This window comes from Mizuhopecten yessoensis, unplaced genomic scaffold (genome assembly GCF_002113885.1).
Source record: "Mizuhopecten yessoensis strain PY_sf001 unplaced genomic scaffold, ASM211388v2 scaffold716239, whole genome shotgun sequence".
In the NCBI taxonomy this organism is placed as follows: Eukaryota; Metazoa; Mollusca; class Bivalvia; order Pectinida; family Pectinidae; genus Mizuhopecten; species Mizuhopecten yessoensis.
Genome location: NW_018480017.1, coordinates 217,590 through 286,841, shown reverse-complemented (window position 1 = coordinate 286,841; position 69,252 = coordinate 217,590). Strand labels below are relative to the sequence as shown.

General features: G+C 37.5%; 2 protein-coding genes across 3 annotated transcripts; both read right to left on the bottom strand.

The window, feature by feature from the left end:
• Positions 1–8,914: 8,914 nt before the first annotated feature.
• LOC110442262 (urea-proton symporter DUR3-like) lies at positions 8,915–53,480 on the bottom strand. Of its 2 annotated transcripts, XM_021485771.1 has the most exons (7): positions 52,836–53,480; positions 35,717–35,960; positions 25,689–25,805; positions 23,037–23,670; positions 22,669–22,834; positions 21,993–22,417; positions 8,915–10,224 (listed from the first exon to the last, which is right to left on the bottom strand). In XM_021485771.1, exons 1-7 carry the CDS (start codon positions 52,955–52,957, stop codon positions 9,563–9,565), a joined length of 2,370 nt encoding a protein of 789 aa, XP_021341446.1. In that variant the 5' UTR covers positions 52,958–53,480; the 3' UTR covers positions 8,915–9,562. The 2 variants fall into 2 exon arrangements, with proteins under 2 accessions (XP_021341446.1, XP_021341447.1); XM_021485772.1 differs by lacking the exons at positions 35,717–35,960; positions 52,836–53,480 and adding an exon at positions 26,128–26,214.
• A 9,493-nt stretch (positions 53,481–62,973) lies between these two features.
• Positions 62,974–63,453, bottom strand: LOC110442254 (uncharacterized protein K02A2.6-like). The gene has a single exon (XM_021485760.1). The coding sequence runs from the start codon at positions 63,451–63,453 to the stop codon at positions 62,974–62,976; it is 480 nt and encodes a 159-aa protein (XP_021341435.1).
• Between the last annotated feature and the right edge of the window lie 5,799 nt (positions 63,454–69,252).

Sequence of the window (69,252 nt, the reverse complement as noted above, 5' to 3'; positions counted from 1 at the left end):
TGGGGGGTATGGGGTATGGGGTATGGTTATGGGGTATGGGGTATGGGGTATGGATATGTACCGAGTGGAAAAGTCATGTACTGATAGAAGAAGAAACACGTTCGAAGAAAAGATGTTCAAGATTGATCAAATGTTCTCCAAAATCTCCTTTCTATTAATTCTTCTTTTTGCAGTATACAGTGTCACAATAAGTCTGTAACCCTGAATCAACGGTACTAAAATGACAGTGAGAAGTGAGGGTAATGGCTAGGTTTATCAACTTGCAGAGACGGCTATAAATCGTTGTTTATAAGGATTCTGGTGAAAATTAGGAATCTACTCCTATTTATTCTATTTATTGATTCATTTCAATTCAACATTACATGTGTGATATAATTTAGTTACAAGTACATGTGTCATCAACAGCAACAGCAATAAAATGACGAATAGTAAGTGGCTGAATTTGTATGCTTTTAAGTTGATCCACGATAAGGTAAAAACTAGACTGGCCTTTTCTTGATTGGCTCTGTTAATGAACTTTAAATCTGCGTAACAAGCTTCGAAAATAAAGTTTTTGAAACATTTCAAAGATTTAGTCACGGTACATGATAAAAACGGAATTAATGAGATAAAACAACAAAAGGGGCTACGTCTGTATTGTAGACTTGGTAATTTAAAATGCTGACAGACATATGTGTATGGTAATTTATTTTCACTTTAAAAACAAAAACAGAAAAATGAAAATAAATGGACCATTTCCAAAAGTTGACTATGGAGGACTGACAGGGAAATGATATTACAAAAGCACAAAATCCGAGCCCAAAAGTTGTTCAACAAGATTCAACGTCGTCGATACACAATATATATTGAACTCAGATATTAGGTTCGTTATGTTGAATATGTTGTTTTATGGAACAGCTATCATAATAAAACAAATAATTCCACTTTCCATAGTTACAATCGCTGTCCTCATTATTTATTCTTATTCAGAAATGTTAACCATTTAAAATCATATTTTTTCGCACATGATGTGCGAGAGTAGTTAATCGAAAACAAAAGAACTGTCATACGATATATTGGGTGGAAATTACATTGTATAAACATATCAAACCGTCCCATCAATCACAGTCGGTGTATATAAAGACAACACACGAAGTTTATTGTCATGCCAAAGCTTTGAGGTAAAAAAGGAAACGGATTAATTGTTCGGTGATGACTTCCGGTGTAGAGCTAGATATAACCTAACTTTTTATTTAATCGGTGAATGCCCTTACTGTATCGGGGAATGACCTTACCGTATCAGTGAATGTCCTTACTGTATCGGTGAATGCCCTTACTGTATCGGTGAATGTCCTAACTGTATCGGTGAATGCCCTTACTGTATCGGTGAATGCCCTTACTGTATCGGTGAATGTCCTTACTGGATCGGTGAATGGCTTTACTATATCGGTGAATTTCCCTGCTGTTCCGGTGAATGGCTTTACGGTATCTATGAATGCCCTTACTGGATCGGTGAATGCCGTTACTGTATCGGTGAAAGCCCTTACTGTATCGTTGAATGTCCTTACTGTATCAGTGAAGGCCTTTAGGGTTTCGGTGAATGCCCTTTCTGTATCGGGGAATGGCCTTACCGTATCAGTGAATGTCCTTACTGTATCGGGGGATGGCCTTACTGTATCGGGGAATTCCCTTGCTGTTTCGGTGAATGCCCTTGCTGTTTCGGTGAATGGCTTTAATGTATCGGTGAATGTCTTTACTGTATCGATGAATGGCTTTACTGTATCGGTGAATGCCCTTACTGTATCGGTGAACGCCTTTACTGTATCGGTGAATGCCTTTACTGTATCGGTGAATTCCCTTGCTGTTTCGGTGAATGGCTTTACTGTATCGGTGAATGCCCTTACTGTATCGGTGAATGGCTTTACTGTATCGGTGAATGCCCTTACTGTATCAGTGAAGGCCTTTACTGTTTCGGTGAATGCCTTTACTGTATCGGTGAATGCCCTTACTGTTTCGGTGAATGGCTTTACTGTATCGGTGAATGTCCTTACTGTATCGATGAATGCCCTTGCTGTTTCGGTGAATGCCCTTACTGTATCGGTAAATGCCCTTACTGTATCGGTAAATGGCTTTATGTATCGGTAAATGTCCTTACTGTATCGATGAATGCCCTTACTGTATCGGTGAATGCCCTTACTGTATCGGTGAATGGCTTTACTGTATCGGTGAATGCCCTTACTGTATCAGTGAAGGCCTTTACTGTTTCGGTGAATGCCTTTACTGTATCGGTGAATGCCCTTACTGTTTCGGTGAATGGCTTTACTGTATCGGTGAATGTCCTTACTGTATCGATGAATGCCCTTGCTGTTTCGGTGAATGCCCTTACTGTATCGGTAAATGCCCTTACTGTATCGGTAAATGGCTTTATGTATCGGTAAATGTCCTTACTGTATCGATGAATGCCCTTACTGTATCGGTGAATGCCCTTACTGTATCGGTGAATGGCTTTACTGTATCGGTGAATGCCCTTACTGTATCAGTGAAGGCCTTTACTGTTTCGGTGAATGCCTTTACTGTATCGGTGAATGCCCTTACTGTTTCGGTGAATGGCTTTACTGTATCGGTGAATGTCCTTACTGTATCGATGAATGCCCTTGCTGTTTCGGTGAATGCCCTTACTGTATCGGTAAATGCCCTTACTGTATCGGTAAATGGCTTTATGTATCGGTAAATGTCCTTACTGTATCGGTGAATGCCCTTACTGTATCGGTGAATGCCCTTACTGTATCGGTGAATGGCTTTACTGTATCGGAGAATGCCCTTACTGTATCGGTAAATGTCCTTACTGTATCGGTGAATGCCCTTACTGTATCAGTGAAGGCCTTTACTGTTTCGGTGAATGCTTTTACTGTATCGGTGGATGCCCTTACTGTTTCGGTGAATGGCTTTACTGTATCGGTGAATGCCCTTACTGTATCGGTGAATGGCTTTACTGTATCGGAGAATGCCCTTACTGTATCGGTTAATGTCCTTACTGTATCGGTGAATGCCCTTACTGTATCAGTGAAGGCCTTTACTGTTTCGGTGAATGCCCTTACTGTATCGGTGAAGGCCTTTACTTTTTCGGTGAATGCCCTTACTGTATCGGTGAATGGCTTTACTGTATCGGTGAATGCCCTTACTGGATCGGTAAATGGCTTTACTGTATCAGTAAATGGCTTTAATGTATCGGTGAATGCCCTTACTGTTTCGGTGAATGCCCTTACTGTATCGGTAAATGGCTTTACTGTATCAGTAAATGGCTTTAATGTATCGATGAATGCCCTTACTGTATCGGTGAATGCCCTTACTGTTTCGTTGAATGCCCTTACTGTATCGGTGAATGCCCTTACTGTATCGGTGAAGGCCTTTACTGTATCGGTGAATGGCTTTACAGTATCGGTGAATGCCCTTACTGTATCGTTGAATGCCCTAACTGTATGGGTGAATGCCCTTACTGTTTCGTTGAATGCCCTTACTGTATCGGTGAATGCCCTTACTGTATCGATGAATGCCCTTACTGTATAGGTGAATGCCCTTACTGTATAGGTGAATGCCCTTACTGTGTCCTATTATAAAATATCAGATGCCCTGAATTTGCTGTCCAGCTGTTGACAGGATGGTGATGTGTTATTTGGTGTAATATAACGGTCATTGAGAACACATTGCACGTCAGTCCAGTGTTTCTCTACTACTACTAATTGAGATTTCTATGAAATCAACAAGAGTATTGACAAGTCTGTATATTGATTAGATAATGTCACGTCACTTGCAGGATTATAGTATTCAATCCCTCCAACAGGCATGCATTACACACGTATATATTAGATAAGACGAGAATAGACCAGCCCGACGTATTTGTCCCTCTGTCCTTGTCCCTAACTCAAGGTCACCCTCCCGTAGACTCGTCCTTGGGATGTAAATTTGTCTCCGGGAATCTTAAATAGATTTCAATTCCTTTCGATCTTTTACAAATCAATTAGTTTAAATATGTATGACAGGAATACGATAACCTCTGACAAGTTGCTGGTAGCCTCTGGCCGCTGTACATGCGATCAGAAATACTGTCACTCGATCTTTGATAGCCACGCGATATACCACTAGTTGAGCGAAATAAGGTCATCATTACATTGTGGGGGAATCTAACATAGAGTTTGCTTACTGTTAAACATTTGTCATATAACATCAGTCAAAACTAATATGATGACGTGATATATTAAAACTAACATGATACGTAATGTCACAATAAATTACATACTACAACTAATTTGATGGAGTAATGAAATTAAAATAAATGATGACGTAATATATAAAAGCTAACATGATACGTAATGCAACTATATATCATTTATTACAACTAACATGATGATGTAAAAAAAAAAAAAAACTGAATGAGTTAATAAAATATTTTGACTATTCTTGAACATCGTTTTCTCAAAAGTGTTTTTTTTATCAAACCGTTTGATTTTACGACTCTTTCGTTCTCTTATTATGAGATCTTTCTCAGTTTTCCAAAAACGAAAGACAAGTGGCTATACACATATATGGTTGTAAATCCTTTTTTAACATACTGTGAAAAACGCAATAAACGTACTTAGGATGAAATGATGAGTTTGATTGAGTTTCAGGTTGACAATATCTTTCTTTGCTGAATTCAGTAGCAAGATTTTCCAGGAGACTGGGCGTTCCTTTGGGGAACCAGGAGACTGTGGGCATTCCTATGGGGAACTAGGAGACTGTGGGCGTTCCTATGGGGAACTAGGAGACTGTGGGCGTTCCTATGGGGAATTGAACTTAAGTTTTATATGGGGCTGAATTAACTGAAAAGCGTTTCACGTCAAGCCGCGTATATGTGACGGACTATCTTTGAAATGTTTTGACCACGTCGATCGTATATACCCTCAGGGACACTACCAACAACATCAGCCGCTTTCCCCGATCTTGACTTTCAATATGACCAACTTGGACTATTTACTTATATGCTGTATGATAAGTGTTGCGATTCCGATTTTCCAATCGTGAACTTTCCGTTTCTTGATAGAAGCATCCTTACATCCACAACTCACGGCGTTAAGATATCGCAGTTTATGATATAACATTTTTCTCGATTGATGTCGACTGCTGACGGACCAATATATAACACTGGTTTACCAGCCATGCAGTTTGTTGTAGACTACCTGACAGATATATTGTCTCCTCCATCATGTACTTATTTGAAATGAAATGTTTTGAATATGTTCATAAGTGTACCTTGTTGTCTCGTTGGTACTATCCTGGTTCGAGATTTGAGGATGTGACATTACAAAGATTTGACCAATATTAATTTAGTGGTTGTCGCCGATGAAGTAGAAGACGATTACTACCGGGACATCTTATCTCATTTTCCTTCTGTATTTTCAGAAGTCTCCATGTAATTCTTTCATATTTTGCCTTTGTTTATCGATTTTGAGTTCGAATTGCCGTTTTGTTGACACCATGGTATTATCCAGTTGATATGCTGCTGTATGGTGCGCTATTCGTTATATTGTTCTATTGGAGCAAAAAAGGGAATAAATAATCCAAATGTGTTCTTGCTTCAGGTGAATGATGTTCGTTCATCGTATCTTCGGAGCCACTTAAACAACACACGGAACCACCGAAAAAACACATAGCACCACCGAAACAGGACACTGAGGCCCCGACATAACAACAAAGTCAACGCAAGCATTGAGCTTCCTTATGATTGTGTACCCTATTCTCTTACCGAGGAATCACATACACCCACGTCGTTGCCTTATTTAGAGTCGATCGAAAGAAATAACAAGTCATCTTAATGTCCGTCAAATTACTTTAGATGACTTAATATAAAGTCTTTAATCCTAATAAGTGATAGCCATTGTGTAAAGGTGTCCCAATCAATATCCGCGAGAAAGTAATGACCGAACTAATTTATAATTCAATTACCTATTCCTTTCAAAGTAGGAACTATACATAAAGCATGCTTGTTGAGTTTAAACAAAACGAGCAGACCATATCACGTTTCTGTTTTTATTTATTAAATCACAATCTATTTCAATTTACAAACATCACAAAACAATTAATAAATACATTTTCTATCAAAGCACTAACGCACACTTGATACATACACAACAGGTATTACCTAATTAGGTATACTCACACGGTCACGGAGATACAATTCCACGGGGATCGCTTATTATGCCCGTGCTGGATAATAACCCTATGGGGGCGACCTCTACTCTACTTACACTAAACAACAGACAAAATGCACCTCCTACGCCGTTTGTATCTCAACACTAAAGTAAGATATATCAGAAATGACAATACTGGTGCACCGCCAAACCATAGGCTGAGTAAAAGAAATGTTGACTAAAAGTGTTTACGTACGAATTTGATAATATTTTGTCCATGTACAAACACAATGATTACGCCATCCACTGTACGTGTATATAAAGGCGACAATCACATGCATTTGGGATAAAATTATAATATACATAAATCTACAACATTATCGAGTATGTGGTATATATATATACAAATGTATCAAGCGATTCCTCCGACACCCACGTAAGTCGACATCTTTTCTTTGGTGTTCCAATTTTAATTACGTCCGTATCAGCAAGACCTACTGACGCTGTGCGTTATCAGAATAACTCATATTACGTGTTGTCCAATAGTCCTAACCAAACTAACGAACAATTGTAAATATAGTAAGTCACGTTTCTGAGACCTTTTTGGAATTTGTCGCTTTTCGAAACGACGTGACACCAACAAAACAAATAATGAATTCCTTCAAGTATTCGTTAAACAGTGACACAAACTCCTTGTTACCTGTACGCAGGAACAGTACAAAACGTAGATAAAATCAACATGACAACGAAATCACTCGCATTTATGAGAAAGTCCTATTTAATTGATTATATAACAATTATTCTTAAAAAGTGATGACACAGACAGCTTTGTGTTCTCTGTATTGTGTTCGTCTTATCATTTAAAAGTAGAATGTCAGCAATATACTAGTAAATGCAATTGAAAGGAATCCTACTTTTAACAAATTATTTACCATGTGTAACTATGGTAACGCATTGTCTTGGTTTGACAAGTGATATAATATTATATAATATGCAGTGCTGTGTGACTTTGAGATGTAACGATGGTTACACTTCACTGTTATGCGTGACCAGCAATCTAGTCAGCAGACAATAATACAATATGAAGTTAATATACGTGTCTAATGATTAAAGTATACTGTTAATTGTCGTTGTTCGTTATTGTAAAATAAAAACAAAAGGTTGCACACGCCAGTCGGACTCATCACACTTATGACAATCGCATGGTGAATGAAGCTTTGTCGGACCAGACTGGTCATCGCGTTGAAGCACAGACAGTAGCTGATACAATTAACTTAAGGTAATGAAGCATTTCTAATTTCAGGGAATCAAACTAATGTATACTTCTATAGAAACAAAACTGTATGATAAAAGTTGGTATGGTTGAATGCAAGGGTTGTTTAGGTTTAATATTTGTCGATGTGTCTATTTTCCATATTTTCCTCTATATATGTTTGGGTGTTTAGACTAAGGACAAGAATGGAGATAGCAGAAAATATGGCTGTATATAAATAATTACACTCACTGTAAAACAACAACTCAAAAAACCCTATTGCCGATCGAATACCACATTGATATATTTATATATAATAATAGTATTGAATTGAAACTTGACATTGTATTCTCATACATTTATGTAACGTGTTGTGAGAAATCACATATAACTTCTATTAACAAATACACTGACATTAAATATATTGCCGTTCAGATACAATATTGACATATACATATAACATTTGTTTTGATATTTGATATATACGTATACATGTGCATTATATGTGGTATGGGAGTGAGTCAATACCGATGTATTTGAGGTAGTTGACTTTATCCAAATAATTTTAATCAGCAAATGTCTCGAATACGTACGATTGTATATATGTGTTGATGGAACTTCCTGAATATCGTTTTTACAATAGAGTTTTGACTTGACTGATATTAAAGAGTAACTATCCCAAACCAAGACAGCCACCACCTTACCAATCATATTCACTGTGACTTTCATATTGTCAACCTTCATCTTACCCATCATATCTAGGACAACCTTCTTACTTGAAACCATACACTGACCAATCGTATCCATGGTAACCTTTATATAGGCAACCGCAAACTAACCACCAACTTACCTATCATATCCATGGTAACCTTCATATCGGAAACCACCAACTTAGCTATCATATCTTTGGTAACCTTCCTATTGGAAACCACCAACTTACCTATCATATCCATGGTAACCTTCATATTGGAAACCGCCAACTTACCTATCATATCCATGGTAACTTTCATATTGGAAACCACCAACTTACCTATCATATCCATGGTAACCTTCATATTGGAAACAAACAGCTAACCTATCATATCCATGGTGACGTTCATATTGGAAACCGCCAACTTACCTATCATATCGATGGTAACCTTCATATTGGAAACCATCAACTTACCTATCATATCCATGGTAACCTTTTTATTGGAAACCACCAACTTACCTATCATATCCATGGTAACCTTCCTATTGGAAACCACCAACTTACCTATCATATCCATGGTAACCTTCATATTGGAAACCGCCAACTCACCTATCATATCTATGGTAACCTTCATATTGGAAACCGCCAACTCACCTATCATATCCAGGGTAACCTTCATATTGGAAACTTCCATTTGCCTATCATATCCATGGGAACATTCATTTTGGCAAACACCAACCCAACTTGCCAACAATCCTGTTGACATCCATACAGTTTTAGAACGACATATTGATAACCCTTCATTTTCAGAGCGTATTATTACTCTTGGTTCCTTTAAAATGAAATTTACATACACCCGTATGTTACTTTTATAGAAAAAGAACAATTAGAAAAAGCGATCGGTATCGGTAACTCAACTGTACGAGTCATGCCGATCAATCTAATACTGATTTGATTGAGATCATTCTCTTTAGTTTTCTAAGACATGTAAATAAGTATCGATAACAGTTGTGTAGGTATTACTGACTCTCCACATAACATTTATAGTTTTGCACGTGTTGCATTCATTGCTAGTCTTCCTAACGTTTTTGTTTTCAATTTCTTCCTTTGAATAACAGCTCATACTTTTGATATGTATCTTTTGACTTTCCTCACACTAGAATTCCATTTGAAATATTGCTGTTCAAAGCTTTCCTCGGAGAAAAACAGCACAGTTCACACAAACTGTTCACCGATAATCACTGATCATCAAAAACGCCGACTTTAAAGGTCGCTTAACTATATTCTGATATAAAGTACTCTTTCTAAACACTGGTTAATATTCGATGTTTTCTACAAATGTTTTTCGTCAATGCTTATATCAAGCAAACTGTTGTCTGTGCTCGTCATTGTCGATGGATAAGAACACGCACATTCTAAGCTCGTTTGATTATAACTTGGCTACGGGAGTACCTCAGTCTAACAGTCGTTTGATTATAACTTTGCTACGGGCGTACTTCCGTCTAATAGTGTTTTATCTGTGATCTCATTCATTGGTTGTTCATCCAGACAACCGTTTGTATAATCCTTCTGTCGCTCCTGGTTCTTCCGGTACTGTTTGACGATGCGAGTTATCTCCTCTGCTGGTGGGGCGATGATGACGACGAGCGCCATGATGACAGCCCAAGCCTGGGTAAACCCAACCCAGACCACGAACTGTGCCTCGTCCATCATCGGGAAACTTGCCATAATGCCAGGGATGATAAAGGCGACGACGACGATGCTGCACGTCCCGCCAACATACGCTGTCATCTTGGCCTTACGGAAAGTAAACGACATTTGTTCGAAGGTTGGTTTGGTATCGTAGTGGAGCCCTTTGAGCTCCTCGCGGTAGTTGAGTTCCCACGGATTGAGCGGGTTATCAATGTCGTACAGCTTCTGCCATTCGACGTCCTCGTCGTAACTCGTTTTAATTTTATTGGTGAATATTGACACGACTATGCAACCGATCAAACTAGCACCAAAGCTGCAACAAGTGCCTGCTAGAATGGTGTAATCCTGTACGGTGTTGATGAGGAAGTTACTAAGTCCTCCCTCGTACATGGTCGCGACCGACAGGGTAGCCGTCACACCCAAGAGCAGACCAGCCAGCCCTCCTGAAATGACAAAAGAATATACCACATCAATCATGAAGTCAAATTTATGCCAATGAAAGAGCTCAGCATCCAAGCTCGCAACTCAGACTGAAACCATTACCAGTTTTCTTCAAAATAATTGCTTTCTGGCAACTTTCCGTTCTGTTGCATTTAAAATAAACATGTTTCACAACCGTTTTGCTAAATAATTTTTTAATATGTGCCGCTTAACTTTTTCTTTTGACTTTTATCAATATTTTTACCCTCCTTTTATTTGGAGAAAGATTTCATATGCACTCATACGGACATTTTAAATAATACTATGTAATAATCACCAACTCGGCACAGCGCTGTTTAGTCAATTGTTTGTAGGTGTATGCAGACCACAACACTGGCCATTTACACTCATGCATGACAAACGATACAGGTATTTTCAAAAACTCTCAAAACACTTCAAAATAGTGTTTGTGTAGTAAATAGATTTATTGTTTCGCCTTACTTGTAGATATAATATAGATCAGAAGCAGTGTTTGCAGATGAATTATAATTATATAGTTTTACTTATTTGCAGGTCAATTATAATAAGGCTTAGCTCTGTTATCTTAAAATAAGATCTATCGTATTAGAACCTTGCGTAATTATTTTAGACTGTTTAATAAAGAAGCATTCACCATTATTTGTAGATCTATTTTATAGCCTTTCCGCATTAATTATCTGTAGGTCTATTTTATAGCCGTTCAGTATTACTTATCTGTAAATCTATTGTATAGCGTTTCAGCATTACTTATCTGTAAATCTATTGTATAGCCTTTCAGTATTACTTATCTGTAGATCTATTGTATAGCCTGTCATTATTACTTATCTGTAGATCCATTGTATAGCCTGTCATTATTACTTATCTGTAGATCTATTTTATAGCCTTTCAGTATTACTTATCTGTAGATCTATTGTACAGCTTTTCAGTATTACTTATCTGTAGATCTATTGTGCAGCTTTTCAATATTACTTATCTGTAGATCTATTGTACAGCTTTTCAGTATTACTTATCTGTAGATCTTTTTTATAGCCTTTCATTATTACTTATCTGTAGATCTTTTGTATAGCCCTTCAGTATTACTTATCTGTAGATCTTTTGTTTAGCCTTTCAGTATTATTTATCTGTAGATCTATTGTATATTGCAGAGTCTAGCATTATTTACTTGTACATTTATCATCATATTGCTTGGTATAAATATTTTTATTATGAAGTAGTGGTATTTCTATGAAAAATAATTTATTTCATTGACAAAAGGTCCAAAGTCATGAGCAGCTCGAAGTTCTGAACCTAACTGTTCAAGGCATGATTACCGTAACACAAAATAAACGCAAAAAAATAAACTTGTATAATTTCAAAATATATTGATATATAAAAACGAAAGATGTTTATATAGTAGAATTAACAACAATCGTTAAATGACAACTAACACAAAAAGTGTATAGTTCTCATTTTCGGTATCGCCTCGTTAATTTTATCAAGACTATAACAACTAGACCCTGCTCTTTACCTAAATAACCTATTATAATTTCTATAGATACACACGTGTCAATTTAATAATGAAGTCTTCGTTAGTCCTTATTCATATGTTAGGCTTCAAATCCTATATTTGTCTTCTATTTAAACTGTCATGTCCCCACCCTATGTCATCTGCGCACCTGACCCCTTCACCAAAATCGCCTTTTATTGCCCTATACAGAATAAGGTTACGATCCATCGTCTGTACTATAAGCTGTTTATTATTTTTGTACCAAACAACAGGAATTTACATACATAAGGTTCTAAACAATTGTCCATTTACCTACAGTATGACAATGATTTAGACACACTACCATACTCTGTAACACTTACCTATGGTATGACAATGATCTAGACAGACTACCATACTCATAAGGTTCTAAACAATTGTCCATTTACCTACAGTATGCCAATGATTTAGACACACTACCATACTCTGTCATACATAAGGTTCTAAACAATTGTCCATTTTCCTACAGTATGACAATGATTTAGACACACTACCATACTCTGTCATACATAAGGTTCTAAACAATTGTCCATTTACCTACAGTATGACAATGATTTAGCCACACTACCATACTCTGTAACACTTACCTACGGTATGACAATGATTTAGACACACTACCATACTCTGTCATACATAAGGTTCTAAACAATTGTCCATTTTCCTACAGTATGACAATGATTTAGACACACTATCATATTCTGTAACACTTACCTACGGTATGACAATGATTTAGACACACTAGCATATTCTGTAACACTTACCTACAGTATGACAATAATTTAGACACACTATCATATTCTGTAACACTTACATACAGTATGACAATGATTTATACACACTACCATACTCTGTAACACTTACCTATGGTATGACAATGATCTAGACAGACTACCATACTCTGTAACACTTACCTACAGTATGACAATGATTTAGACACACTACCATATTCTGTAACACTTACCTACAGTATGACAGTGATTTAGACACACTACCATACTCTGTAACACTTGCCTACGGTATGACAATGATTTAGACACACTATCATATTCTGTAACACTTACATACAGTATGACAATGATTTATACACACTACCCTTCTCTGTAACACTTACCTATGGTATGACAATGATCTAGACAGACTACCATACTTTGTAACACTTACCTACAGTATGACAATAATTTAGACACACTGCCATATTCTGTAACACTTACCTACAGTATGACAATGATTTAGACACCCTATCATACTCTGTAACACTTACCTAAAGTATGACAATGATTTAGACACACTACTATACTCTGTAATATTTACCTACAGTATGACAATGACTTATACACACTACCATACTCTGTAACACTTACCTACAGTACGACAATTATCTAGACACACTACCCTACTCTGTAACACTTACCTACAGTATGAAAATGATTTATACACACTACCATACTCTGTAACACTTACCTACAGTATGACAATGATTTAGACACACTACCATACACTGTAACACTTACCTACAGTATGACAATGACTTATACACACTACCATACTCTGTAACACTTCCCTACAGTATGACAATGATTTAGACACACTACCATATTCTGTAACATTTACCAACAGTATGACAATGATTTATACACACTACCATACTCTGTAACACTTACCTACAGTATGACAATGATTTAGACACACTACCATACTCTGTAACACTTATCTACATCAAGACAATGATCTAAACACACGACCATACTCTGTAACACTTACCTACAGTATGACAATGATTTAGACACACTACCATACTCTGTAACACTTACCTACAGTATGACAATGATTTAGACACACTACCATACTCTGTAACACTTACCTACAGTATGACAATGATTTAGACACACTACCATACTCTGTAACACTTACCTACAGTATGACAATGATTTAGACACACTACCATACTCTGTAACACTTACCTACAGTATGACAATGATTTAGACACACTACCATACTCTGTAACACTTACCTACAGTATGACAATGATTTAGACACACTACCATACTCTGTAACACTTACCTACAGTATGACAATGATTTAGACACACTACCATACTCTGTAACACTTACCTACAGTATGACAATGATTTAGACACACTACCATACTCTGTAACACTTACCTACAGTATGACAATGATTTAGACACACTACCATACTCTGTAACACTTACCTACAGTATGACAATGATTTAGACACACTACCATACTCTGTAACACTTACCTACAGTATGACAATGATTTAGACACACTACCATACTCTGTAACACTTACCTACAGTATGACAATGATTTAGACACACTACCATACTCTGTAACACTTACCTACAGTATGACAATGATTTAGACACACTACCATACTCTGTAACACTTACCTACAGTATGACAATGATTTAGACACACTACCATACTCTGTAACACTTACCTACAGTATGACAATGATTTAGACACACTACCATACTCTGTAACACTTACCTACAGTATGACAATGATTTAGACACACTACCATACTCTGTAACACTTACCTACAGTATGACAATGATTTAGACACACTACCATACTCTGTAACACTTACCTACAGTATGACAATGATTTAGACACACTACCATACTCTGTAACACTTACCTACAGTATGACAATGATTTAGACACACTACCATACTCTGTAACACTTACCTACAGTATGACAATGATTTAGACACACTACCATACTCTGTAACACTTACCTACAGTATGACAATGATTTAGACACACTACCATACTCTGTAACACTTACCTACAGTATGACAATGATTTAGACACACTACCATACTCTGTAACACTTACCTACAGTATGACAATGATTTAGACACACTACCATACTCTGTAACACTTACCTACAGTATGACAATGATTTAGACACACTACCATACTCTGTAACACTTACCTACAGTATGACAATGATTTAGACACACTACCATACTCTGTAACACTTACCTACAGTATGACAATGATTTAGACACACTACCATACTCTGTAACACTTACCTACAGTATGACAATGATTTAGACACACTACCATACTCTGTAACACTTACCTACAGTATGACAATGATTTAGACACACTACCATACTCTGTAACACTTACCTACAGTATGACAATGATTTAGACACACTACCATACTCTGTAACACTTACCTACAGTATGACAATGATTTAGACACACTACCATACTCTGTAACACTTACCTACAGTATGACAATGATTTAGACACACTACCATACTCTGTAACACTTACCTACAGTATGACAATGATTTAGACACACTACCATACTCTGTAACACTTACCTACAGTATGACAATGATTTAGACACACTACCATACTCTGTAACACTTACCTACAGTATGACAATGATTTAGACACACTACCATACTCTGTAACACTTACCTACAGTATGACAATGATTTAGACACACTACCATACTCTGTAACACTTACCTACAGTATGACAATGATTTAGACACACTACCATACTCTGTAACACTTACCTACAGTATGACAATGATTTAGACACACTACCATACTCTGTAACACTTACCTACAGTATGACAATGATTTAGACACACTACCATACTCTGTAACACTTACCTACAGTATGACAATGATTTAGACACACTACCATACTCTGTAACACTTACCTACAGTATGACAATGATTTAGACACACTACCATACTCTGTAACACTTACCTACAGTATGACAATGATTTAGACACACTACCATACTCTGTAACACTTACCTACAGTATGACAATGATTTAGACACACTACCATACTCTGTAACACTTACCTACAGTATGACAATGATTTAGACACACTACCATACTCTGTAACACTTACCTACAGTATGACAATGATTTAGACACACTACCATACTCTGTAACACTTACCTACAGTATGACAATGATTTAGACACACTACCATACTCTGTAACACTTACCTACAGTATGACAATGATTTAGACACACTACCATACTCTGTAACACTTACCTACAGTATGACAATGATTTAGACACACTACCATACTCTGTAACACTTACCTACAGTATGACAATGATTTAGACACACTACCATACTCTGTAACACTTACCTACAGTATGACAATGATTTAGACACACTACCATACTCTGTAACACTTACCTACAGTATGACAATGATTTAGACACACTACCATACTCTGTAACACTTACCTACAGTATGACAATGATTTAGACACACTACCATACTCTGTAACACTTACCTACAGTATGACAATGATTTAGACACACTACCATACTCTGTAACACTTACCTACAGTATGACAATGATTTAGACACACTACCATACTCTGTAACACTTACCTACAGTATGACAATGATTTAGACACACTACCATACTCTGTAACACTTACCTACAGTATGACAATGATTTAGACACACTACCATACTCTGTAACACTTACCTACAGTATGACAATGATTTAGACACACTACCATACTCTGTAACACTTACCTACAGTATGACAATGATTTAGACACACTACCATACTCTGTAACACTTACCTACAGTATGACAATGATTTAGACACACTACCATACTCTGTAACACTTACCTACAGTATGACAATGATTTAGACACACTACCATACTCTGTAACACTTACCTACAGTATGACAATGATTTAGACACACTACCATACTCTGTAACACTTACCTACAGTATGACAATGATTTAGACACACTACCATACTCTGTAACACTTACCTACAGTATGACAATGATTTAGACACACTACCATACTCTGTAACACTTACCTACAGTATGACAATGATTTAGACACACTACCATACTCTGTAACACTTACCTACAGTATGACAATGATTTAGACACACTACCATACTCTGTAACACTTACCTACAGTATGACAATGATTTAGACACACTACCATACTCTGTAACACTTACCTACAGTATGACAATGATTTAGACACACTACCATACTCTGTAACACTTACCTACAGTATGACAATGATTTAGACACACTACCATACTCTGTAACACTTACCTACAGTATGACAATGATTTAGACACACTACCATACTCTGTAACACTTACCTACAGTATGACAATGATTTAGACACACTACCATACTCTGTAACACTTACCTACAGTATGACAATGATTTAGACACACTACCATACTCTGTAACACTTACCTACAGTATGACAATGATTTAGACACACTACCATACTCTGTAACACTTACCTACAGTATGACAATGATTTAGACACACTACCATACTCTGTAACACTTACCTACAGTATGACAATGATTTAGACACACTACCATACTCTGTAACACTTACCTACAGTATGACAATGATTTAGACACACTACCATACTCTGTAACACTTACCTACAGTATGACAATGATTTAGACACACTACCATACTCTGTAACACTTACCTACAGTATGACAATGATTTAGACACACTACCATACTCTGTAACACTTACCTACAGTATGACAATGATTTAGACACACTACCATACTCTGTAACACTTACCTACAGTATGACAATGATTTAGACACACTACCATACTCTGTAACACTTACCTACAGTATGACAATGATTTAGACACACTACCATACTCTGTAACACTTACCTACAGTATGACAATGATTTAGACACACTACCATACTCTGTAACACTTACCTACAGTATGACAATGATTTAGACACACTACCATACTCTGTAACACTTACCTACAGTATGACAATGATTTAGACACACTACCATACTCTGTAACACTTACCTACAGTATGACAATGATTTAGACACACTACCATACTCTGTAACACTTACCTACAGTATGACAATGATTTAGACACACTACCATACTCTGTAACACTTACCTACAGTATGACAATGATTTAGACACACTACCATACTCTGTAACACTTACCTACAGTATGACAATGATTTAGACACACTACCATACTCTGTAACACTTACCTACAGTATGACAATGATTTAGACACACTACCATACTCTGTAACACTTACCTACAGTATGACAATGATTTAGACACACTACCATACTCTGTAACACTTACCTACAGTATGACAATGATTTAGACACACTACCATACTCTGTAACACTTACCTACAGTATGACAATGATTTAGACACACTACCATACTCTGTAACACTTACCTACAGTATGACAATGATTTAGACACACTACCATACTCTGTAACACTTACCTACAGTATGACAATGATTTAGACACACTACCATACTCTGTAACACTTACCTACAGTATGACAATGATTTAGACACACTACCATACTCTGTAACACTTACCTACAGTATGACAATGATTTAGACACACTACCATACTCTGTAACACTTACCTACAGTATGACAATGATTTAGACACACTACCATACTCTGTAACACTTACCTACAGTATGACAATGATTTAGACACACTACCATACTCTGTAACACTTACCTACAGTATGACAATGATTTAGACACACTACCATACTCTGTAACACTTACCTACAGTATGACAATGATTTAGACACACTACCATACTCTGTAACACTTACCTACAGTATGACAATGATTTAGACACACTACCATACTCTGTAACACTTACCTACAGTATGACAATGATTTAGACACACTACCATACTCTGTAACACTTACCTACAGTATGACAATGATTTAGACACACTACCATACTCTGTAACACTTACCTACAGTATGACAATGATTTAGACACACTACCATACTCTGTAACACTTACCTACAGTATGACAATGATTTAGACACACTACCATACTCTGTAACACTTACCTACAGTATGACAATGATTTAGACACACTACCATACTCTGTAACACTTACCTACAGTATGACAATGATTTAGACACACTACCATACTCTGTAACACTTACCTACAGTATGACAATGATTTAGACACACTACCATACTCTGTAACACTTACCTACAGTATGACAATGATTTAGACACACTACCATACTCTGTAACACTTACCTACAGTATGACAATGATTTAGACACCCTACCATACTCTGTAACACTTACCTACAGTATGACAATGATTTAGACACCCTACCATACTCTGTAACACTTACCTACAGTATAACAATGATCTAGACACTACCATACTCTGTAACACTTACCTACAGTATGACAATGATTTAGACACACTACTATACTCTGTAACACTTACCCACAGTATGACAATGATTTATACATACTGCTATACTCTGTAACACTTACCTACAGTATGCCAATGATTTATACATACTACTATACTCTGTTACACTTGCCTACTGTATGACAATGATTTAGACACCCTACCATATTCTGTAACACTTACCTACAGAATGACAATGATTTAGACACACTTCTATACTCTGTAACATTTACCTTATAGTCCGACACGGATGATCAATTAACTACCATAATTAGGGTACAATCAGTATAAGATAGTCACTTCACTACCAAAGTCTATAATATTTATTACGTTCATTCACTACCACAGGGCATAATATAAATAGCAGTAATTTACATTCAAATATTGTGTATCAGGGGTAGGTCATCGTTAATATGAAGCTTTGTCTTATGTATTTATATTGTAGCCCCTACACGATGTATAATGTGCAGTTATTGTAAATATTTACCGCTTGAACATTGACACTGTTTTAGGCAACCCACCACGCACTAAGCACCGAAAATATATGTGTGTAGTTTAAAATCGATGAACATTTTACCAAAATCTTGTATTATGATAACAGATTTAAAGTTCTGATAACGATGATTAGTTTCATCTCCTCCTGGTTAACCTGGTGATGGTAATCGGTACATCAACTCTAAACGTAAAATAAACAAACTTTTAATTGGGACAAAGATATAATCTTAAAAAATCAGGAAACGCATCGATTGTTGGAGCACTTACTTTTAATACCGACACATCTGGATCTGGTGAACAAACAGTTCTGTTTTAATTTGAAAGACTTTTAATCAAACAACATACTATCTATCACCAGTGAAAGAGGATATTCGTCCTGTCTGAGAGAAGATAAATGTCTGCGTTCATTTAGTGCTAGCTTCAATCCTCTTACGACGGACTGTTTCTGTCTGCCTTTTCATATTCGGAAAGATTCATTTTGCTTCATGACAGTTTTTGTGTCATCTGATCACATCGCTTAGCTGTAGACAATCTGACCCTAATCCGATATTTTTTTTCATTTCATTCTTTCTTTAATTCCCAACTGTAAATAAATTGTGTATTTCTTTATTTCAAAAGGAGCAAGCACTTATACCCTAAACAATTGAGACGTCACTGCGAGGCTGTTGAGGCTGATAAGAGTTTTACAGACCAGTGTCTGGTGATTTATCGCCCATTGATTGGCTTACAAAATACATTAATCACTTCCGCAAAGACACCAATTAATTGATACGTAAACGGCCCTCGGGAAAGGGGAAATCCACTTTTAGTTCTACGGGGTGGTTAGGGTCACGACCTATGTACTTTATACTTTCTGTTACCGGGGCAACTACCGGTCGAGAGAGAAGGCGCCAATACGAATGGGGTGAGAACGAGGTGTTAAGTGGAAATAGATGCCACTCGGACAGGTGGAGTGACTGGCGGTATTCCAAAAGGCGTATTTGTTGATATTTAGAAATGACAAGCACATGGGGATAACTAAATGTCAGCAGAAATAGTGCTGGTATTCTACTTAACGTCTATATGGCATATTTTCACTTGGCATAAGTTAAACACTTAATATCAATAAACGTATAGAGTTCTTTACAAACTAACCGAAGCCCAGGCGTGTATCTAGCCGTCACACGTACGATTTAAGGATACCTGCCTCGCTAAAAGGGATGATATACAAGTTACATAATATATTAAAAGAAATGGAACTTCTCAAAATGACATTTCTGGGATAGGTTTGTTTCCAGGCAGCCTTTCAACATACTTTTATATACGATACACATTTCATCGCAAAGAAAAAGTTCATTCTCTATAAAGAGCTACGTCTAAGTTTCTTTAATTTTGCAATAATGAGTCAGAAATGAGCGCTTACAATTCTCTCTTCCAATAACTCCTCTGAGTTGTGCCCTTCTATCGTCGCTAGTTACTAACGTAAGCGACCGACGTCGTGCAAGGGCATGTCAGTCACACTTTGACAACTTAAAAACTTGGTCTCCTTAAGACTCCCTACAAGGACCCAAGATATAGAAGCTCAGCAAAGTCAAGGTGATTTCACACTTCACTAGCCAAAGAAGCGAAATCCAGACTTAACTCATTATAAAGAGTAGACATTTTTCTAAAAAATGCTGCATAGGAAATATGCATTGGAAATGAAGTTTTCTGTAAACAGAGTTATCCCAGATATGCCATTTTAATGTTCCATACATTTCAGAATAGTATCTCTCTTTTTTCGAGATAGATACCTTTGCACAGTGTAAGTAAAGACAATAAAAACGAGAGTTAAACGAGAGTTTAATGATGAATCGTCACAGATATTTCCAGTGAAATAATGTGTTGGGAAACATAGAGTCAAGACACAGGGACACAATGATAACTCAACGTTGACACAAAATCACGACTACCTGAACTGAGGAGTTTCCCACACTGAAAGGAGAGATGTCGGGAACCTGATATGGAATACTCGGAGTAGTTCGTTCACCGCAGGGTAACTAACAATATTCGGAAGGAGATCATCCAATTGAACCATAAATAAGACGCAATGGTTGCAAAACATACAGCGCAGAACAATGAAATAGAAAGCGTGGACCTACACATTTTTGGATATCTGACGTTTGTTATCTCATTCAACCCTTAAGAAACATTTGAACTCTTCCAATTCTAAGGTTGTAATAGTTCATTTAGAAATTTTAGGGGTAAAGGAGTTAATGCGACATGTCTGATGTTAACTTGGGGACAGCTTAAATTCAATTGATATTCATGATTCAATTTTAAGTCTTTATCTTTTAGGGTCTCTCTGTGTAGTGTGTTTGTGTTTGTTTTTGGAAATTTTATTGTAACTTTTAGTGCTTTTTCGTTTGGTTGGTTTATTCATTATTTACGTATTTATTTATTCACAATAAAACACATAACGTTAGATATGTCCTCACCTGATACTAGTCCCTTGGATGTGGCTTTAACCCAAAGGATGGACAGCATGACAGGAGGGAAACACGGGATAGTTAAAATGGCGCCTGAGTAGAATATCCAGTTGAGGTCAATACCGGTTTCGAATATGACAAGTCCAAGAGGTATAATGGAAATAGTCACCCATATAATACACCAGTTCTTGAACTCTATCAAGTAGTCCTGGTATTCACGGTACCGGCCATGGATTTGGCACTGATACGGTGGTTGTATCCCCGACGTTGACTTCCGGTTCACCCTGCGCATGTCCTCGACACAGTGGTGACATCGACTAACGCTGCGGCATTGGCAGAGCGAGTCCCGCTCCGAGTCGTTAGCATACGTAGCCGTTATCGTATGCTTCTTTGTCCGGCCACACAGGACACAGTGCGTTCTCTTCAATCCCTTACTGAAACGCAAGTGACCAATTTAAGGACTTTCCACTGTTTATTTACCATCCATATATTTTAATTTCCTTAATATCAAATGTGTTTTGAAAAATCACCAATAAGGAACTTAAATTATAGTTTAATTGAAAAGCGACTTTTAATAAATGTCATATTGGAAAATAAATATTCGATTAAAAAGTATGACCCTGTGGGAATGTTTCTGGGTTTTTTCCTGCTCAATAACATAAGACATGCGAATTGATGTTGATACCGGAATGGCCGGACGTAGGTCTGGTAGATGTCGTAAACGACGATGGATGAGATGGCCATCACCTCTCCGGACCCCGTGGACATCAGAGCCATGGCGCCCATCGTTAGGATTAAGATACCACCAGCAGACCCAAGGATCTTCTCGGCGATCAGCGGCGTTACCAAACCTGGAATGTTTCAAAACTTAATTCAATTTGTAGATACTGTTAGTAGGACATCAACATTTCTAAAAGATGGTGTTTGTTCATGGACAGTCTTTCCATTATTGCAAAGGTATTTACGACTAACATTGACTATTGTAATCTTTGTTGAGCAAGTGTGACCATTATTGGCAGGCTTGCCGTTGTTAGAAGGGAGCGGGCAACATACCTTGATCAATCTGACCGTTGTTGAGAAGGTGTGTGCCGTTTTCAGCACTGAGGGCTATATATGCCATGCCTGTTGTGGTTGCCATGGTTGAAGGGATGGAGAACCACATAAAGCCGGCCAAAATGAACCCCCACACGCCCTGGACAGGTTTTGCAGCAATTCTGCTTTGCCAAGACGCTTGATCGCAGTATGTTACAGCAGACGATACAAACACTTCAATGACGCCGTACAGTAGCGCTACTCCAGACCGGAAGGTGAGGAAACTATACTCGGCATTCTCTTTCGGTCCTTTTACACAGGAAATAACTTTATACATTTGTGTTACGTCACCAATATTTTCATATTCACTTTCACTGTGAAGAATTTTTACAACAAACACTATTAAAAGGGTGAACACAAGGCATGCGTTAAAATAGGACACATAGAATGTTGTTCCTATTCCTCCGATTAGAGAGTAAGATCCAAATAGGGTTGCCATGACAAGCAGACAAAATTCGTCTGAAGCATTCTTGGTCAGTGATTGGATAGTAGCCCTTCCCGCCAATAAAAGACCTATCATGATGACCAGGTTTGTAAGGAGGGCAAAGCAACAGAAAACGATGTGGGCAGTTTTTCCAAATCTGGCATGGATGATCTGTAAAATGAATAAATATACGATTAGTAACATCGCGGTATCTTCACGGTGATTAGTAACATCGCGGTATCTTCATGGTGATTAGTAACATCGCGGTATCTTCACCATGATTAGTAACATCGCGGTATCTTCACGGTGATAAGTAACATCGCGGTATCTTGACGGCGATTAGTAACATCGCGTTTTTTTCACGGTGATTAGTCACATCGCGATATCTTTACGGTGATTAGTCACATCGCGGTATCTTTTCGGTGATTAGTAACATCGCGGTCTTTTCACGGTGATAAGTCACATCGCGGTATCTTCACGGTGATTAGTCACATCGCCGTATATTCACGGTGATTAGTCACATCGCGGTATCTTTACGGTGATTAGTAACATCGCGGTATCTTCACGATGAGTAGAAACATCGCGGTAGCTTTACGGTGATTCCTTATCGTTTAAACGCTGTAATACCAGTGTTTTAATAACGTCCCAAACGCATTTTGTTCTGCAATAAATGCTTCTGCTTTTTAGTTATAAAAAGGCTATAATAACCAACAATAGTTACAAGTAAATATTTTGACACTGGTTAAAATTTGGCGCTCTTTTCCAAAAAGTGACTGTCACCAATCTATTCATTCGAAAAGAAATTACCGTTTCAGGATTTACGTGTCACAGAAACAGTACAGGGAGTGTAAGTTTTAATAGAATGATACTGAACACTCGGACTAACTATCAGGAATATTAGAAAGATACATAATATAAATAACACTTTGGGTACCATAATGTTTGTTGCTTAACCAACAATAATGTTGTTGTTTTTATATTTACGTCCTATTCATCTAAGTACATTTCAAGTAATCTTTGAATTGCTGGCACTCAATTGCTTCTTAAACGATAAAGGATGTGCATGTATTATCAGAAATATGTCTAAAGAACGTGTTTTCGTTGTATTTTCCGCAGAGCTATGACATGAACTGTAATCAATAAATAACTATTGTATTGTAATGGAAAAGATTTCGGAAATAAAACAGGAAATAAAGTTCTATCGCAATATTGAGCGGAAGTTATCAGCACAAGTAGCTCTGGTACAGGTGGGTTACAGGTGATATACAGGTGAGTAACACGTGCTCGGCATGACACAGATATTGACTTCTTAGATTGGTGTTAAACCTCTGTTTGATGTTATTTATCACAACCGTTTAGTTTTTAATCAATCAGAAGGAACTTCTTTCAAAATGGCTTTTCCAGCCAAACTCGACTGACATGCAATGCACGCGTAAACAATGGTCTGCTAAATAGCGCGATACAAGACAGTCGATTAGGAATCAATGTTCGAGTTTGAGTCAGCAGCACTTTATATTAATAAAATGCATTGATGTTTTTTTTTAAATTGTAAATTGATAAGGCAGAAGACACAACAAAACGTTCAACAACACGGAAGTAAAGCACGTTTGTAACAAAATATCACTGCACCAAACACAGTTCGAGGCCTGTATTGCATATTTCATTTTGGGTTCAAATAACACGTTTAATTTTTCTATGAGAGCAAACATCAAAGGAAACAGATGTAAAAGAAGTTCGAAATCATAAAAAATATCATCGCTAATACGCTGTGCACTTCAACCGACTCAACAAACTCACCTACTGTGGACACTTCATTCGGCGTAAAACCAATTCGACAAAACTGTGTGCTTCAATAATTGTAAACAATGTCAACAGCATCATTGACTCCTTTTGCGGAAAGCAACTCAGCTTCAAGGTTTACTTCAACTGATGTACCAGTTAAACTACACTGTGTAATTCATTTGGCAGAAACTGACTCAATCGTGAAAAACGAAAACTCAATAACTTGGAATAATGATATGATAATAATATTATGTTTACATTTTATACCATACTAGGTAAACAAATCGCCAATTTGTTTTTAACTTCTTCAGAAAACATTAGGAACGAAACCAGTTATATTTTGAAAACAAATAGTAAGAAAATTATTATGAGTTCTTGTTACCTTACCTAGGGTGGGGTTGTCTTACCTGTAGGTAGGTCTTGGCCCCCGGGGCTCGGGTTTTAAACTGTACTGAGAAGATGGGGAAGATGAAGATGTTGATCATGATTCCAACAGCATACCAGAATGGTCCGGCGATTCCGTTCTGTAATAAAGACATTCCGGTTAAAGGTCGAAACAAGTAGAATAACGGTTTGTTAATTTGAAGATGAAAAAACCCCGAGAATTTATTTCTTTATTCTCGTATTTTCGGGAATGAAAAACGGAATGGCACGAATCAACCACTATACAATAATTAACACTGAGTACAATATACACAAGGTACACAGTCACGATAATGAAAAAAAATCTAAAGCGGAAATATAATGTCACTGGGAAGCCAAAGAGTAACCGGTAAGATGAAAAAAAAGATGCAGTTGAAAGTTTGTACTTCGAATGATATACAGAATCAAATAACGATAAAATACTTATGTAAACTTATGCAGCAGACAGATAGCTTCTGAAATGTTGATACATTCATGTCAAACTATGTTCAGTAAACAGTGCGACAGGAAGCCACGAGGGATGCTGTGGTCTACTAATCGGTTAGAATACGTCATCATGAACATACACCTTGCTGCAACAGTACGCCAGTTGTCCTTGACCTTGTTGTTAGATAGGGTGTAACTGAAGTTTGGTTGTACCATAAACTTGTAAGTAAACGTAAACATTCGGCGCACGACATGGGTGGGCTCTTCGCGGGCCCCTGTCTGCTCTGGAGTAGTCGTATCGAACACTTCCCGTTTAAAATAAAAACTTCAAATGCATATTTACGGAACTGATTAGAAAGTTAAACAAATAACATTATGCTGCCTTTGTATGTGTATCCGAGTTATTTATCTGATTCAATTTGCAGTGCAGTCTTCGGGACGATGATGTTTATCGACTGTTTTAGGCTTCATACTGCTTCCAACGATATGAGCCTAGCGTTCCGCTAGGAGATTTGTCTTTTGTAAAAACAAAAACGGTGAATATATTTATCAAATAAAATCGACACAAAACATGAGACTTTCAACATAAAAGGATCGTTCCGGATTTTATATCATCATATCGCTACACTATTACACATTAAACACAGAACGACGTGTTTGAACTGAAGCGACCGCCACTTTTCTGTTCGGGCTCTGATAATGTCTGAGTAGATCATTACATGTGACCTAGCAACACTTTCAGCTCAAAAAAGTCAAACATCATGCTGATACAAAAACACCGCCAACATTAAAAGCTTCTTCCTCGAAAGTTAATTTACCTGATGTGAACTTAGTATCGCGTTGGGTTTTAGTTTGACACTGTTTATGTGTGATAACGAATCTACACTAATATATCAGAAACAAAATGGGGCAGGGGAAGCTATGGGTTTTAAAGCTGTCAAATGATCTTTGTAAAATACTTTTTTTTTTTTGCGAAACTACCATTTCGAACGTTTGAGGATAATTATCATTTGATTTGGTGAGTATCTTATTAACAGCTATGGTCATTTAAGGACGAGCCATGTTCTTGTGGTGGAGGAAAGCCGGAGTTCCTGGAGAAAACTACCGACATGCGGCCGGTACCTGGCGACTGCCCACGAAGGTCTTGACCCAGTGGCGGAGGTGTTAGTGATCATAGACGGTCAGGCCTTGACCACCGCGACCAAGTGCTTCGATATCTAGTAAACAATATCAATATGACATATGTTTAAAATTGATGTCAGGGAAGAGTCATTTGTTAAAAAAAACCTAAAATTATCTAGTATTCTAGTTATATACTGATATGTTATCGGTTCTGCTTATTAGCGAACGTTTTTTGACTTTGTTGAAATGTATTTATTGATCGGAATACCGAACGTAAAGTTTTGTTCAATATCAATCAAATATTGTATGTATAAACTCCATTGTTTGTGAATGAAATCGAAATAAGAATTTAAACACCTCCAGTTGTAAAGTTTGCATTTATTTTACAATTGCGTTCGTTCATATTCTGGAATGTTATACTGAGTTAATGGCCGAAAGTAATGGACAGCAGCAGTAAACATGGCGGAGAAATTTTAACCGAAAACATTCTTTATCCGAATCACAATATTTTTGCAGTCAACGCAATGGTCGCCACAACCTGGCAAGGCCGTATACTTACAATGGGTCACATAAACAAAATTATTCCCCTCACTCTGGCTGTATGAGGTAGGAGTTAAGTTCGTAATTAACCAACTATTGACCAACTATTGACAGAAACGAGAGATAAGGATATATTAGTACCTACAGTGTTATATGACGCTGATTTATTCTTACGTTACCAGCCACACTTATTGAACATATCAACAGTAAGGAGGTATGATTTAATTTTATTGAGATGGCTGCCTGCGAAACGAGAACGTAGAGGAGTCCTGCTACACCCAGGACACGCTACCAGATTAACTGTAAGTACGATTGATGCCAGCCTCTCTAATTGACACGGGTTGTCCTCTTAAGTGAATATTTATTCCGGGCAGAGGTTTTCAATGATAATATTTCCTAATCAAATTGTGAGGCCCAATCCTTTACAACAAGCACCACGTCTCTTGTTGTCGTTTGATAAGCATATTAGTTATAGAATCAATTAGTTCCATACGTCTTGGCATTCTTCAGCATGATAAACTTACAAAATCATCAAATTCGAACAAGCTAAAGGGGAGCGAGGAAATAGGAGTAATGAGGGTATTAAGCTGCCAGGGGGCGCTGATTGCATTGCGATGGAGATGGAGGGTAGGTAACGGTAAAATGATTCAGCAGCTGACGACCAAGTGTAAATTTGATTGTTTATTGGGAGGCGGAGGAGAGGCGGCTGATAGGACACGCGGCATTAGTAAGGCTGATTGTCTGTACAGCGCGTACTGTTGATCAGAGAGCGGAACGACGCTCTCTGGAGAGCGCATACCTATTACTATGTCCCTCATGACCGGAAATAAGGGACAGCGCTCCTGTCACAAGAAATGTAGTTGTTTTTCTCAAGCAATATCATGATGTTAGATTTGGCTACAAAAATGACAGACTGCTGATATGACATCTATAAAGTACTATGGACATTGGTCATTTTTCATCTCTGGGAATATGAAGTTTTAAAGAAGGTTTTTAGTAATCATAAAAAACATAATTGAAATCCATTTCAAAAGATAAGTGCAGGTATAATAAAACACGTGTTTTTGCGCTTAGCGTCACTCCTCTAATTATATGTTCCCAACTAACACTGATTCTATCAACCTTCACTTGTCCGGCTTTTTGTGCAGTTCTACGGTTCTCAAGTTAATGGTGTATTGACTGACCACTTCGAGGCTATCGCTTTAAAGTTATTTCAATTGTAGCACATCCCTGTAGCGTTGCATTTAAATTGCATAATCATGGTACAACTTACAAACAATTTATATTGGATAATGTACAGTATAAAAACTCAACGATATTGCCATTTTTTCATATTCTACGTATGTATAGAATTCCAGAAAATATGTTGAGTTAGATAGTAATGTTTCAAATACTGAAATTCTTCTTTACATTACGGAACGTACCAACTAGAAAAAAAACGCATCAATCATTTTTATTTCAGAATTTGGTTTTATGGTTTTATCAAGGGGAAAAAAGGAAAAGAATGAGCGGGCGCACACGATTGTATATAGAGAATAATACATGCCTTTTTCCATATCACACCCAGTATCAACCCGAGACTACAATATCAGCCCAAGGGCCGAAGGCCCGAGGGCTGATATTGGTCGAGGATTGATACTTGGTGTGATATGGAAAAAGGCGTGTTTTATTCTGTTTATTACATATTTACTAATAAAAACAACTATCTTATGATTTAATTTTCTTTTTGAAATATTGAAAAAACGAAAAAATCCAAAAGTGGTGTGATATGGGTTTTGCGGGCTGATACGGGTTTTGGGGTGTGATACGGCGCGGGCTGATACAGGTTTTGGGGTGTGATACGGTGGGGGCTGATATGGGTTAGAGCAATTGTGTCGTATCGCATATACAAAAACCCCGTATTTATCAGTAAGTATGTAATAAACTTGGTTATTAATCGCTTTGAGTGACATATATAACACAAGACGACGGGAGGTTGTGACCAGAAATTGTTTACTATGACAAAGCTAAAAGTACGGTTTTAAACGTCGAATGATGTGACGTTTCTACTCGGAAACCCCCATACAGACGTCCACTCGGAAGACCTCGAGCATAGGGAGGCGGACCTAGGGAGGCAAATCGGATTACATTTGTAACGTTGGTATGCTAGTGATTAAAGCGACGGCTTGTGTCAGCTTGTACTTACCAAGGTTTGAACACCACGTTTGAGTTTTAAATCAGGATCGTTAAAGAGGCTTTACATCAGCCTTAGAGAACAAGTGTAAGATCTTAGCACCGGAGACACAAGCAAGTACCCGGTGAACCATGAGATTGCCAGCATGCTGGCTAGCATTATCGACTAGTGCCAGTCTATGTAACTACATATAGCGCTGTATTTAGCCTCCCTATCGGAAACATAGTCCTACTTTTCTCATTCGACCTTATCTAAAGTATTCAAGAAGGTGCAAAGAAAAACTTCAGATAAAGTAATAGGCTAATTTTCTGGATTAAAAAAGTAGCATGTATAGTGAATCCGTCATTTTCTCGATAGCGCGATGCCTGTGGTGCATCTCTAACATTCCTACGGTAGGTTGTTATTTCATACGCCGTAATCATAATCAGGAAACCTTAGAAAGACGGCAAGTGGTTTTCCGAAACGTTATGGTGTTGTACAAAAAACGTGTATATAATACCATACGATGGTAGACGCCCAGGTGTGGGAGAGTTCACAATGACCTTGTGATGTCATGTCAGCACATCGGACATATATGTGATGGTGTTTAGTTACCTTGAATGATAGCAATATAACGATATAAATGCAAATTTCCTAAATGCTAATATAAGGTTTTGTTTAGTGACCTCATCCCAAGTTGCCGAATCGCATTTCTTTTTGTAATTGGCTTGATAAAGTTGCTCTATGGACGATGACACAAAATATAATGCCGAAATATGTACCTCTCGGACAATGACCTACAGTACCCGCAGCTAAAACCGGGTAGGTCCGTCTCCGATTGCTGTAATAGCATAGCCTTAATTGTATTCTGGGTCTGTTGTGTGTTTATTTCACTTCTTAAAATACATCACACACAGCACATGAATTTAAATGTTCTTATTAATGTCAAGTATATTACCATGACAACGAGGATGGCGAGAGAAGGTGACATTGGCATAAACTAGTTTAATTCTCGAATTATGAACCCGGTACATCCCCGTTCGAGATCTAAGGACCTTAGTATTAACAAAATAAATGAAAACTCCCAACCTGTGAACGTACACCATTTTAATAGGACGTCAACATTTTCAGTTTTACCTGCATTTATCGTACAAGGGGAAAGTAGAAAGACTGATTATATCATCTAATCATAGCCATAGATGATGTAAGAAAGAAAGATGATGTATCTAATACAATGGGTTATCAGCATTTATTGTCAGTTTTCTTGATTCGCGCTTGCTTTATCCCGTCGAAAGCTGATTGTGACGTCAAATGTTTTATTCTGCCTTTGTGTTGCATTACGGCGGGGTATTAGTTTCTTGTCAATGCAGACACACGCCAAGCAGCGGTTGTCTTCCCCTACGACATGGCAAGTTTATTTAAGGTGCAACAGAAACACACACCCTGCAGAACTAAATCTGTTCGTTTATGTGGAATAACCAGTTTGTCCGTTATGTATGTCTTGCAAGACTTTGACGGATGAAATTTTCAAATAAATGGTTCCTTCCTTTGTATATCAAATGATTATTTACACACGTAGACGAGCTTTGTCTGTTGGTCTTGCCTATCTACGCTGTAACATACATTACTTAAATGAATGTTACATTAATAGATGGCCAAATTTTCTATATTTAACTGTTATATATGATATAGACACAGCTGATACAATGCTAATGGTCTCCGTTAGTCTATTACAAGCTAAATATACATTATCATCGTTAACCTGGGACCAGCCATTGTTTTCGAACTAATTTTTTATTTTGCTTTTATTTTCTAATTGCCGTACTTGTAAAGACAATGTTTCCAATTATATTAAAAGAGTCATGACGTACTTTCTCTATAGCTTAGATTCCATGAATAAGACAAAAGATATATACACTGGTTTAAGAAGGATTAATCGAAATACGAACAGGTGATTAAAATCGTTATATGGTAAGAACGGATTTGTAATGCTTAGAGAATCACACCGCTAGCAGTCGTTTCAATACATGCGTATCGATTACATGTTCAAAATAAGCTAGACCATTAATACGTTTCATTTAGTCTACCTTAAAATATTCATTTATAAGGAAATTGCTAATTACAGAAAGATCAGTTTATCAATATATTAAGAATGTTTAATTTTACTTCACGTGGCAACGTTAACGTTTCGGGATCGTTCAGAGAACCAGTAACACTTCAGTTCCTATTGTTACGACTGTAATCCAGACACTCTCGAGCTTACGATCGGTTCTTCAATTAACAAACTAATCAAACACGTAAACTACAGCCCCCCATCCTAACTGATCGTTTCGACAGTAGCAACATTGACTGAAAACTTAACGCGGGCCGTATCAGAACAAAAGAGCCACTTTCAACTTACTAAACTTGGACGCCAACTTCTCGCATAAAATCCTGAATAGTTATACCATCAACTATATAACCATTCCCCACGAAGGACACAAACAAACACAGAAGTCTGATAGAATCTATCATTGTTTTTTGATGTAGACAGAGAAATTGCAACCCGGGTTGTTGTTTTTACCTTTTGTTTTGAGTTCTAGAATTTACCCTTCGGTTACCGTATAATAATAATAAAAGAACGTATGGTGAATTTCTTGATGATTTGATCAATTTAAGGAATTGGGGAAATCGTTTTCAACCAAAAAAAAAACAGGAGGCCCAGAGGGCATGTATCGCAAATTTGGTAACTAGAACACAAGACATTTTAACATCTCTTAAACGCTTCTTAAGATATTGTTATTTGAAATTTGAAATTGTAATTTTAAAGCTTTTAACCCAAGTTGACATTTGACTCCGGCTAGCACTTAAAGTTGACATTTGACCTCATTACTGTAATTAAGAAAAAGATTCGCACTGCTGGTCTACATAACTTATCCAAGTATCATGACTCTAGACCAACTGCTTCTTAGGATATCATTGTTTGAAGTTTTTATTTACATTTTTGACTCCCGAGACCTTGAAAGTAGGTCAATGTCATTTTAAAGATGAAACTTTATAGCACTCATTCCCTAGTACCTACTAGCCAAATATCATGACTCTGGGTCTTATGGAACTTGAGAAGAAGATTGTTAAAGCTTTTAATACATGTTGTCATTTGACCCCTGACTAGCACTTAAAGTTGACCTTTGACCTCATTACTGTAACTAAGAAAAAAATTGCACTGCTGGTCTTCATAACATTATCAAGTATCATGACTCTAGTCCAAATAGTTCTTAGGATATTGTTGTTTGAATTTTTGAACATATTTTACCCCTGTGACCTTGAAGTAGGTCAAGGTAATTTTAATTAGGAAACTTTATAGCACTCCATCCCATGTACCTACTGGCCAAATATCATGACCCTAGGTCCTCCAGTTATTCAGGAGAAGTCGTTTAAAAGAAACGACGGACGCCGCAGTACGGCATAAGCTCACATGGCCTTCCGGGCCAGGTAAGCTAAAAATGTCGAGTAAAAGAAGAAGAAACCCCCAAAACAGCCGATAATCACAATGACTACGTCACAATGTAGGTCAGATCGAGACTGTGTGGGAAGACAATATGTCAGTTGTCATCCAGTCATTCCACCCATGATTGTAACTTCGAGTTCCGGTATTAAAAGGTCGTGTGCATCACTTAGCTGACACGCGTACTCAGATCAGGAATATCTGTCAGAAGACATTTAGCTTTCGTCTATAACAGGACTGACCTCAAATTACAGGACCTACTTGACATGGCTGGCTTTTGGATAACAGACTTTCATGTAATATAAAGATAATATGTGTAGGTTATAGATTAAATCTGATAATAAAGTTATGATTTATGTCGTCTCTCCAATTGTTGTTTCTAACACTATAAGTACAGACCGTATTATTAGAGAACAAGTCAGACAACTTGTAAGGGGTGCGTTAAGATCTGACCGTTGTGAAAGAGAACGGACCTTGGTCAGTTTTCGTTGTAAGGGAACGATTCCTAACCAGTTTTTGTTGTTTAAGGAACTGGTCCTGACTAGTTTTCTATTTGATGAAATTTTCTTGTCATTGGACGATACTTGGCAGGCTCCGTTGCTAAGGGACGGAACTAGCAAGATTCTTGTTGCCATGGAACTGTTGTAAGTCATACTATGTTGTGATGAGATAGTAATACACTGCTGTCCGGATTAATGGGACACGTGTATAATCATTCTGTTGGACACGTAGATAGAACCCCGCCATAATGTCACGTAATCACCATTGTTTAGTGGGACTGACTGGTCATTTAGTGATATCATTGACGGGATACACGACCGTAGATTGGTGGTGTCTGACCACGTAACATTACTGACAAGGCAAGAGTAGTCAGGATTTTAGGATTTTTTTAGGAAAAACTACACGGCTGGACATGACTGTCGGTAGGCATACCTCTGCTGCTACCAAAAGGACACCGTACAATCAAAAGGTATGCAAATACTCTTGTCACAAAGACAAATCATCACCGATTTGATGGTAGAACAAGCACCTTTATCCCGCACAAAAAAATACAACTTGTGACTAGCGTATCGGTAAAGCATACAGTAAAAGGAATAGCTATCACTAGCGTCAGCCACAGGGGCAACACGTTAACCCTTTGTCAATGTAAAGAGAAAACGAATGGAATTTTTAAAAAGTTAAGCAAAACATAATATACAATGCTGATCAAGAAAGGCAAAGGACAAACTCAATGTCGATTCGAAGAAATAATCTTTTAACACAGGTAAGAGAGACAAGTAAATTAGGTTCGTACCCTTCTTATTTGGCAGACAACATTTTTTCACTCATAAACCGATGTAATTGTGATCAATGAGAGAGAGAGAGAGAGAGAGAGAGAGAGAGAGAGAGAGAGAGAGAGAGAGAGAGAGAGAGAGAGAGAGTTGTGAACCTCGATTCACAAGCATAAAGGTCTGGCTGTAAAAGAATCATCACAACATTTTATACAAGTGGTTCCTGATTTTGTTGATTGTAGTTTAACACCATCATATTGAAAATGCATTGTAGAAGAAATATTGATCCTTAGAGTTATTGCCCGTTTTGACATTATTTAGGAAAGAGAAAAACTAATTGGTAACAACAGTATAGAAGATCGTCTTATTGGCTTCACCCAAATAACAGCAGAGGTCAACATTTCCTTGTCATTATGCGAAAAAACACCGGAACGCTGTAACCAAGGTGAAAAGCAGAGAACTTGTCTGTAATAGGATAACCAAGGTTCTGTTACCAATGTGAAAAGCGGTGTGCTGTCAACAATAGGACAAAGAGGTCACCAGAACGATGTCACCAATACGACAAACATGTCACCAGAGTGATGTCACCAATTTCACAAGGAGAGCGCTAGAGCGCTGTGACCAATATGAACGTCGTTTTATAAATGTACAAAACTAAAACCTTGGAAGACATTAGAGGTTAATTTGAGGTTCAAATACTATAATTATGTCGGAAGGCATTCATTGGGATCAGAGCGTAACATTAACGCGTACGTTCAGTGTCCGATATTTACGGCCATGTTGGGTCGATGACATATAACTGGCTTGTTACAGCGATTGTTTGCCTCTATCACCACCTGTCCTTGTGACAGCCAGCGGGAAACTAGAATGATTGCAGCATCTAGAATTTTAAAGTAATATTCTTATATTGCACAAATGTATGTGTAATATCAGGATGCGGTTTTCATACAATAATATACCAATGCATTAGTATACTTTTGTGTTGATGACGTTGCTTTGGTGACAATCTTTACTGACCTTGGTGGTAAGTGTTGCGCTGTGGAGGATGTCCCCCGGCCAGAACAGCTGTGACGCCACAGTTACAGCAGTCAGACTCATACTAACGTTTCCACCGGCGTCAAACGTCGTATCCAGGTTGTGTTCGTCGTGAAATATGTGTTTGCGGACGGCGTTATGTAACATTGCTAGTATGATGGAAAACCCACCAAAACCAAGCAACATCAGTAAGGCCGACTCGTGTTTCTCCAACACAGGTTTCGGTCTGAAACAAAGAAAGACAGAAATTGAATTTGACGTGACGTTATAGTTATTCCCCAATGGCCCAGGCAGTTTGGCGAAAAGAACCAAACAGTTTTTGGAAAAGTTCACGTTTACAGATTCCTGATATTATTATATTGTAGCAATAATTTTGGTTGGAAGGTTAATCTAAGGGATGTACAAAGCATTTGTCATTATAAACATGTGAACAAACGGTTTTTGACTGATGACTGATTATGACCAGGAATGCAAACTAAGGATGCTTCGATTTACGGTATCCTGATGTTAACCGCAAAATTCTGACAACTAAATTCAACACTTACTTCTTTATCATAATATTTTGCAAATATTCAAATTTAGACATGTTTGATACCAAACGCCAGGGCTATCAGTACTCTTAGAAAACTGAAGCTTATCCATCTGCACTGAATATTTGAAATAAGGCACTGCCATATATTTATTGCGATGTTTCAGCATTGATTGTAACTTTTTTTTAATAGTCGCCAGGTTATGAAATGAATCCACGTGCGATCCCTTTTCAAAACCGGGTTATTATCTAGTCAATTCCATCCAATTATTTGTGCAAAGCTTTAATGGAAAAATACTGACACAACTATGTGTTTAAAGTCTGTGTTTATCTTTGAACTATATCCCACGTAATATGTTAACTTTACAATCAACAGTCGATGTAGCGTTACATATCGTTTTTATGTAACGATATCAATACGACACAGATAAAGTTGATATTCCGTCTTTGCGTATTGCAGAGTTATCTTCTCTTGGGAGCAGGTATTGATTGTTACGTCACTTGTTTGTGAGAGTAACGTCATCAATTTGTGAGAAAACGACGTAATTTTCTCGCACAAACCAAAGACGTAACAATCAATACCTGCTCCAAAGAGAAGATAACTCTTCAATACGCAAAGACGGAATACAGTACGTTGCCGTGCAGATTTTCTGTTATAGTATGAAAAGTAAAACCTAGAAGAGACTAGTTATTAGTATAAAAGCAAACTATAATGACCTGAGAAGCAATTGATAATTTTGATTTTCTTGAGACAGGTTTGTTAATATTTGGATTCGAGGTATCGAGGATTTTACAGGGACACAAATCATAGACGAACATTTATCTTTATATGTTCAGTCACGTGTGCTTGTGCTATGTTGTTTGGACACACACCTGATGTATGCGTAAGCATGCACGAGCTAGACTCTGTGAATACTTTTATTTCAATCAGAGTTATGAATTTTAATTCTTATTTTATAAGAAAATTGTAATATGTTGGTCGGTAAAGATCGCGAAGCCTTTAAGGTCAATAAACTGGTATACTGTCGTAAAGAGTCGCTTGGCAGGGGATATGTTCCCGTTTTCACACTCTCGTCTTATTAATACATATTCATGACGATGCTGCGTGGAGCTAACAGGACATTTATTGTTGAAAATTGATTGATATAAATTTAATGTTTAATTTAAAGTCAGTAGAAAGGATTTAGAAAGGGGTGATAAAGATTTCTGTCTATGCCAATACTTCCCTATTCTTGTTACAGAGGAGAAAACGTATATATATATCAACAAAGATTTAAAGTAATGCTTTGATTTGGAAACTCCAGGTAGACAAAAACTATCGAAGAAGCGCCAAAGAACGAACGAAGTGTTGAAAGATAAATCATGTACGAATAAAAGTGATAACAATTACTCTTTAGAAATTTGAACGTTTAAGAATATTTATGAAAACTTTGAGTTACGACCTCTTTGAATTCCGCATACTACCGTCTTTATGTTACATTTAAATATACTTCTTAAAGGCCTTATTACATGTCCTGGCTGGTTACCACATGAATAAAACATTATAAAATGATCTTTGAAGATGTCGTCGATGTGTTGCCGAATATCAACAGGCTCTCTGAAGTTGACACACTCATAGTAGGCACGGCTAACCGACAATGCAAGTCATGTAGGGTCAATGCCACTGGTGACCTTCCATGGCGTCCGACTTGATCCAAGTCATTGTACCCAAAACGGGACACTTGTGGGAAAATGGCCCAAGAAACTGTCATACAATGCAAAGAAGTACTTTCATGTATGCAGTTTTCACTTGACTTTATGATAATTTGACTGTAAATAAGCTTTATCAATTTCTGTTTTTCATTACATGGACAATTAAGAGACAAGAATAATTACATAAACAGAATTTTCGTAATTAACTTGCCGTACGACGCTATTTATTTGGATATCATTTGAGAAAGTCTATTAAAAAAGAAAATGGTGCTAGTATTTTATGAGATCCCCCCTCGTGTATCCCAAATGTTCAGAGTACAGTAACACATGTTAAAGAGCCTACCAGCCCCTGTTATTATTTCGCGTTCTACGCGCCGGAATACCTACTTAAAATAGAAAATAAAAGTGGACGGTATTTATTTATGAAAAATAAACAAACAGTTTTGTAATTGAGAGTGTGATATAAAGAACAATAATATTTATCTAAACAGTGTCCCGTTTTAGGAACAGTGACGTTAAAGTCCCGCTGCTGAACCTAAGTTCGTCCCCTTTTTGTGCAAAAATTCCAGGAACACTGCTGTCGAGTAAGGTTTGGTCACAACTAGTCGTCGCGTCACCTCACACTATTTGTTCAATGGTCTGACTACACCATATGGCACCCAAGCCTAAAGTGCTACTTCTGCGTATGTTGGGTACGTCCATGTCCTGAAGGGTCGTGTTCACAGACCTTGTAAGGCGTAAGCTTAAGTTATTTCTTTCTTTCTTTCTTTCTTTCTTTTTTTTTTTTTTAACGTCGCATATGCATGTAACATAATAACATTAGCACTGTAGTGCTATTCTTGCGACAAAACATATATAAAATTTAACAAGGATCACAGTACTTATGAATAAATATAAAAACAGGACAACAATTCAANATTCAAGATTCAAGAAGCTTTATTTAACGTCGCATATACATGTAACATAATAACATTAGCACTGTAGTGCTATTCTTGCGACAAAACATATATAAAATTTAACAAGGATCACAGTACTTATGAATAAATATAAAAACAGGACAACAATTCAAATTAGATATGCTAAAATTATACAGTAGAGCATATGATATCACACTTGAATGTCACACAAGTGTTACGAAAGACAAGTTAAGACACTATACTAGTGTAATGTACATATATGCTAATGTAGCAAAGTGTAAAAATTTACAGAATATACACTAATATAGTGTGAATTAAAAAGAGACAATGAAGTCATAAATAGAAACAAGAGCTATAATTATGATATTGTAAAAAAGTAATGATCTTTTAAATAATGGAGCTCAAATCTAAAATAAATATCAATTATATAATAAGTATATTACTGAAGTACATTAAATTAAATAACACATTTATTAATAATTAATACCTGTTGTCCGGCTTCTTATAAAATAGAGGTTTACTTGTGCCTCTTAACAATTGTGCATCGTAAAGATGTGTTTTTCAGTTACACAAAAATCTTTCTACTGATATGAACATTATGTTGATGGATATGAAATTCATAAATGTCATTTAAACGTTCTCCCGTTCCTGACAATTTCTTTGTTCCTTCTTTAAATAACTAGCATGGATATGATATTTCTCCAACTCAACACAAATGATTCAGGGTTTGTATACTCAAAATACAAGGGCTCATACTTTCAACTTTGGTCAGTGTGTCTTGTGAAATAATGTGATTTGTTTTCATTTTGATCATTTGTGCATCCTATGATTCTTCCCTTGCAGTTTTCCTCGTCATGCTTGATCTCTGGCGTGATCATTCAGCTGAATCACTGCTTCAGGTAGGAGACACACTATTTTACGTCTTTCTTTTGCGAATTCAAATGCAAGTTTTTAGAGTGTTTTTGGCTTTTATACGCCACAACTTTATATAAGCTTGCACCCTGTACCTAGGAAAGTCATCAACTGATGGAAGCATCAAGGTCTAAAAGGTTTTTATTTTTTAGCTGTTCAACAACCACTTCACTATACTATTTGTGTCAGTCAAGGGGTACGCAGTAGAGTGGAAGTGTTACTATAGTATTTGTGATTGACAAATGATTCTCGATAGGATTTCTAGAACAGTATCAATAGGTCCACAGACGTTGTAGCTATACATACATATGTATATAATCCCTTGTGGTTAATTGGACAATTACCTCTCATCTGATTTGATTAGGAGGCAATGTACAATGTTTGAGTGATGTTTCCAAAGTTATTTATCCACGGTCTGGTGTACTAATATCTTTATCTCAAACAGATATCCACTCTTTTGTTTAACGGTGGTAAAATATAGAATAAAAACATATTTTTTTCAGATCGTCCGCTAGGCCTTTCTGCCTTCTAGGGCTTCTTCAGGCGGATATATGACAGTATATTTGACATTGAAATAATAAATATGGCATTCTCGTTTTATGTGTATGTTTGTATCATCCTATTGTGTTTTTATTCATTTTTTTCAAGTTAAAGCGCCACAAACATTTTTGATTTTTGTACATCTTAAATAGTGTTTTTGTTTATTTAATACGGAATCATGATATCCGCTGTTAGTCATTGGATACCGAATCAACTGCGACAGGTAAACACCGTATGTGAGGTATGATACCGAACCAACTGCGACAGGTAAACACCATAGGTGAGGTATGCTACCGAACCCACTGCGACAGGTAAACACCATAGGCGAGGTATGATACCGAACCCACTGCGACAGGTAAACACCGTAGGTGAGGTATGATACCGAACCCACTGCGACAGGTAAACACCATAGGTGAGGTATGATACCGAACCAACTGCGACAGGTAAACACCATAGGTGAGGTATGATACCGAATCCACTGCGACCGGTAAACACCGTATGTGAGGTATGATACCGAACCCACTGCGACAGGTAAACACCGTATGTGAGGTATGATACCGAATCCAGTGTGACAGGTAAACACCGTAGGTGAGGTATATATGATACCGAATCCACTGCGACAGGTAAACACCGTAGGTGAGGTATGATACCGAACCCACTGCGACAGGTAAACACCGTAGGTGAGGGATGATACCGAATCCAGTGCGACAGGTAAACACCGTAGGTGAGGTATCTATGTTACCGAATCCACTGCGACAGGTAAACACCGTAGGTGAGGTATATATGATACCGAATCCACTGCGACAGGTAAACACCGTAGGTGAGGTATGATACCGAATCTACTGCGACAGGTAAACACCGCAGGTGAGGTATGATACCGAATCTACTGCGACAGGTAAACACCGTAGGTGAGGTATGATACCGAATCCAGTGCGACAGGTAAACACCGTAGGTGAGGTATCTATGTGACCGAATCCACTGCGACAGGTAAACACCGTAGGGGAGGTATGATACCGAATCCAGTGCGACAGGTAAACACCGTATGTGAGGTATACTACCGAATCCAGTGCGACAGGTAAACACCGTATGTGAGGTATGATACCGAACCCACTGCGACAGGTAAACACCGTATGTGAGGTATGATACCGAACCAACTGCGACAGGTAAACACCGTAGGTGAGGTATGATACCGAATCCAGTGCGACAGGTAAACACCGTATGTGAGTAACACCTGACAACGTGTTAATGAATAGGATACTAACGTAGGTCTATTTTGCTTCATTACAACGCCCGCGTGATACAGTGAGGACATGAATGTCAATATAATTAAGAAAAATGAACAATATTTTGTGATATCCTTATTATTTCAACTGTATACATCGTTCTTTGAATAAAAACTGGGTTTCTCTAGGTGTTCCAATTTCCTCCCACATTAATCCCCTCTCCCTGTTCTAATAAGCAACATTGATGACTTATATGTTAGTTAATAAACTTGTATCATTGTTGTCGTAACGTAAATAAAGTTTATATTTAAACTGGTGTAACGGATATCAATCACTTTGCGAAATAAATACAAGTAAGTTTTTGTCTTCTATTTGCTAATGACAAAACTGTTACTGAAGTAGCAGAACTGTTCACTAAATTGTCCCTAAAACACTTAAAATGTTATCCTTTATACCACAAAAATATCAACTTTATTTTCACCACTGGTAAAATATTATAGTTATTTTACAAAGAAAAAATGCAGCACATTTTTAAAAATACTCTTAAGCCAGAGCTAAAACTACATATTCAAATTAGGACCAATCAGGCTCATACGATAGACACTTCTACCTATCAGACTGAGACCTCGACACCAACACCGTAATCTTAAACTTATTTTTAAGTTAATCCGAGATCACGACACAAACCTTACAAATGGACCAGTTCGTCGACATAAATCTATCGATCTGGTCAAGTCACAACATAAAACGTTCTTTGTCATTAATATAAACAAGGATTTAAATACATAAACAAGATTGCCAGTCAATATGTTCTGCTTTATCTATTCGTAATTTCTAACCGCATCCTCACAACGTCATGTTGTATTTGTTGGTCAGAGATAGACACCTACATCTTTACGTGTCATTATATTAAAGGCAAATGTCATTCAATGTTGATTTTACTATTATTTTCCGTTACATCATGTTACTTTAACTTATATCATTATGAAATATCATGAATACTCGCTAGAGAAAAGGGGTGGGGAGGGGAGCCGATAAATCCCTTTATTATATTACAGCAGTTTCTGGGTACAGCGGGTAGTAATTTATTTTCAAACTGGTGATTTAGGTAAACTAGTTGGAGTATCATGTTGGTCATTCCAGTATATAACGCCAATCAAGGTGAATTGCTACATTTACAATGCCGGTTATATTTGTAGTAGCATGTTGAACAAAGGGGCGATACTTATTTAAATTAGCTACGTTTTGTTGCTAGAAGTTTCGAAGTTACGTACACATCTATATATCAAACCAATATCGAACAATTATTGGCGTATTCCTTCAGATGAAGAATTTTGATATGTTGACAAAATCTCATTGCATATCATGGCAGGTTAAAGAACCGATACAATCGGTGTACATGCCTGGCTGTACACAGGCGAAGTCTTTAGTAGTATCAAAATAATACTGAAGACAAAAATTAGGAGGACGTGGCTGAAAGTAACCTTAAATTGCCAAAATACAACAATATACCTCGAGGCAGTTGGCAAGTTGAGCAGACGACAATTACCGAGATGATAAGCTCAGAGTAAAACCATGGTACGATTTGGCGCCATTAATAAGAAATTGTCAGCTTGACCTTGACCTTGATATATTCACCATGGTTATACATCGGCCTGACCTTGGCGACCCCCTGTGCCCTTGGGCCCAAGATGTCAGTCGCATTCCAAAACAGGAGACTATAATACTACACTTGGCGGATCAATTTCCTGTACGGCTCGGCTCGTAGAAGGATATTCTGATAGACGGTTTCGATACAAAAGTTTCGGGGGTTGGAAAGGTTCAATGATTGGTGATCAATATTTCAGGAAAAAGAAAGTTGAAAAATCTAAATTTGAAGAATATTACATGTTAAACATTGGTTTGCTTCCAAATTGATATTTTTTTCTAACGAAAATATCGATAAACATCTCAAAGTTTATTTTCTATCCAATTTAACAGACTGGCATACGCCATTCAATCAGGTAGGCACATAACCGTATATATAATTACAGTCCTTTGTGATCCGAAAAGAAAACTGTAAAAACATTACTTACTTAACAATTTCATTTCCTTTTACACTTACAAGGGAAAGTCAGAACGTTTCAGTACAAAGCATGTCTGGAATTGATTGTAACACAGTATACGTGAATTTATCAACTTTACATCTGTTTACTGGCTCCTAATAAGGTTGAACATCCACAGGTACAGCCGTGATAACTCATTTATCTAGCGGTAACGTAATACACAGGCGTCTTACTCCGTGTTTTCACATAATATGCTTTATTTTTGCATTATAGTCCGCGTTCAGTCAAGTTTGTACTATGTGTCATGTATACATTATCATTGGAATTTACATAGCCTAGAACACCACTTGCCGTTGATAGTTGTACCCCGTGGTTAGATCGTCCTATAATTCCTAGCCGGTTTATCTTAGATTATGAGTAATGATAATCTGATTTTGAAATGGTATTTAATTAAGCATGGAAGAAAAGGGAATGATGTTCCTGTTGTTCATCTTAAATCGTGTTTGTTATCGTTATGGATGATAGGAACACTTCGATAGTGTTACACCTTAGCCTATATCTATTAATTGTTCACGTGCTCACACTCTTCAATTCAATTTATTACCAAATGCACATTGCATATAGGCGTACAGAAATATACATATAGATAAATACTTTACAAATATCTTGTACAATGGCGGAGAACATATGCAATAGATTCAATTCCATACATAATATTTACAAATTATGAAATTGGCATAAGTTTGGGAAAACATTAAGTCTTATTCCGGTAATGAACATCACATTTTGTCAATGATTTGGAAGAATTTTGGAGAGATTTAATGCCTGATACTGTTTTCAATATTTATACTTTCTATGTAATAAGGTGTAAGCGACCTATTTTAGCATCAGCATTCCATGAATAGGAGTCAATATCCTTTCTCCAATTTCTATACTACTGATTGTCAGAAGGAAGGTATCGTAACTTCAACATGGTGTTCGCTTCATTGAAGATACGAATCACACTGATGAACTCTCTACTGTTTGCTCGTTTCTAGGAGAGTGCCTTTAACATTAAGATCAAAACATGTTTCAAAATTCACTGCACACAACCATTCCTTCCTAAACATAGGCAAAGGGGTTATTGCCTAATATGGTAGCATTTCATCAGCGGTTAAAACTTTGACTACGATATGAAGTCATCAATTTATTTAATTCCTAGCAAATTTATATTAACATTAAGGATATGAAGAACAGTAGCTGTCTCGTTAAATGATGCATCTTTTCATTACTTAAACCACGTCTATTCTACCGTTAATACTTCCATACTCTTAACACTATTACAATTATAATGATTTTTTTTTTGTGTGTTTAATCTGAAGGTGCTTGTTTTTTAATTATGTTGCTCAAGTTGCCTTGTGTTCTTTTGTCACTACCCTTGTTCTCGCTATGAGTACATGCCATTTCTTGAATTTGACCTAGATTTACTTGCAGGGCGGCAGTCTTCGATGAAGCAGGAAATGCTTAATCTTCAGCAACACTTGATCTTATACTTCTTTTTACTAATGAAAGGGTGTTCATCAAAAAAATTGAGTTGGAATTGCAATTTTATTTATCACTTATAGTAAAGTAACTATGCTACTAATATTATGCTACTAACCCTCAATTATACATATCACTATATATCTATGCTGCTATCACAGTTTTTGTACTACTTATACATCTATGCTAATAACTCAATTAGCACTTTATCAGGACTGCTTACGTGATAGCTATAACAATTACACATCTATCCTATAAACTCCACTACAGCTACTACTATACGACTTGCACTACTATAACTAACGTATCTAAAAAATACTACGATACCCTAGCACTACTTACACTGAAACTCACACTACTACGATACCCTAGCACTACTTACACTGAAACTCACACTACTACGATACCATAGCACTACTTACACTGAAACTCACACTACTACGATACCCTAGCACTACTTACACTGAAACTCACACTACTACGATACCCTAGCACTACTTACACTGAAACTCACACTACTACGATACCCTACACTACTTACACTGAAACTCGCACTACTACAATGCTTTGTTAGATATATGGTAAACATATTACCCATGCCCCTGACTGCCTTCAGTATAAGAGTGCTTTTAGGACGAAATGTCCCGATATCTCCCGATGGCTGACTTTACCAATTCTGCACCTTGTGGCCTAGTGAGTTGTTATCAGCGGTTTAGAGTCGAGACACCGGTCAATTGCATTCTTTGCTTGACAGAATAAACAAACCATTTCGAAAGCTCGCAAAATAAGTTTTCAATTACTGTTTGCGTTCAAAACAAGCTTAGCATCTATTATTCATATCAAACTGATGAACTTACTCAATGCTTCTTGCTTTATAAATATATTATTACTACTATATTTATAAGATAACAGATATAATTATGACAGATTATTGTAATCTATACCATTCGGAATGATATGATGGAAGAAAGTATAGATTTCAATATGTTATTATTTAGCTTCTTCTTTCAACATTTTTAAAAATAATATCATTATAACAATGTCGCTGTTTCGCTGATATAAATATATTTGAATCGTCAGTTCTTGCAATAATCCCAATTTTCTGTACTCATTATATACACCTAAAACGTTCGATTGATCCTATTCACACTTAGTTTTTGTCATAGTAATACGGATGACAGGCGACACTTCATGTTATTGACTTGAAGCGGCAGTGGAGGGTAATCTAGGTCGATTTGCGTTTGAAGCAGGTTACTTTTGTCATTTCTTCCACTGCCATATAGTTCAGCTTCGTGCATTCCAATTGGAATATACGAACGCATTTAACTCCTAATTATTTTGCAAAGTGTTGTTTTTTTCTTTTCTTACACACAGTATTTGTGATCGGTATGTTATCAATAATTGGTATACTAAGATCTTTTTATGCATTTAAATGTAGACAAATGCCCTAATTCAAAAGTTCGGTACGATATTTGGATCGTCTTTGTGTAATGGTTACTGTGGGTGTCTCTGACCGTCAATGTGTAATGGTTACTATGGGTGTCTCTGACCGTGGATGTGTAATGGTTACTATGGGTGTCTCAGATCGTCTCTGTGTAATGGTTACTTTGGGTGTCTCAGATCGTCACTGTGTAATGGTTACTATGGGAGTCTCAGATCGTCGCTGTGTAATGGTTACTATGGGTGTCTCAGATCGTCGCGGTGTAATGGTTACTATGGGTGTCTCAGATCGTCACTGTGTAATGGTTACTTTGGGTGTCTCAGATCGTCACTGTGTAATGGTTACTATGGGTGTCTCAGATCGTCGCGGTGTAATGGTTACTATGGGTGTCTCAGATCGTCTCTGTGTAATGGTTACTTTGGGAGTCTCAGATCGTCAATGTGTAATGGTTACTATGGGCGTCTCAGATCGTCGCTGTGTAATGGTTACTATGGGTGTCTCAGATCGTCTCTGTGTTATGGTCACTATGGGTGTCTCAGATTGTCTCTGTGTAATGGTCACTGTGGGTGTCTCAGATCGTCAATGTGTAATGGTCACAGTGGGCGTCTCAGATCGTCAATGTGTAATGGTCACAGTGGGTGTCTCAGATTGTCTCTGTGTAGGTCACTGTGGGTGTCTCAGATCGTCAATGTGTAATGGTCACAGTGGGTGTCTCAGATCGTCAATGTGTAATGGTCACTATGGGTGTCTCAAATTGTCGCTGTGTAATGGTTACTATGAGTGTCTCAGATTGTCTCTGTGTAATGGTCACTGTGGGTGTCTCAGATCGTCAATGTGTAATGGTCACTGCGGGTGTCTCAGATCGTCGCTGTGTAATGGTATCTATGGGTATGTGTAATGGTTACTTTGGGTGTCTCAGATCGTCAATGTGTAATGGTTACTATGGGTGTCTCAGATCGTCTCTGTGTAATGGTTACTATGGGTGTCTCAGATCGTCAATGTGTAATGGTTACTTTGGGAGTCTCAGATTGTCGCTGTGTACTATGTAATGATTATTATAGGTGACACTGTTGGCGGTATAAAATAGTTTTTATGAATTATTTTCATTGTTCAAAGTTACGTTGAAAGACAGAGAGCTTGTGTTCGATCTGCATTATAATACAATCTCAAACCAGTATCTCCTGACATCAATGTTGATGTAACACCTGTACACTAGAATCAACTGTATAATAGTGACACCTGTACAAAGGTTTCATCTATAATTTTAATAGTCACACCTGTAAAGAGATACCTAGTGTAATCAGAGTTGGACTTTGTAAATTCTGTTTAGGTTACGAATTCTTTTAAGATTAAAATCAATATTTCCTATGTCGAATGCCAATGTCTGAAACTACCTAACCTCATGTAGGTTGACACAATGAGGTCTATTTTATAAATAGAGGTCAACTGATATGACAATGTATTCTTTGATAAGCTTTATCAGTAAAAATAAACATCCTCTCTGGAATTCAAGTGTCCTCAGTTTTGAACATAGAAGCATGAGAACAGGGAATCTTTCGTCCTTAAATTATATCCCTAGCTGAAGTTCGACTGTTTAAGAAGACAAAATCACGATTTTATGATTATATCAGAACCTTAAACAAATGTTTGTTTCATTTAAGCATTCAGCTGATTTCAGATGGAATTCGCATTGCATTCTTAGAATCTGCTTAACGCATACAAAATCCAATTACACTTGTTATTTTTATTCAGCATTAAGTTCAAATAATGTTTTTCTCGTCTGTTCTGGTTCAATATAAAATAACGATCTGTCCATCTGCAAGGTTTAATACAAAATTTTCCAATAGTTTTGAATACTTGTGTGACGTTTTCATCTTTTTATATCGGAGATATTTACCACAACTAAAAAATAAAAATGAAATAATTTTGTGGGATATACCGGCCCTGAAGCTTTTTTGAATCTCGAACATAACAGTAGCACCTTAAGCATCCTGTTCGTGACTAATAATGTGTTTTATCTATGAATTAGCTGCATTATGTGGGATTTTAACAATTTAAGTATCAGTTGTCGATTTAATGCTTTTTTGGTTACCGTCCAAGAGTTAATAATAGCATGAATATATGTTAGCATATCAAAACTTTATGGTGGTTGAAAATCCAATAATCTCCTGTTCTATTAGTCCTGCGTTTAATTCACTAGTTAATTTCAAAACATATTCATATCATCCTTTTTTACGAGTACCTTTACATAAATATTTAAATCGTGGAGTCCGTTTCGGACGGCCCTGATTGATATTTTTACTTCAGGTTGCAACCATTGTGCTGCATTGGTTTTTTACTACCTAAAGTATATTGGGAATGCATTTCTTTGTTCTATATGAACAGCTTTATTGCAAATACATTTTGTTAACATGTGCTTTCTTGTTCATATTTTGAGTAATTGTTCGTGACAAGCTTTAAAAGGAATGCATTTTTGTCTTACAAGCACAGCTAAGTTAAGTAAACCTCGTTCAGCATGTCGTTGTTCAACATTCCCATTCCACTTAAGTAGAACTGGACATTTATGAACTGGCGATTTGAATATTATCATTATGTAAAGCTACAAGGGACAGTTAACAAATAAAAACAAGAGAATACTGCTGTGTTAACAAAAACAGCCATCATGGCCATATCGCCCCAGTAACAGCATTTATAGGTTGTGGTTTTATGCGTCCCTCTTCCTAAATTTTAAATAAGCGATTTCTTCTTTGCACATTTTTGACAATGTGAACACTTTTCGTACTTTAAATATGATCGGTAACATAATTCATTTAATCTACGCCAAACAAAGTGGCTACTACCATTCCGAAAATCGTAACAAATGATGTCTGCCACTGAACTAATAGAAACAGTTGATAGAAGGTGACAAACAAGTTAGGACTTTGTACGTAGAAGGTGACAAACAAGTGAGGACTGTGTACGTAGAAGGTGACAAACAAGTGAGGACTGTGTAAGTATGCATGATATTGAACTTCCATCTGTATTAGACAGGTAAACATTGTTTACATATTTATTTTATCGCACAATTGCTTTTACCGTGTAACCACGGCAACACACAAATGTAACCATGTAAGCGGTGTAAGGATTGAGTGAGATATTATAACCGTTTCACATTACAGAACGGAACAGTAGGCAGTATATTTCCGGTAACACCCAACATACAGTGTTGTGATGTATAAAGCAAACTCACTCTACTAAGCGCAGTTGACTGTGTAATACAGATGCCAATGTCCCCCTTAAGACTGAGATATTTCAAATTAAGAATGATGGTAAGATATCCATCGTTGATAGTATATGGCAGTTGTTACATTTCCTATCATATTTTCGTATATTCTTATTTCTCCTTCAATTTCAACTTCCAAAATCTACATTACGATTACTCATTCCGAGTTAATTGCTTAATCTCCGCAGTCAAAAATTTTAGTTGGATAAAAATGGTTCTTATTTATCATTTTTTCATATTACAGTAAAGATGTGTAATTGTTTTTATCATTTTTAACCATTACTATTTTCAGAACATTTTTTTTTATAGTAATTACGAGTCATTGACTTCAATTTTAATTTACTTTATTTAAGAAATCGGCACTTATAATAAAGGAAAGAAATTATTCCTTTCGGATCTATTCATCAGGTTTCCAATGAGAGATTATAGAAGATTGCTTTTTTTGCAATATATGTTCAGTTCAAGTATTATTTTGATGAATTTTGGTGTGGTGAGCTCTGATGTACGAAAATCAGACGTGATGATGAGATGTTGACCTTCCAAAGACCGCAAGTTAGTGCTAAATCAGCTGACCACAAGATGAAGTGATTAATGTTGAATACAGTGTTCCTGGTCTAGTATATGGAATTGCAAACGTTGCAATATTCATAAATATTTAATACACATTTTATGTACATTCATAACAGTAAAATATTGTGCATAAAATATCTATGTTCATAGATAATAAATATGTGTCCATAAATATATATATTAACTCAAAAATCCAAATAATTTGATGCACGTTCCGTTGTTTTTGTTATGTTGTATTTCATTGGCCAATTAAGGTCACTGACCTAATTACTTTCATTTAAGCAGGTGTGTATTGAAAAAGAGTTTTTTATCTTAACTTTTATCACCACTCTGACAACAAGTGCCTGCGAACCTTACTAATTAATTTGAAAAAACCCTGCTCAAATATCTAACCCTAAACCCCCGTCTCTGTGTTGAGTTGTTCCTGATAACACTTATGTACTGAGGTTGTACTTTTGTTTTGGATAGGCCAATACAATACGACGTAACAAGGAGAGCGGACGTAAATCTCACAATGCAAACATTTGAATTGTGATGAATCTTACTCTAAATATATGTACAAGTATATTCAAGGCCGACATTGTTTTTCGTGAAATTAACGCGAAAATAAAGAATCTGATAGGAGTTAAAACTGGTGTGAGTGCTCTTTATAACTTTCATATTTATGTTCAATGGTCGAACGAGGAAAGTATGGTTATTCAATGTAACCATCACGATATTAATATCGCTCGCATTCAGCTTCCATTGGAACTCAAATATACAGTTTAACAACAATGGTCACTCTGGGACAAGCACGGCATTAATTTCACGATCGTTTACATTCCTTTCCCCAGCAGCAACATTCCGCCTCTCCTGCTTGTTACAGTTAATTGCAATTCCAGAGCCTGTTTTATGTATCAGCAGTTTCTGTATACTTCGGAGAACGTCACGTGACAGTTAACGATATAGCTAGTGTTTCCACCTCAGAGGTTTATTTTATCTACATTAAACATTTACATTTCATTTTCATGATCTATTTTTTTCATTTTCCCTAAGACGGGTTTCACATGGTGCACAGTAAGCCCCAGGCTCACCTCCAGTCTCTTGTTTGGGTATAGTATGAACCTTTCCGGTCTGCTTTTGTGTCTCAATAGTTCCGTTTTTATAACACTTGTGTTCAGCTTGTTGTTGATATGTGCTAGATTTGTTTCTATTTTACTTGCGTTGAAGAATGGACATGACGATGTTTTAACTCAAACCGCTACTGACATTGCATTGCAGTCTCATACTTGGCATTCATTGTAAAATGAAGGAAATTTGTAGTTACCTGTTAGTAGTCTAACGTGCACAGTTGGTAATAGTCAGGATTCTCAAAACAACAGAACCCCTGCCGTCAACTATAGCCGCCATATTGATATAAATCTCACTTTTAATTAACAATAAACAAATCTTAAATACGTTTATTCCGATCCCAGCGGGTATCGATCTTTTTCTATTTGCTTTATACGTTACATGGCAGTGATAATGGACTTTTTGATAAATTTTGGCTCCAATACTTTAAACAAATGATAACTCTGCCGATACAGATAGATTAACTGCAAGTATCTTGGATGGATGAACGAAGATTTGAGGTACAATGCACGTGTGCTAGTTTACTTAACAGCAATGTTTAACAGATTTACGGCAGGTCAGCAAGGTATGTTTACCGGGATTCAGCTCGTGTAATCATTGATAAAAATAGCATGCAAAACTGTGTCGAAATCTCAGTATGATGTTCCCGATTAAAGTACCGTTCACACAAAGACTCATTGGGTTACATCTCTGCTATAAGAGCTAAAAACACCACAGAAACAAAACAGTCATCGGACTGGCGTAAACTGAAAGGGACCAAAATGTTTAGATAACCATTTAAAATATGTAGTATAGGCCGAAATGTTCAGTTATCCTTCTTTGATAAGTGTTATAGCGCAAGGAAAACTTGCGAAATAAAAACAAAATATCAGCTTTACCAAATTACATCAGCTTTCATGAAAACTCTGACAAATAAAAAAAATCAGCTTTATCAAAAAAACATCAGCTTTTATGAAAACTCTGACATGTAAAAATAACATCAGCCTTTACAAAATTACATCAGCTTTCATGAAAACCCTGACATATCAAAGCTAGAGTTACGGTTTTGTTTTATGCTCTGTGTATGTCTGAGTATGCATTCGTCATACTAGTTGATGACCATGTCAGACCTGGTATTAGTTATGTTATATATGTTTTGTTACTGCCGTCATACTGGGCAATTGACCTGGCATCATATACACCTTTAGACGAAATAGGACCAGACGGCCATAGTGAACACACAGTATACCGTAACTGATATCTACGATATGAAAGTGGTTTTCGCTTCACATTACTCTCGCCATCGAATCATTTAACAAGATCGCTTGATTATGCTAACGTTTTGCCCATTTTTACTTACCCTGTGGTCCCCGTTGGAGGGTCCAGATTTATCGGACACTCCGAACCGTTGGTTGTTGCACCTGCCAAGCCAAGCAAACATGAGACCACTCCAAAAACACAGACTGTGAACGCTGAAGACATGGCTAAAAGTATTCCAAAAAAACTTTGAAAACAAAATCACCAGAATATATCCTTAGTTATATTAACCACAAACCGGAAGCCATCATATGCACAGCCGGGTCCTTCATTGAAACCCGGATATTGGTTGGTCAGAGTTAGTTGTGGAGTATCCAAGAGGAGCTTTGTTTTGAGAACTCAGGATGTTAGTACCTAGCTTCCAAGGGTTTGTAAGTCATGAATGGGTATCGAACGCTAAGTAGGAAACATGTGCCCGTCTGAGATCAACGTTAACATTGTGTGGGACCCGTCAGTAATCAAGTCTATAGGTACTCCAACGAAGGTCATACAGAAGGTGTGTCGGCTCGTGTCCTCATACCTATGTGTGGTAGCAGTAGAGGTGAGGACATGTGAGCCGGTTACACGCTATACCGTTTACCGGCGTTATCTACAGACGGTGTAGCTCTGACAAGGAGAGCTTGCATTGGGCATTGTGGTTCTCACCGTCCGATGACAGGCTTGCTAGCCTATCACAAAAGGGCAAGCAAATGGTATGCAGGCCGATCGCTACTCTTCACTCCACTATGTATAAGTAGCTATCAATGATAAGGCACGAAAAACTTGTGTTCGGACGTTAAACGAATTTCTCTTTCTTAATGTAAATGTTTACGCAGCAGAAGTAAGGGAAAGTTCATGTCTACATTTCTGTTTCGCTCAATCAACACTTGCACGTTAAATTTATGCTCATTTTGTTGTTTAGATTTCCAAGTCCAGTTGTTTAAAACATATACCAGAGCATGTGATAATTTTAAACGCGGTTCTTTAGGCCAAACTTGTTGTCTAGGTTACACAACTTCAGTTCTTAACCAAAAAATGTGTAGGCTAGCACTATCTTATAAACACGCAACTATTTATTGTTTAAAGAAACGTTCCTTCATTTAAATATAACTGATGATGTATGATTTATTCTGTAGATACCCTGTGTTTTGAAAGGGAATTACCAGTGTATCAAATTTTGATATAAAATAAAAGAGAAAATGATAGAGTTGCTATTCCCATGTATAACTTTGCAGCCTCAGCATATTTACATGAAAGTTAATCTAGTTTGTTAAGTTAAAGGGTCAGCCTCTAGAGAGTGTGTTTAGTGTAGGCGCACTGGTTGGTACTGGCGTTATCTGGTGGGTTATCTTAGATGGCATAGAGTAAGTTTGGCCATTATTTAATTCATATAGACACCTAGTGTAAATGTTATTACCAGTTGTTTGTTTAATTCTTCTTTATGATATATTAATTGTTTTGGTGATTTCCTGTATTTTTCAATAGTTTAGATGTACACAGGGTCTGTGGCTGCAGATATTATGGTGAATCCTCACTAAAAGCTTCCCGAAGTTGCAGATATTTTTGCGAACCCTTTTGAAAACTGTTCCTCGAGGCTACGGTTATTTTGCTGAACTCTCGACCTGGGATATAGACATCAGATTTCTTGTTTCCAACAGTGACAATGGATTAAATATACTCACAATTTCAATAAAAACGAAATAATGGCTCTATAGAGATGTAACACTACACTGTGTATTTATTAAATCTAAGTATTATCTTTAACATATATCTAGAGAAATTACCATCATCCGATAAAATATAAGTTGAAAAAAATCTCTTATTAAAAGTTTTTATTTCTTAAAATACTTTATTATGATTGATGAATTTAATTTTCGGGAGACGGACTGGATATATGATTGACTTCAGGTTTACAAAAAGTAAAAATAATAAAAACATAGCTAGTTCCACAGGCAATAGTAGTTATATTATATAATTATACATATGATATATATTTAATTATATCATGCAATAAAACTTAAGTTAGCTGTGTCCAATATTTCCGAGAAATATCTTGATTTCTTCTTTGTCCCCTCTCTTCACTACACTTCTTTCTTGTCATATGTATATTTAAGTAGCTCTAACATTGCGTGATATGTATTGTAATCGATTAACTTTTGTCGAAGAGGACTTTAATAAGTTGGCAAAACTTGTGTCCAATTCTTTTGCAACATCTGTTGTTTGTGGGTTTTTTTGGGTTTTTTTGAAACAGTGTCTGGACAAGAGAATAATTAACCTTAACTGAAGCATGAAGTGTGTGCTTCCAAAGCTATATTAGCCAAGACAGCAATACAGTTTCTCATTATCTAGCATAGTAATGACATCGATCATTATCTGATCTGGCCCTGAAAGCGTCCTCCAATTATGTATTATGCACTTCATCCCTTTAAAAATGTTTGGTTTTGCTATGCGTGTCTTGTTTATGGACGTTTGGAGGTTGTATCTACAGCCAAGTATATTAAGACAATTGATTGAAAAAGAAGCACTCGTAGCTATCAGTATGTCATGTGTACTGGCTATTGATGTTAATTGTGAAAATGAATTAGTATTCATGAGGATGTTTTTGACCACAACTCAAATGAGTTGTTTATCTTCCGACATCCCAGAGGAGGGTTGTGAGGGGCGAGTCAGTCTATTAATACCCGCAGGATTCGTTTATATCGAAATGCCCGTGGGAGCTGTATATCAACCCATATTCGGCTTCTCGGATAATATTAATGTTTTTGGTTTTGCAGGCTGTATAATTGGCCGGAAGTACCCAACCTAATCAGAATGTTGCGTAAAAATATCTTTTTCATACCGTCAGTTGTTGAAAACAGGTAAAGCGTTGTCCTTTTGTTTTGATGTATCCGCAATTCCAGTTATTGTCTTTTGTTTTGATGTTTGCAGTATTCCTGCTTTTTTGTCCTTTGTTTCGATATCTCTGCGATTCCTGCTGCTGTTTTTGTTTTGAAAGTGTTCTTTTGTTTTGATATTTCCGTTATTCCTGTTGTCGCCTGTCGTTTTTATGTCTCCGCAGTTCCTGATGTTTATATATCTCCGATTCCTGTTTTTTTTCTTTCTTTTAATATTCAAGATTACTGTTGCTTTGATATATCAGCGATCCCTGTCTGTTGTGTTAATGTCACGGCTATTCCTGTTGTTGTTTGTTTATATATCTCTGCGATTCCTGTTGTTTGGTTCATCCGTGATTCCTGTTGTTTTGATATCTCCGCGATGCCTGTTGTTTTGATATCTCCGCGATACCTGTTGTATTTATGTTTCAGCAATTTCTGTTGTTTTGATGTCTCCACGATTCCTGTTGAATTAATTCTCCGCGTGCACGATACCTGTTGTTTTGATATCTCCGCTTGTGGTCTATTTTGGACTTTCGTGTGGTAAGTACGTGGTGCGATAGATCCGAGAATGAGAGCACTTTCAGGTCCATATTACCACACATATATATCGAATATAGGTCGTAATTTTTATATCAGGTATGTACTAATGTTGTTTGTTTTATTAGTCCGGGATGTTTCCGATACACAGCCGGGTCACAATCATGGAATCTAACCACACCACGTGACCTATAAATCAGCCAATGAGCTGCCGGTAGGGCTATTTTGCGCCGTCTAGCTTCTTATTTGTGTCAGATATCCAAGAAAACTATAACAATTATTTGTATGTTGCGGTCAGTTACTTTGTCTACTTACTGGGGCGTTAAAATTGGCAAGCTGTCGACTGACCGTTGTTCGCCGTATACACGGTCGCAATTATGGAATACCGACCAATCTGTTCGGACACAGCAAGTGACCCATTGAAATCTTAGAGATCGACACGACATTATAACTTGTCCGAAACATGACAGAAATATCTCCATGGTCAGTTTGTATTTATCTGGGTGTTGGTCAATATAGGGCCATAGCAACAACAAAATTTTGGACAGGTTTATTTGTCGATCAAATGAACGCATCTTGTCTGACGTTACCAGACGTACTAGTCGCTTGTGTGTGATAGGTGTCTTTACTGCCTTATTACGTATCAATCACATGGCGCAAATATGACGCTCCTGGTTCCGATCGCCAAACCTGATCTGTCTCCGCAGACGAGGCCGGATGTACTTTTCTCGCCACTTCCGGGGCCGCCGTCGGCGGGATTGATAATTGGCGATTCAGGAACTAAGCTGAGTTTGTGACAGGTGCGTGCCATAAAGTAGACAACATGCTTGTTAAAACATGGTCATTTCTGTCACGGCGTGTCTGCTTCGTTTAAGATTCTGATGAACAAGGATCCTACTTCTAAGCATGGTGGTTTTCCACGTTTGAATAATAGTGTCTTTATCTAAACCAAAAACAAATTACAAGATTCCATTTCAATGTCATTCACAAAATATTTAACAAATATTGAATAGAAGATATCATTTTTGAAACCTTGTAATTTTCTTGAAAAGTGTGAATGCCTTCATATTGGATGTAAAAAGGTATGAACATGCTTTAAAAGAAAGACTTTGTGTGAATAGATTTGAAGCAGCCTAAGTATGCAACTTTCGTCATCACTTCTATAGTGAACTAATACATTAGATGTGGCACCTACATGTTAGTACAAATGCGCTTACGTATTTAAAGAATAAATTGAGTAGTATGGTTCTAGTAGGAGAGCGCACGTGTTGAACCACATCGTGGAAGGTTCAGAAAGACATACTCCGGAAGTAGACACACTTCCTGTTAATTTCTCCCTTCCGGTGACCTTGGGGTCGGTTCGTCCACTTGCTGGTCATCGATACTACTGATGGTGTATACGTTAACGTCATTTGCCACTGAGTTGACACGATTATGGCCAATTAATAAAGCAGTTTCACATGTAAACAACGCGTACGCAGCAATACTCGGCTCGTCACGAACTCTTAGTGCTATCTCATTGATGTTGAATGCACAGCGTAAATTATGCATGCACTACTTGTAAGATCTAGTTCTGTCTGTAACCAAGCAATTTCCTCTATGTAAATGTCGAGGATGGGTACTGGTAGGTTGTTTAATAACTAACTCAGCCATACTAGGATGTAGGCCAGATACATGATAAACAAATTTCATATTTGATCAAGTTGGCGGCTAAAGGAAGGATGGAAGACAACTGTCGATTTTCATTAGAAATGGTTTCTGTCACATCACAGAACATCGCCCCTATCTGTAAAGGGGCAATTGTGTAGACGACCTGCTCGTTCTGTATAGGTGCGTGCTTCTTTCTAATAAACGTATAAATCTGTTCGCAGATCTATATTGAGCAGAATAAACAGGACCGCACCACGACATACAACTTAACAACACATCTGACAGGTTTACATCGCCGATATCATCTCTAGTAATGAGCTCGGCTATTTATGTAGTACAAGAGTTATAAACAAACCCGTCAGTAATCCTGTCTCTCATCTCACATCAATTCACCATAACACCACCATCAATGTACAACGCAAATTATAACATTTATTAGAACGGAACAAATGTTTATAATCATTTTGATTTAGAACCGTGCTGTGACATATGTGTGTCCAATGCACGCAAGAGGTGCACATAACTATATAGAAGGATAATATTAAAAGAGTATGTATTGTTTAAAGGCAAGACTTCTCGTTAAGAGTATACCCCAGTAGTTGATGGAATCGGGATCGTTATGTCAGATTCTTTAAACTATTACAACACATCAAGGTACTGTATACTTTAAGTCGATTGATGTGCCTAAACTTCAAATTTCCACTGATATAGCTTATTTAAGCTAGTATCTCTGTTACATGATCTGTTCCGTTAAAACTATCAGAAATTATAAAATGATGTGTGTTTTATTGAAATACATCTGAATGAAAGAATGGCTGAATATTAATTCTCCATTATAAATATTTAGCCACGATATATTTTTTTGGTTTGAGACAGAGTCACCAAACATCTGTCAATGGCGACATGATGTCCTTGTCAGTACCTGCTTTAGAACGAGTATAGTCCTTCGCGTAGTTTCAGCGTCTCTTGACACAGAGAATTGTAATGCATATGACGAAAATAATAACTTTAAGGTCTAGTGAGTTTGTGAAACCTGTGGCGTGTGAAAAGGTGCGTCATACCGCGTAGGTTATATGAGAAAGCCATGACCAAGAAACTCTTTTGTGGCATTTCTTTTATTCGGGGACATAAACAACGCGTGTAATATTATGGACGGATCAAACAGGAGGTCGGCGATTATCCGGACAAGTATCAGTTAGCCTACTTAATGATAGGATATAACGATTTCAGTTTTGAAAAAAGTCTGTATGCACCTTAGATCATGCGTGTAAACAACACCATTATGAAGTCGTGGAAATATTGACTACATTAATATATGCATCACACTGTCAACATGATACCCCACATCTAGTTGTAAGAAATACAAATGTAAGTGCTCTAAACAAAACGTTCGTCCACGTTATCGTTATCGCCGTATGGATGTTCACGAGGAATTGGAGGAGTACTGGCCTTCTGTTATCCCACTCCATTATAGCATTTATAAGATACATAATGCGGAAGTCACTGGAGACCTGATGGTTGGTGGGGCCCCTTTACCCAACAGACCAATGTTGATATTCTACCCCATCGAAATGCTAAGTATATTTCAAATGTTTTGTAAAAACTGTTTATGTTATGTCTCTCCGATGTGTTGTATCTTTATCTTGATCCTTTCCGTTTCTGTCCTTACACTTCCATGTTTTAGTGTTCTCGTGTGTGTACACACTTGTTATGATTGGCGATAGTCCGTTTCTGTCCTTATACTTCAATGTTTTAGTGTGATTGGCGATAGTCCGAGTATGTCCCTCAATGTTTCAAAATCTTTAATCAAGATAAAAGCAATAAGTTAGTGAGGGCACATGAAACTGATTCAGTTCCAATTAGAAATTAAAATAAGTTTAAATCCCTGAATTGAGCTTGCACTTACCCATACTGTGATAATTTCACTTATTTCACAACAAAACGTGTGGAGTTAGTTTTGACGCACACAAGTGAAAAGTCATCAAAGAGAGTGTAATAAAGAGAGTTCCCGATAGAAATCTGTTTTGTTTTTAACTGATGGTAAAAAACAGTCATTCAAAAACTCTTACATGTTCATTGCAAAAATAAAAGAAGAAAATTCATTGTGCGCGATTAAAAATTATTCTTTAAAATCACTTATCATTTAGATATCTTAACAGAAGTTCGCTTTTTTTCTTTTCTTTTGTTTGTTTTTGTAAAACTTTCCGTCAAAATAACATATATCTCTTGTTAACACCATACTTAAAAACTGAAAAATTATTTACTTAATATTCAATAAAAATTTCGGGGCACTTTCGCAATCAATACTTACTCTAAAAATCGTGTGAATATCAGGAGACAAACCCACAATGTCAAATAACACTTATTTGGAACACGTACTGTCATTTTAATTATTTTTTTAATGAAATCAAAGTCATCTTTTGGGAAATTTCTTACTTACGTACACAAAGAAATAACTTGTATTAGGTGTTACACCTCGAGGTCCGCCAACAATAAGACGGAACTTCAAGCTATCGGAACATAATATATTAATGTGGTACTAAACAGGAATATGTATACTAATGAAAAGGAATATGAATGAATATTATTGTTTATACACAATAATTTGATAATTTTAGGACACACTTTAAATACTTAAGTACAGGTTCATAGTGTGAAGTTTAAACCACACCCTAAAACCAAACCCTAAAACCACAACCTTAAACCACATACATCTATGTAACTAACGTGTAACTGTACTTAACGATTACATTTCAATTATTAAAACAAAAATATCACTACAATTTATTGTCTTTATATCTATTCCATATGTGTTACATAGCATAAAACATTTACATATTCTGAGAAATCTACATGAAAAAAAAAAAATGTAAAGTGAGAACTGTTCTCACTCTTACGATCTCCTTAATCATGGTGTGCTCTCACGTGTTTAAAACAATTAACGTATCGGACTTAAGATACCATTACTGTAGGCAGCCCGAGTATATACACTGTACACGTTGACAGTTTAGATCCGATCGATATCACTCCTGCAGGTCGGGGAACGAGAAAGAATTCACCTGATGTTTCCAACTGTAAGTATCGTAAGAGACGGCTAATGTGAAAGTTCCATGTAAAATTGGGGATTTGACCTCTATTTTGGACCACAAAAGCGACCAAAATAGATCTGTTACACCTATTGCATTATTTGGGATCTTTATGTTTCCCTCTATTTATAACTATCCTATATTTCCTAGCGGCTTGCTAGGCAATACCTCACTTTTGGCTTTAATGTTGAACGTTCGTCCAGGCAAGGAAGGCCATGGGTTGCAGAATGCTGTGCAGTGTGCCTTCAGCATAGTTTCAGTGAGATAGCACTATAAAGTCGGCATCAGATACGCGCTATCACATGGAGGCAACGACACTCACCATACCATCTCTCCGACACATTCATACATGCAGGCATACATAACAAACATAGAGGCACATCTTTTAATGACGTCATCTGTTTATAGGACGTTTAACTCGTAACAACCAACAAACCAACCAACAACCGATCAATATCAGAATATGACGCGATCGCCATTTCTAGTGTCTGACCGGACAGGTACAAGCAACGACATTACTATAAATAAGAAGCAAGGAAGCAACTGTTTTTGAGAGAAAAAAACCATGTTGATTCAGAAAGCTATATAACTAGTTACTGTACCCAAATCTATTTTATACAAAAGCCTAGTTAAAACAGATAGTTAGGACTATTGCAGGGTACAAAAGTCAACCCAAAGAAAGTCCATATCAAATGGTATCTAAACATATAAAGGAAAACATCAATTGGGAAAAGAACCTTTATAACCCTTCATTATATTTCAAGTTTACACAAATACTGCAGGTGATTTATTTTAGAATAAGTATTTCATATTTATCACACCAGCGAAAATTCTAGTAACAAGGTTATAGCTGACCTTAGGGACTTGTAGTCCACCGGCACAGTTACAAGGTTATAGCTGACCTGAGGGACGTGTAGTCCACCGGCACAGTTACAATGTTATGGCTGACCTGAGGGACTTGTAGTCCACCGGCACAGTTACAAGGTTATAGCTGACCTGAGGGACTTGTAGTCTACCGGCACAGTAACATGGTTATAGCTGAACCGAGGGACTTGTAGTCCACCGGCACAGTTACAAGGTTATGGCTGACCTGAGGGACTTGTAGTCCACCGGCACAGTTGACCACTTTGTTGTGTAAAATAATCACTAGAAATGCAAAGTAAGGAAGCACCTATTCACAATTATACTTTGTTTAATTAAAACAAAGTAATTTTTTACTGAACCAAAATGTATAAGCAGAAAGCAAGACAAAATTTACTGCGGCATTTTCCTATTTCTTCATACTATATATACATCATTTGTATAGCATCTTTTAGAATGATATGAAAACTCGGAAAACGATCCATTGAGGTTTATTTGCAGACGTGTACAGCCATTGTTTACAGGCTGGTGGGAGCAATCTTGTACGAATCCCAGAACAATGCTCTCTTATAGTCCATATCAAATATATGCTTAAAACTAAAATCTTTATTCGAAATGTATAACTATAGACCAATAACATTACATCTCCCCTACGGAATTGAACTATTACTGAACAATATATTAACCACGAATTAGCTAATGATAATACACTATCATATAAACTTAATGATAACAATTCAAAATAAACTTGTCATCCGTGTACAAATAAAAAAATAAACAGTCACTGACTAGACTACATTACTAGACAATATAGGTCATTAACACAGTTATATTACAAGTACAACTTATCTGGAGTTTTGCACAGTCTACCGGAGCTAGTTCTACGCGTACTAACACTGGGGGATGATGGCGACACTGAGCTAGTACTAGTTCTGGTTGGCATTTGCTTGTCATTGTTTTCCAGAATATGTGACAATGTCTCAATTGGTGTCCAAATTCTGTTCCGCTGAGCGATCAATGTCCAGCTTGGGCGCGCTCACAAGTTGTGGTCGGTTTCAACGGATGTTACCAAAGGGTGTAGCTACCCAGTAGGATATGTCATTCTTGTCAATCGTAGACGCAACTGTTCTAGGAAACCCACCTCCTTGCCCTTTAACCCACATTGTCTCACCAGGTTTGAGTTTGGGTAGCCTCAACACGCGGTGGGAGATGTCAAAATATCTTTTTGTATAGCTTTGTTCATTTCCTCCTTTAGTTTGACCTTCTCAAGGTCTGGCCCCCGTGGAGTAAGGTTTGTCGTCCTAATTTTCCGCTCTATCGACTGTTCTGCAGGACTGCATCCGTTTCGCAGTAGAGAAGCATGCAAATACGCTAATAATGCTAAATATGGGTCGGACGAATTCTGCAGACGTCTTTCAACAGTCTGCACACCTCTTTCTGTTTCCCCGTTGCCTTGGGGGTAGTGGGGGCTACTCGTACTATGTAGAAAGCCGTTCTCATATGAAAACTTCTGAATTACTGCGCTGGCATATTGTAGTCCATTGTCAGACACCAACACTTCTGGGATCCCGTGTCGCGCAAACATTGACTTCAAATGTTTGATGATAGCTTGTGACGTAGTTGACACAAGTCTGGTTATTTCGATATAACGTGAAATGTAGTCCACGACCATTTATAGCTTGTGTTTTTCAAAGATCCGATACAACCTTTTGCAATGGTCTATCCGGATGTCTACCTGGCCTAAGTGGTTCTGCTCGGTCATTCTGATGTTTTACGCAAGATAAACAATTTCTCACCAGTTCCTCTATTTTTGACCAGGCCACCACACTGACGTTTTGGCACGTTAGCGACATTTGACGATGCCTTGGTGTCCATCGTGCAGCTTTTGCAGTATTTTGACGCGTAAAGCTGTCGGTATTACCAAACGACTGCCACGAAACTATAGTCCATGACATACGATATATCCTCTCTGATCTGCCAGTAAGGTCTTGTAGAAACCGTGGTAGACGGTTTGTCATATGCTGGCCATCCTCCCTCGCAGTACTTGACAATGACACTACACACAGTATCTTCGCGTAATTTGATTAAGATATTCTCAAGACGTGATTCTGACGCTGGCAAGCTTCCCAGGTTACTGTTTACATACGCCTCTACCTCCTCTTTAAGTGTTGTGTCCGCAGTTTGAACCAGAGGTAATGGAGTTCGCGACAGCGTATTCAATGAGTAGATCAGTTTCCCGGGTACATACGCATTGTCAAGATCAAAGCGCATTAACTTCATTTTGAATCTTTGCATCCTTGGAGGTAGATCACAGATAGCCTTCACACCCAGTAAGATACCAGGGGCTTGTGGTCTGTTTCAATTAGGAAGTGCATCTTAATGTAGAAGAACTTCTCTGTGGCCTATGTAACTGCGAGTGATTCTATTTTATACTTTGGCAAAACGCTGGTCTATGGCACTCATTGACCTCGACTTGAATGCCACTGGCTTCCAGGATTCCTTTTCCGAGTCATCCTGTAATGATACCAGGGGCGTGTGGTCCGTTTCAATTAGAAAGTGCATCCTAATGTAGAAGAATTTATCTGTGGCCTTTGTAACTGCGAGTGATTCTTTTTTATACTTATACCTATACCAGCAAAACGCTGGTATATGGTACTCATTGATGATCGACGCGAATGCCACTGGCTTCCAGGATTCCTTTTCCGAGTCATCTTGTTTCTGTAAGAGAATTGTTTCTTATCCATATGATGATGCATCAGCTGAAACTTTAGTTTTTGCCTTTGGGTTATACAATGCCAACACTGGAGTTGAACTGAGTTCTTTCTTTATAGCCTCAAAAGCATTGACTTGATGTTCCTCCCATATCCAGGAATTTTCTTTGTGCAATTAGTCACGTATTGGCTTTGAAAGCTCAGCCAGATTTAAAGTAAATCTACTAAGTTGGTTGAATATTCCACGAAATCGGCGTACTGCGTTGATGTTCTCTGGTGCCTCAAAGTCCTCAATGGTCTTGACATTTGTTGGGTCAGGTCTGATACAAGTTTCATCGATCACATGCCAAACGAATGTGATACTTGATTTGCTGAACTCGCATTTTTCGCGGTTAAGTATGAAGCCTGCTGAACCCTGCTGAAGCTTCTCTGCTAAGCACTTTTCCCAAGCGGTCATTGAGTTCCTCCTGATTTACGCCGAATACTAACGCGTCGTCCATTTGGCAACCAACACAGTCTATCCCGTCTAGAAGCTCAGTCATTCGCTTCTGAAAATGTTCCGGTGCTGATGATATTCCAAATGGCAAGCGATTGAAGCAAAACCTTCCAAAGAGCGTCATAAATGTCTCTTTTAGAGGAACTAGCTAAATACCGGAGTTAGAATCGAGTTTAGAAAAAACTTGTGCTCCTGTAAGTCGATGAAGAATATCTTTAATGCTTGGGAGTTGGATATTCTTGCGTCGCACTGACTTGTTAAGCTGAGTGCGATCAACTCAAAGTCGCACTGTTCCATTTTCCAGAGCACCAATCAGTTGGCTCGTCCACTGATGAAATGGTGCCCAATTTCGTCATTCTCGACAATTCCTGTTTGACTTCATCTAGAAGAGGTAGTGCTACACGACGCAGAGTAGTAAGCGCATGGGGTTAAGCGTTCTCTCCGAGTTTCATTTCATATTCTCCTTTAATCTTCCCATCTTCTTCGAATACTGCAGTATATTGTTCAAGTGGTTCGAATGGCATTGATAACTCAGTTTGTTTATGAAAGGTCTGCCAATCAGAGGCCTTTTTAGTGTTCTAAGTACAAATATCTCTATAGCTGCCTCCAGTGTCTGTGCTGACAATATATGTGACCTTTACCAGGGTTGTTAACTTGTTCTGTCCCGGTCCCTAGAGCACCTTAACTTCATCAACATCGGGCTTCCAATTTGCCTGTATACGCTGACAGGTATCGCTTCAACATCAGCTCAAGTATCTAGCTTAAATTTGACTGGTGATTTGTTTACATGTAGATTGACCATCCGAGGTGTGTCTTCAGCGTCCCTAGGAATTCATAGTCCTAGGTCAACTCGCCTATTTGAGATTTTCACCTTTTAGCGCAGTGATCTTTTTTGTTTTACTGACGACAGGTTGCTTCTCGCGTTGGGCATTTTTCCTTTGCATGATTATGTTTAAATCCACATCTCGTTCATGAACTTGACCGATTGTTGCTTCCATTTGACTGGGGACGAGTTGTCTCATTACGGTTTCTCCGCTCATTACTATTACCGCCGGTCGACTTCTTTGGTACTTTTTAGTAACCGGGTCCACACTGCTTGCAGCATTATTTCCACCGTTCTCAACCCTTTTGACAACTGTCTGTTCTTTCTAAACAGTTTCTTTTTGTCTCACCTGCAACATTGCTTTTTCTAGGGTCAATTCAGAGTCCAACTGAAATTTCTCAGACAAGTGGCTGTCCCTAATTCCAACAACAATCTCGAATCATCTCACCCTTTAGGGTACCATACTGGCAGTATTGTACGAGAGTATGGAGTGAAGTTATAAAACTACCTGCTGTTTCTCCCACGTTTTGTTTCCAGTGATAAAATCTCGCCTTTCCAAAAATTGTATTTTTGCGTTTCACAAAATGAGCCCCAATTTCTCCGATACGTTCTTGTATTTCTTTGCATTCGCCGCTGACAGTTCAAATGACTTAGCGTCGTTTCCCATAGCGCATATCAAAGTGTTCACCTGAACCGGTTCCTACTTCTCATTTAGCTCCTATGCTATTGTGAAGCGGGTTCAAACCGCTGAAACCATTGCGGCCATTCATCGGGTTTAGTAAAATTAAAGTTCTCAGAAGGAGGGACTCGATACGCTGCCACGTCTGACTATCAACAATCTGTGGACCTAAAGGGAGCACATGGTCTGCTAGGCTCAATTGCAATAACAGTCCACAAGTGGAGAAAAAATGTCTCATCTGAACAGCTTACCGGGTGTTGACGTTGTCGTCCTTACTTCTGACACCATGTTAGCTTTTAGAATGACCCGACAACTCGAAAAACGATCTATTGAGATTTATTCGCAGACGTGTTGCTCACAAGCTGATGGGGGCTATCTTGTCCGAATCACAGAACGAGACTCTCTTTCATTCCATATCACATAGATGCTTAAAGCTATCATCTCTATCCGAAATGTATAACTATAAACCAATAACACAACAGTATCAATGTATTAACTTCAGCAATTTCATAGAATAGGAGGGTCAAACACCGTTAGTGGCTTTCAACGTTCAACTGTAAGGTAATTGATATAGACATACAAAATTAACTATTGATATTGTAAAAACAAAAACAAATTATTTTTGATTATTTATCACAGCTACATTTCCATACTGACCTACAATAATTTCAAGCGATGTGTTTCAGATCCTTAACTCTAGAAGTAGAACTTTTAGGATTAACAGTAAAACTTTTCTTTGTAATGCTAATTGTGTTTTTAGTGTACTATCAACGGGACTAAATAAGATAAGACAATGTTCCTTGAAACAATAGGTGACAACACTGGAATATTATGGGTGAACGTTGTAATCGCGAATAGAAACCTAATTATAATGTTTCCATTGTCATACCATCGCAGTATACAATTTATTTGATGTCCGTCTTGTGTTCACGTCCGCTTTCGTGACTATTGAGGTTTTGGTTGGACAGTAGCATTTCACCAATTGGAAGATATCCATCTACTGGAATAGAGACACATTGGAGACATCCTAGGTTAACTTACTGTCATGAATATGCAGGCTTCGTCAATAGTTTGATGCGATATTTGTCGCTCACTACAACAAACATTTGTTCGATACTCGTTAGTTTCCGTTGTTTTCCGCCAGCGGACATTTTCCGTAGTGAGAATAATGAATTGTCGATCATTACAAGGTGTCTATCAAGTCTCAATTGGCCTAGGAATGAATAGATCCGTGTAACCTCCGTGAAAGCGATGACCACTCTGTTAGAGGAGATTGCGCGTATCATGACACCCATGATGTATTGCCAGTCTGCTTAAGTGATGGCAAGGGTCCTCGGAGACACTCCAAGCCTCCGCGGGCATGACACATCATATTTCCTTATCATTCCCTAATTTTATCGAGACGATTTGTCTGGTACATAATTGGGGCGTACATATTGGTTGATACTATTTGACAAGGAGATGAAGAACAAACTAGTCTGACGATAGCACAACTAACAATTACACCATGTTCACTATTACATATGTATACAGTATACTGTCCGGTATGCATCAATCAACCTTAGTTAAGTTTGTGGTGAGTAAAAGCAAACAGACATGCCTGGTTCAGGTGTAAAACAAATAGTCTGAAGTCGACCTCCGCCCGATGGGATCGAGCTTCATAATATTAAATATCAAGCGTGTTATATCTGTCCCACGTGGATCCGTCATTTCTGATCAGTTCTGTCTCGATACGAGCTGACGGCGAGCGGTTAACATCTGTATAATCATCACTGTTTTCAGGATTTCAGGACAGGCCAGGACAGGACAGGACAGAGGACAGGATAGGACAGGATAGGACAGGACATGCCAGAAGAGAACAGGACAGAGGACAGGACAGGACAGGCCAGGCCAGACTGCTGGTACTCGTACATTAAGCCAAAACTACTTCTCCTTTAAAAAGTGATCATGTAGCAACAAGAGTGAGACGCAGACTTGGTTAAATAAATACCTTACTACAACTTGTAGCAAAGGTGCTACAGACGATCCTGTTTGGTGAATTAATAAAGTTGGTTGTAAATCACACAACTTAGTCATAAAACATTTAACACTTCTGATTGTTCGTCATTCAGTGTGATGTTTTAGTCGAGAGTGAGGCATGACTTGATTGGGAGGGCTTTTGGCGCAGTGCAATCTCCTATATAATCATAGTGCACCCCCCAGATCCCCCCTAGTGACACCCCCGTTTGAAAGGGGAATACCAATCGACGTCGCAAAGGGTTCCAAATTAAGTGCAGCCAAAACACCCTCTGGTGACAATACCAATTCTACACTGGGTTACCGATCGACGAAATCACGGGGGAGTTGCCCGATTGCATCACGTTTAGGAATATCGAAACCGGTTTCAACTGGATCAGTGTTTTCTTCTGGAACCTTTTAGTATATGGTACAAGTAAAATACAAATGATACGACGGATATAACATTTCATTTTCCCCGTCGAGATTGAATGAGTGTGGTCGGAGAGCCGCCACACATCCCCTCCGTAAACAACTTATTGGTCCGCGGATCCTTAGATGCTGTGAACATAAGGTCGTCCAGTATGACAAGATTTCGAACCCTATGGTTTATGAACGAGTCCTGATCCAAATCCAGCGGTATATCCCCTGAATCAATTCTACAAAACTATTCGACTAAGATATCACCCCCTTCACAAAAGATCACATGGCTCTACAAGCGATGGCAGCCACTCTATGACGTTATCAAGACAACGGTTTTACCAGAA

Coding starts and splice junctions, on each gene's coding strand:
- LOC110442262 (XM_021485771.1), bottom strand. CDS start 52,957: ATGTCTTCAGCGTTCACAGTCTGTGTTTTTGGAGTGGTCTCATGTTTG. Junction 23,671..25,688: donor GGGCCAAGACCTACCTACAG/GTAAGACAACCC, acceptor TTCATTTTACAG/ATCATCCATGCCAGATTTGG. Junction 22,835..23,036: donor CAACGGTCAGATTGATCAAG/GTATGTTGCCCG, acceptor GAAACATTCCAG/GTTTGGTAACGCCGCTGATC.
- LOC110442254 (XM_021485760.1), bottom strand. CDS start 63,453: ATGGTCGTGGACTACATTTCACGTTATATCGAAATAACCAGACTTGTG.